At 41.1% G+C, this 64,606-nt stretch overlaps 4 protein-coding genes across 12 annotated transcripts; 2 read left to right on the forward strand and 2 right to left on the reverse strand.

Moving 5' to 3' along the window:
- Window positions 1-5,334: 5,334 nt before the first annotated feature.
- On the forward strand, window positions 5,335-13,911 carry thbs1a (thrombospondin 1a). 2 transcript variants are annotated; one of them, XM_005453265.4, is made up of 22 exons: window positions 5,335-5,509; window positions 5,611-5,694; window positions 5,956-6,515; window positions 6,626-6,704; window positions 6,789-6,878; window positions 6,973-7,082; window positions 7,416-7,541; window positions 7,929-8,025; window positions 8,135-8,308; window positions 8,398-8,574; window positions 8,658-8,831; window positions 8,919-9,199; window positions 9,298-9,516; window positions 9,625-9,732; window positions 10,147-10,306; window positions 10,405-10,523; window positions 10,821-11,055; window positions 11,165-11,392; window positions 11,479-11,750; window positions 11,847-11,944; window positions 12,045-12,184; window positions 12,280-13,911. In XM_005453265.4, exons 2-22 carry the CDS (start codon window positions 5,631-5,633, stop codon window positions 12,285-12,287), a joined length of 3,519 nt encoding a protein of 1,172 aa, XP_005453322.1. In that variant the 5' UTR covers window positions 5,335-5,509; window positions 5,611-5,630; the 3' UTR covers window positions 12,288-13,911.
- A 1,879-nt stretch (window positions 13,912-15,790) lies between these two features.
- fsip1 (fibrous sheath interacting protein 1) lies at window positions 15,791-43,266 on the reverse strand. Of its 5 annotated transcripts, none has more exons than XM_005453291.4 (11): window positions 43,086-43,266; window positions 42,942-42,999; window positions 42,676-42,845; window positions 42,345-42,426; window positions 42,165-42,254; window positions 41,449-41,588; window positions 41,099-41,218; window positions 36,919-37,080; window positions 26,269-26,430; window positions 23,515-23,667; window positions 15,791-16,376 (listed from the first exon to the last, which is right to left on the reverse strand). In XM_005453291.4, exons 1-11 carry the CDS (start codon window positions 43,245-43,247, stop codon window positions 16,272-16,274), a joined length of 1,404 nt encoding a protein of 467 aa, XP_005453348.1. In that variant the 5' UTR covers window positions 43,248-43,266; the 3' UTR covers window positions 15,791-16,271. The 5 variants fall into 5 exon arrangements, with proteins under 5 accessions (XP_005453348.1, XP_025756831.1, XP_019204608.1 ...); XM_019349063.2 differs by lacking the exon at window positions 15,791-16,376 and adding an exon at window positions 22,895-23,068 and having other exon boundaries at window positions 42,345-42,423; XM_019349062.2 differs by lacking the exon at window positions 15,791-16,376 and adding an exon at window positions 22,907-23,068.
- On the forward strand, window positions 43,023-50,403 carry LOC100702012 (sushi domain-containing protein 4). Of its 2 annotated transcripts, none has more exons than XM_005453293.4 (11): window positions 43,023-43,159; window positions 44,254-44,395; window positions 45,869-46,060; window positions 46,264-46,455; window positions 46,762-46,953; window positions 47,110-47,304; window positions 47,495-47,686; window positions 48,086-48,280; window positions 48,362-48,494; window positions 48,597-48,991; window positions 49,081-50,403. In XM_005453293.4, exons 2-11 carry the CDS (start codon window positions 44,278-44,280, stop codon window positions 49,104-49,106), a joined length of 1,830 nt encoding a protein of 609 aa, XP_005453350.1. In that variant the 5' UTR covers window positions 43,023-43,159; window positions 44,254-44,277; the 3' UTR covers window positions 49,107-50,403. The 2 variants fall into 2 exon arrangements, with proteins under 2 accessions (XP_005453350.1, XP_005453349.1); XM_005453292.4 differs by lacking the exon at window positions 43,023-43,159 and adding an exon at window positions 43,456-43,652.
- Window positions 49,457-56,340, reverse strand: LOC100701737 (sodium/bile acid cotransporter). 3 transcript variants are annotated; one of them, XM_005453294.4, is made up of 6 exons: window positions 56,095-56,340; window positions 53,498-53,928; window positions 53,180-53,384; window positions 52,620-52,798; window positions 50,878-51,077; window positions 49,457-50,739 (listed from the first exon to the last, which is right to left on the reverse strand). In XM_005453294.4, the coding sequence occupies exons 2-6, from the start codon at window positions 53,878-53,880 to the stop codon at window positions 50,678-50,680; spliced, it is 1,029 nt and encodes a 342-aa protein (XP_005453351.1). In that variant the 5' UTR covers window positions 53,881-53,928; window positions 56,095-56,340; the 3' UTR covers window positions 49,457-50,677. The 3 variants fall into 3 exon arrangements, with proteins under 3 accessions (XP_005453351.1, XP_025756834.1, XP_003447853.1); XM_025901049.1 differs by lacking the exon at window positions 56,095-56,340 and adding an exon at window positions 55,281-55,432; XM_003447805.5 differs by lacking the exon at window positions 56,095-56,340 and adding an exon at window positions 54,230-54,278.
- Between the last annotated feature and the right edge of the window lie 8,266 nt (window positions 56,341-64,606).

Consider the following 64,606-nt stretch of genomic DNA (forward strand, 5'->3'; position numbering starts at 1 on the left):
TTACATCATACATTGCCTAATATCAGTCCCGTAAACTGCCCGTTGTCAGATGTTGAGCACGCTGTTGCCAATGCGGTTGTATGTAAACACACAGTGGATGGAAAAACCCCAGAGCGGCTTGGAGTTAATAAACAATGGAGGAGAGTTGGTATCCAACTACAAAATAGTTCAGATTTAACATTCAAGGCTTAGAAGCATTCAAATTAGAAGTGAACGTCTCAGCTCTCATTTTTTATTTTTTTGTAGTAATTAAAATGGGACTTGCGCTTGTCTCTATTGTAGTGGCACCTCTGTAACACACTATCATGGACCAAGCAGCCAGGAACACACAGGCACACATTTAATCTTCAAAAAATGGGTTTTATTATACCCCAAAAAGGACAAAATGATTCAAAAAATTCAAAAACAAACTTTTTTAAGAACCAAGTGAGCCCATAAAAGAGGTTAACTTAACAAAACTCTACTCAAAAGTCACTTAACAAAACATAACTCAACAAACTGACCTCCCCAAATGAGAAACAGCTCCAGTTATATAGCAAATGAATAAACCATTATATACGCCAAAGGTGAAAAGTACAGAGATAACCAATAACCATCATTCAAGAAGAACCCCATTCGACCCGACATTATCACAATAGGTTCAGTCCATTTTATTGGCTTCTGCATTTAAACCAGCTTCACCCTCAGCCTCCTCTTTCACCCAAACCAGGAAGGACTGGAGCGGCAGCCAGGTAACTCAAACAGAACAAATATAATTAATATAGCATATACCCATATAAAATAACAAACAATGCAAAAAAGAGTCTATGCCACCATTTGGACTATAGCTTAGTGCTGTTATGCATTACAGGTAAACTCAAAATATTAAATTGGCTAACTTATGATCACAGAAGCTTTAGAGCACAATGTAAACACAAGAGAAAAAGATAAAATTAATATTACACAAGTATTTCAATTGTGTGGTTGCATGCAGCCATCACACACACCCAAAGGTTCATTCAGCAATTCCATTCAATTCAATTCAGTTTTATTTATACAGCGCCAAATCACAACAACAGTTGCTTCAAGGTGCTTTATAATGTAAGGTAGACCCTACAATAATACATATAGAGAAAAACCCAACAATCATATGACCCCCTATGAGCAAGCACTTTGGCGACAGTGGGAAGGAAAAACTCCCTTTTAACAGGAAGAAACCTCCGGCAGAACCGGGCTCAGGGAGGGGCGGGGCCATCTGCTGCGACCGGTTGGGGAGAGAGAAGGAAGATGGGATAAAAGACGTGCTGTGGAAGAGAGCCAGAGATTAATAACAAGTATTCATTCACTTTCTTAGCCATGAATCGAACCTATTGCAGCTGGGTGACAGACACAACCGCACCACCACAATCCAGTTTTAGAATCACTCGTTAACTTAACATGCATACCTTTTGAATGTGTAAACCAGAAACCTGCAAAGACAAATTCACAGTCGCAGGAAAAACAGTTAAACACCACAAAGCGAGGCCCCAGGCTGGTGAACCAAAGCCTTCTTATTGAGCTGTGAGTGCTAACTACGGCAATAGCATGATTCCCTGTACTTTGACATTTTAAAAGCTATAGTCCTATAAGCTCATGCTTAGTGCTCCATCTGATGAACGCACGCTGTAAATGCTCTCAATCACTACTGATATTAACAGAATGTAGCAGATATGACTGGATCAGGTGGATTTGTTGTCGTAGCATTAAAACCTCCCAATTATATTTTTATACAGCTGCTTTAACCAACCTTAAGCTCACTGTGATGTAAAAGACTGGGATCATTTAAACCATGCTATTTTAGGTTGTGTTTAAGCTCTTTCCACCTATGGCAGCTCCACCAAACACCCTCGATTGTTAGCATTTTTCTTTGCTAGCTTAGCTACTTATTTTTCATACAAACATTTAAATAAGGTGACAGAGAACTTTTCTTTGATATAAACTTTATTTAAGGAAGTTGTTTTAGCAAACAGTGCTGTGGTTTTTGTATTTTTATAATATTAATACTTACAGTTTCCCCCAAGCTCCAAAGCTTAGCTAGGTAAGCTAGGTGAGAAGGCCTTTTATACAAGACATGCAGGAAATGGAAAAATTCAACAATGGACTGGATTCAGGAGACGTCACACTGGGATATGGGGACTGTGTGGAATTTGTTGACTGTAGTCCTGGTAGGGTATCTGGATTTATGTATTATTGTTTGTGTAACACTCCTGTCTTGTATCTGGTAGGCTAAACTATGTCTGTATATGCTCTTGTGAGTTAATTGCCAGGGAAGGCCAGTTATGTTAACCTAACTATAGTGTTTTTTGCTAATCTTTTTAGTTGACCTCATTTTGAGTTGAGCTACTATTGGATCCTTTATATCATTTTGGATGTGAATACTGTTATTTAACCTTTCTACTTGTGCCTTCCAACTAAAACCTCCTTTTGCAATAAAGCATATCTTATCTTTGTTTTATCATTTCTATTAGTTTTTCTTTCATTTTGTTACTCTTCACAAGTTGTCTTACTGTGCAGCGTGTGTGTCATCACTTCTCCTTTGTATATATAAAGCGCAGCTCTCGCTGTAGTTCCATAAGATTGACTGCGTTGCCATAGCGCTCTTCCTACCTTTGTATTCTGCTTTCCTGCGTCATTAGTTTTGATTTGTTTGACTGTTGGACTGCCTGTTGCCAGTGCAAGGCCTACAGTAACTACAGAGTAAGAATTTTCTGTTATATCGGTCTCTCTGCCTCACGTCTTTTTGAAACTTTGATTCATGCACGTTATGGAAACAGTGCTTGATCATTGATCATGATGAACTGATCTGATCTGAACTGATCATCAGCCTCCATGATAAACATTTGACACTGATAATATGTAGCAATCTGAGTATGACATCATCAGAGCACTAGTGCTAAGGGAAATGATTTGTCCTTCTGTGGTATATAATATCTATGAAATTCACACATAACAGGGTAACTGCTGCTGCTCATCACTTTATTATAAACAAACATGGAGTGCGTTAAGTGGTTTTCTCAGCGTTTAAATAAACACATATCTCTGTAGAAAAAAAAACTTCCTAGTGTTTTAAACAATAAATGCAGAAGTTATTTGGAACTCAGCTTGGTTTGGTGCACAAAAACAGATACATTTATCCAGTAAGGCAGAGATAAACTCAACAAAATGAGGTAGTTTTATCCATGTGGAAAAAGAGCAGATTAAACACAAACGAACACCCACCCACGGACACTGCTTCTGAGCACCCCCAGTTTTTAGAAACTGGCCTGGGAATACACTTGGAGTAAACACTTGCTATCTATGGGCCGTTTCCGTTTTGGCTCAGCTTACTGGGTATTCATCAGTACTTGCCCCGCGCTATGAGCTCACAGGTACGCCCACCAGTGAAATGTGTCCAGTCACACCTACATACGATATCTCCCAAATTCTTTTCCATGAAACCAGAGTCTCTTGTCCCACCTTAATCCCATTTCACATCCCCGAAGCCATTTTCCACTTCAATAGCAGTTTGACCTTTTAAAATCCACTGCTGCCTCATCACCTCCTGTAGACTTATGTTTCACTAAGGTGAGTAGTACACGCTGTAAATCCTGTATGTCACAGAAATGCCAGGGGGTTATAAAACTGTTGCATTCCTGCGGTATGTACACACTGGCCACAGAACAGGTATCCAGATGTGTCTCATCTCAATTAGAACTCCATAACCTATTTCTAGTCATCTGCTCTATTTTAGAATCAAAGTCTTCGCAGCACGCAAGACGCCTCAGCTCCCTCGCTTTTCCAGAAGCCTTTAATCTCTGTCATACTCTCGCTCTCTCTCCTCAACTTTCCTGTCTGCAAGAGTCTGCAAGAGTTAGCAGACAGTCATTTACAGTGAAAAACACCAAATGCAGCAAACTTTGAACAAGTCTCTGTGAAGAGGACTGTCTTTACTTGGTGGTGGCGTGGGAAAGACAAGAGAGACACAGGCACAAAGCTTTAACCTTTAACATGGTGGACAAAGTTGTTGTCTTAACAAACACTATTTTCATGATTTCACTTTATTTTTTTCTATTAGTATTAATCGCATTGTTGACCCTAAAATATTAGAAAGAAACCCTAACAATCACACAACGCTCCATGAGCAAGCACTTGGTGACAGTAGGAAGGAAAAACTCCCTTTAAACAGGAAGAAACCTGCAGCAGAACCAGACTCAGGGACTGGCAGCCATCTATGGTGACCGGCTGGAGGCGAGGGGAGGGAGGCAGGACAAAAGACATGCTGTGGAAGATAGATTAAATGCAAAATGGTGTACAAACGCATACGTCATATTTTATATGAATGCACTGGTAAATGCACCTAAATAATGGACAAAGGTGTTCAGCCACTTCTATAGACTAAAATCTGTCCAAACAAACATAATACTAACAACACGTCATAAAATACACTAGTTTAAAACAAAATAAAATGTGTTTTAGGGATTTTCTTCATGTAACATTATCAGATAGTTGCACATCCCTTTAACCCACAGTAAATATTTGCTTCTATTTTCTCCTAGAGAAAATATTCTGTCCTCGGTATCCTCAGCATTTACATTTTCCACTTTTTGTGCGTAGGTCACAAATGTATTGTATATTTAGTAATAAACTCTTTCCAAAAGTAAAACCACGCTTTTTCCTGGACACCCCTTTAAATATTTTGCTTTCCACACATCACTGGTACAAAGAAATTTAGACAAGATTCTTCCAGCATATCTCTCACTTCCCCTGACCAGTACACTGTGTTCGTTACTCAATGAGTCCCCTGGTGGCCACCAGAGTAATAACAAAAGAATAAGCAGGGAGACTTTTTTTTTTAGCCAGTAATGATGCCCTGCGCGTCAGGAATAAATATAGGCTCGCATTAATACGTGAGTGCAGGGTATGGAATATAATTTAATGTTTTATATGGCTTTTAAATCCATTCATAGCAGGTTTTGGATTACCAGTCTAGAAAGATTATTGGCCTTTGAATCATATTCAGTCATATTAATATATACTTTTCCCATCCGAAAATGGTATTTAAATGAAATTAAGACTATTTGACGAATAATTACTTTTATTTGACCGGAAACGGCCAAGTCTTGGCTTGAGCGCGTGGATGAAATACTTGTCCGATGATGGAAATTCTGCTCAGGAATGCATTTTTCCCTCCTCCGTGTGTGTGTGTGTGTGTGTGTGTCGGATATTCCTCTGACTGGCTGTGAGGTAACAAAATAAGTCCGTCCCTCTCTCTTCCGATTGGTCCAGAGTGGATTCAGGAATGTGCTTAAACTGGTTAAATAGCGCTTATATCCACCGGATAGGTCAGTAGAATAAGTGGAAGCATCAGAATAAACGGGAGCTCAAGCAGACTTTACTATCTACTGAGCTTCTGTTAGAGCTGAACGAGGAGAACAGGATAAATAATAGGAATAGCAAGGACTTTTTTTCTTCCTCTTTATCCAGCTTCCAGTAGTATTTTTTCTTTTTTAAGGTTTGTAAATAATTTTTAGACGATTATTTGATGTTTTATTAATGCACAGGATCTTGTCCGGATGTTTCCACTAACTGTTTGTTATTCTTTGGTTGCGATAGGGTTCACTTGAGGTTTCGAGATGATGCTGTGTGGCATCTTTTTGCTCTTGATGCTTTGGAGTTGTGAGGGCGCACGGCTGGCAGGTGAGAATGGAAAAACTGCCTGTTGTTGATTTTTTAAAGATCTTTTGTTTCATATTAAAACTGCAGGCAAATTGAAGGTGGTTTTCAGCTAATTCATTAAAGATAAAATTGATGCATTTACGTGTTTTTGGTTGTTGTTTTTACATGTAACGTTATCGTGTTATAGCCTATTCTTTTGTGGTTTTCTTTGTTTTCTGTGACCTGTTATGAGACACAAGGGGGAAAAAAAGTAAATGCTGCTTTTCTTTTCTTTGACCGCAGAGAGCCGGGATGATAACAGTGTGTATGACTTATTTGAATTGGCCCGGGTAAATAAGAGACACCATGGCGTGAGTATGGTCAAAGGACAAGACCCATACAGCCCTGCGTACAAGGTCCTGAACGCGAACCTGATCCCCCCCGTCCCCGACAGCTCCTTCAGGGACCTCCTCGACTCCATCCAAACAGAGCGGGGCTTCCTTCTCCTGGTCAACCTGAAGCAGTTCAAAAAAACCAGAGGCAGCCTTTTAACTGTTGAAAAAACCGACGGATCCGGGCCCATCTTCGAGATTATTTCCAACGGGAAGGCGAACACGCTGGATTTGGTGTACTCCACGGTTGACCAGCAGCAGGTCGTGTCTATCGATGAGGTCGATTTGGCCACCGGGCAATGGAAGAACATCACCCTGTTCGTTCAGGATGACCGGGCGCAACTTTTCGTCGGCTGTGAAGAGATCAGCGATTCAGAGTTGGAAGTGCCAATCCAGAAAGTTTTCTCCCAGGAGGTGGCAGACACAGCCAGACTCAGGATCGGAAAGGGAGCTCTAAAGGACAAATTTTTCGTAAGATGTGCTTTATTTTGGGGAAAAAAACCAGTAACAGTAATGATAAACCAAAATACCATTTAATGCACTATATTGTGTCTTTAAATATTTACGATTTCTTATTTCAGGGAGTACTCCAGAATGTGCGCTTTGTCTTTGGTACAACTCTGGATGCCATACTGAGAAATAAAGGATGCCAAACTGGAGGTAAGTCTTAAAAATGCATAAATAAAACATCAGTATAGTGTGCATACGATTAGACTTAGACTTCTCCCCTCTTCTCTCCTGAAGCTGCTCTAACTGATGTCATGACCTTGGATAATCCAGTCAATGGCTCAAGCCCTGCCATTAGGACCGATTACACTGGTCACAAAGCCAAAGGTAACACCTGTCTTCTCTAATAAATCAAATCTTTGTGGCAGGTATAAATTTAAAAGTGGAGATAATTCAATGAACTCCTCCTTCCCACGTCCAGATCTGCAGTCCGTCTGCGGCTTCTCCTGTGAAGACATTGCCAACATGTTTAATGAGCTCAAGGGACTCAATACGGTTGTTAGACAGCTGTCAAAGGAGCTCCAAAGAGTGGTAAGTGCAAAAGGCGATTAGGATCTTCTCTTTGTCATAACTCACTCCCTCTTTTCCCTCTCCGCTCCCTCTCCTCCTCTGCTTCCACTTAATGCATTCCCAGTGTGTAGCCACTTGTCGCTGTAATGACTTGTCCCCAGCCAAGTCCTTAATGAGACCCATGTGAATACACAAATATGTTTGGCTGTCAGCGGTATTTGCACTGCTTCGCTAAATTCAAGCGATGTCTTAATCACGGCATCGGTCAGTGATTCATTTGTACTGGAACCTTGGCAAAGTGAAAGTTTTCCATCCTTAGTAATTAACCCCCTTTCTGTCCCTCCTTCCCTCCAGGCTGAGGAAAGCAGTTCCATAATAAATTCTATGAATTTGCGCAAAGGAGTTTGCATCCACAACGGCATCATGCGCCAGGACAGAGATGAATGGACCGTCGATAGCTGCACCGAGTGCACTTGCCAGGTAGGCATCATCACACCTGCTGGAATGCCGGATTGGTCGGGGGGAAGCCATAGCCGAGCTTCCTCCGTCCCCGCTGCAGTAAAGTCATAATCCTGTTTACATTATCACCTGCCTTTATAATCACCTTGCTCCTGCCTGAAGGCTATCAACACTTTGTCTGAATGCATCAAGAGAGCAGCTTTTTCTGCTCGTGTTGTGTAATGACTTGGGTGTTCAGTGAGGATTATGTCTTGTAGCAACACAGTAGGAGTGTTATGTCGCTGATAAGATCACTCCATCGTGAAATATATCAATTAGGCTTGGAATAGCACCAGCAAAGCCTTGTTTTTTTCTCCCCTTCCTGCTAACTCATTATACTTGTACTAATTAATGTTTTCCTTTGTCCAGAACTCTGCTACCGTGTGTCGCAAAATCACCTGCCCTCTGATCCCATGCGCTAATGCCACCGTGCCCGACGGAGAGTGCTGCCCTCGCTGTGGAACACGTAGGTTTTTAATTTTTTCTGACTTTAATCAGATTTCCTTCCTCGATGACTTTCCAGCAAAGAAACAACCCCTCATGCCCAATCATTTATGCCTCCTCTCCCTCTACAGCAAGCGACTACGCAGAAGACGGCTGGTCCGCCTGGTCTGAGTGGACCCAGTGTTCTGTGACTTGCGGCCGTGGCATCCAGCAGCGCGGCCGCTCCTGCGACCGCATCAACAGCAAGTGTGAGGGCACCTCTGTGCAGACCCGTGACTGCTACCCACAAGAATGTGACAAACGCTGTAAGTCGCCAAACATTCTTAATGCTGACGTTGTTACAGTACATTTTCCCAGAACATGATGAATTAATGGCGTACACGTCCATTCACAGTCAAGCAGGATGGAGGCTGGAGCCACTGGTCACCCTGGTCTTCCTGCTCTGTGACCTGCGGTGAAGGGGTCATGACTCAAATTCGCCTCTGCAACTCCCCCACACCCCAGATGGGCGGCAAGGACTGCGAGGGAGAGGGACGTCACACCAAAGTCTGCAGGAAGTCGCCCTGTCCTAGTAAGTAAAATGCCACCATTGAATTATATATTGCATAATTACACAGGGCACAAAAAAAAACAATTTCTTTTTGTACGCCTTAGTCAATGGAGGCTGGGGACCTTGGTCACCTTGGGACACCTGCTCTGTTACCTGCGGTGGAGGGGTTCAGACCCGTAAACGTCTCTGCTCCGACCCTGCCCCCAAATATGGCGGAAAGGACTGTATCGGCGATGCTTCTGAATCTCAAATTTGCAACAAACAGGAGTGTCCTATTGGTGAGCATCTGAGCATATTACCCTAACGTAAACATGCAGCACAATTTAGAGCCTCGTTCTTAAGTTAGGAAATCTTTGTCTTTGCAGATGGCTGTCTCTCCAGCCCCTGCTTCCCAGGCACAAAGTGCACCAGCTTCCGAGACGGCTCATTCAAGTGTGGCAGGTGTCCATCCGGCTACACAGGGAACGGCATCACCTGCAAAGACATCGACGAATGCAAAGAGGTCCCCGATGCTTGCCATACTCATAACGGAGTCCACCGTTGTGAAAACACGGAGCCGGGTTACAACTGTCTTCCCTGTCCCCCGCGTTTCTCTGGTCCTCAGCCGTTTGGAAGAGGTGTGGCAGAGGCAACTGCTAAAAAACAGGTTTGGATTATTACTTAAATCTGTTTTGTTTCTGTTGTTGTTGATGCCTGGTTCACTAGCAGCTTGCATGTTTTTTAATCATCTGTAATTTTCCTTAGGTTTGCGTTCCTCGCAACCCTTGCAAGGACGGAAGCCACAACTGCCATAAAAATGCAAACTGCATCTACTTGGGTGTCTTCTCCGAGTCTATGTTCCGCTGTGAGTGCAAGCCAGGATATGCCGGGAATGGACGCATTTGCGGAGAGGACAGTGACCTGGATGGATGGCCCAACACTGACCTGCTGTGTGTGGAAAATGCCACTTATCACTGCAAGAAGGTACGCCAGACCCCACATGGACAAAAATACACAAAGGCCGTTATTATCCATGTGCACTCTATTATTGTGATGATTGCCTCCTGAACCTCTCCTTTTGTCTCTTTACAGGATAACTGCCCCAACCTTCCCAACTCCGGCCAGGAAGATCATGACAAAGATGGCCTGGGTGATGAATGTGACCACGATGATGACAATGATGGGATCCCCGATGATAGGGTGAGTAATCACGGCAGTTTCTTTTTTAGCCACGCTTTCCTCGGAGACCAGACATAGTAATCAGCTGCAGCCATCCTTCCTCTGGGCGGTAGAAATGCAAAGTCTTCGTGTTTATGTGCTTTCACCATAGAGTCAAAGTGGAAAGTAAGTAAGCAGATGAGTAGCGTAATATAATTTCTGCATAAACCCAGAATTGAGGACGACGTGGCTTGTTGCCCATAATTCTTAGTGTGGATTCGGAAAGTTGGGCAAGAAATATGCAGTGGTAAAAAAAAATCACCAGTGGAATATCACATTCCAGCTTAAGCAAGAAAAAAAGAAGTCTGGAAGAGGAAAGTTTTATTCCTATAAATATGGCTTCTCTGAGTCGTGACCCGTTTTAGTAATTAAACTGTGATCTTTCCATTACTTTAGGACAACTGTCCAAGAGTGTACAACCCCGCCCAGTATGATGCAGACAGGGATGATGTTGGTGATAGCTGTGACAACTGTGTACATGTAGCCAACACTGACCAAACAGACACTGATAACAACGGAGAGGGTGATGCCTGTGCTGTTGACATTGATGGTGATGGTAAGTTATTTCTCCATATTCGTTCTTTAATCTTTAAACAAAAAAAAGCATTTGCCCAGTTTGCGAAGGCTAAAAATTAAATCAAAATTGCTCAACAGGCATCCTGAATGAGAATGACAACTGCCCGTATGTCTACAACGTGGACCAGAGAGATACCGACAGGGACGGCGTTGGAGATCACTGCGATAACTGCCCTCTGGAGCACAATCCCGATCAGGTAACGTCATCTTTCACTTCTACTTCACTGCTGTGGGGACTTACAAGGTTAAATCACATCTGCTTTAATCAAGAGAGGAATGTGACAGCTCTAAAGAAAACGAGCACAGTGCTCCCTCTTCTCTTTTCTCTTCTTTTGTCTGGAGGGACATTGCTTGCATACCTGAAAACAAGGGTCTGCTTTTTAAAATCGCAACCAGGGCAGCGCCTCTCGTACTGAGGCTGATGAAAAACAGAGGAGGGAATTATGTGAAGTGAGTGCGAGGGTCTCATCAAAAAGGAATTTTGCTCTTTGCAGATCGACTCTGACTCGGATCGCGTGGGAGACAAGTGCGACAACAACCAGGACATTGACGAGGACGGTCACCAGAACAACTTGGATAACTGCCCCTACATTCCGAATGCGAACCAGGCAGACCACGACAAGGATGGCAAGGGTGACGCCTGCGACCATGATGATGACAATGATGGCATTCCAGATGACAAAGACAACTGCAGACTGGCCTTTAACCCTGATCAGGTGGACTCTGATGGTAAGGCCATCTCTCGGTTAACAGTCCTGTAAAACGCTGGTGCCTTGATTTTATAAATCTTTGTTTGTAGAGCATTTTTTTGATTTCCATGTATTTATTTTCCTTTCAGGTGATGGACGTGGTGATGTGTGCAAAGATGATTTTGACCAAGATAATGTTTTGGACATCCATGATGTATGCCCGGAAAACTTTGCCATCAGTGAAACCGACTTCCGCAGATTCCAGATGGTTCCTCTGGACCCCAAGGGTACCTCCCAGATCGACCCCAACTGGGTTGTCCGGCATCAGGGCAAGGAGCTGGTCCAGACTGTCAACTGCGACCCTGGCATTGCTGTCGGTATGTAACATATAGACAGACGTTTTGCTGCAATGGACACAAACTGGTAGCAAACTGATACTAACCCATCTTTTTTTAAAATTCAGGTTATGATGAGTTCAGCGCGGTGGACTTCAGTGGAACGTTCTTCATCAACACGGACAGAGACGATGACTACGCTGGTTTCGTGTTTGGCTACCAGTCCAGCTCGCGCTTCTACACAGTGATGTGGAAACAGATCACCCAGACGTACTGGTCCAACACACCCACGAGAGCTCAGGGCTACTCCGGCTTGTCAATCAAAGTGGTCAACTCCACCACAGGGCCCGGTGAGCACCTGAGGAACGCCCTGTGGCACACCGGAGACACCCCAGGACAGGTGAGCACAGCTGAACTGACTCAGAGTTCGAGGCGTAACTTAGTAAAAACGTTTGAGACTTTTCTCATTGTAACTTTTGCTAATTGTAACTTTTAGGTGCGCACTCTGTGGCACGACCCCAAGAATATTGGCTGGAAAGACTTCACTGCCTACAGATGGCATCTGACCCACAGACCCAAGACTGGACTTATCAGGTGAGACCAAAACCCCAGAAGAAGAAAAAAAAAGCTCTTTAATTCAGTTGCATAGTTTAAAACTTCTCCACCGCTCCACTGACTGTATTTTATTTTGTAGAGTGGTCATGTATGAAGGCAAGAGAATCATGGCTGACTCCGGAAACATCTACGACAAAACCTACGCCGGTGGGCGACTAGGCTTGTATGTCTTCTCTCAGGAGATGGTTTACTTCTCAGACCTCAAATACGAATGCAGAGGTAAGCACACATTTGAAGGTTAGATGTATTTGAAACCACTTACCATCGCCTGAAACTTTATCCCTAACATGCTTTCTATCTGCGACTCCTTTCAGATACATAATCGGAGCACAGAGCCTTTTAGAAGAATGTATCAGTATGAAACGAGACCTGGATCAACTTATTTAACTCCCTTTCCTTTGAGAAATATGCGTTGGCGGTATGAAGAGCAAGCGAGCTAACGTGAGGTGAGGTGACCTCAGGAGTCTAAGCCAAATGAAAGTAAATTCTGCACCACAGCACCAAACTCAAATTTTGAGCACGGCTCTGCTCAGAAGACGATTGGCTCTCTCACTCTGTTTGCTCTGATCTGCGTTGAAAGAGGGCCACATTTTATTGCTTTGCACACCTGAACTGTTGTCGGTATTCCTCTTTGGATGAGGGACCAAAGGGAAGAGTGTTTCTGTTTGTTTTTGTTGTTTTTTTAAGAAAAGATATTTTTGTGTATTAATATGCATCTGCTGTGGACTCAGATATACTTGTTTCAGTATGAAGAAAACAGTAGGAGAACTTTGTTAAGTTTGGAGGGTAAGATTACCCTTTGAAGGAACTCTTGAGGGACAATGGACAGTATGGACTGACTGTTACTATCAAAGAGAGTGAATGCTATGTGTGTTTGTGCATTTGTTCCACCTGATGAGCGCAGTTATTGAGATAACCGAGTCGAAATTTGATTTTAATTCCCTGTGACGGCCCCCTTTTTAAAGGCACGTGCGTGTATCCAAGGCACAAAGCTGGCCCGAAATATTCGTTTTCTCAGGAAAAGAGCACTAGAAGAAACATGGAGAGCACAATATTAAGGACAGCACAGGGCCCCGAGGCAGGCACGCTGCTTTGGAACAGTAATTATGAGCAAATATAACGTGGATAACTAATATGTGAGGGGCCAGTCTGTTTCCTAAGATTATTGTAAGTGTGACTGTTTATAGCTTTAACTGTTGCTCATTTTTCCACCTTTAAATGTCAGCAGCAACCCGTGAAATCAGGATCCTCTAAAGATTAAGAATGATTAACCTCGGACCAAAACCACAAAACAAAAAACATCAACAACACCATCTCTAAATATTCCACTTCTGCAGTGTGCATGGCTGGTGTGCCTGAGCTTGTGTGTACAATTTCTGACAATGGAAAACAAAAAGGAAACCCTTTATGTACAAATATTACCTCATTAGTTCTTTTTGTGCTGAGACCAGCAATACACGAGAATCACTTGTCTTATCAACAGAGTATAAATTGGTTGGCTTCTATTTTTTCTCTTTTTTTTTAAAGCAAGACTTTTACTATCATTTATATGCTGTATATAAGATATTTTTGTAGCAAAAGAAGCCCAAACGGGAACGTAAAGGATTAAAGAAATGTTGCCTTGACTGTGTTTTGCGATATGTATTTGTGCCATCTTGATAAATTATTCTGATTGTTTTATGTTGAGGGTATTTCATTTTGTGTAGATATATGCTATTTAAATAATTTATCTAGAAGCGTAGCCTCATATGGAAGCGTTTCTGTCTGTATAAACTTATTTGCACACTGACACGAGGATGTCTTTGTCATTTTGGTTTTTGTATGTCTTTTTTTTTAATATTAGTGAAGCTTTTCTATAAACATTTGTACTTTAATTTTTACCCAAAGTGCTGTTTTTTTACTCCTACTTGTTATTTTATAATGTAAAGTGAACATTAAACTCTCTAGAAAAAAGTTCCAAAGGTTCTTGGTGTCTTTTTGGGCAAACAAACAGTTAAATACTTGATAACCTAAGCGTCTCTCGTTGTGATTTTTGAACTTCATATCTAATTCAACTAAGGTCTTCTTAGAAAAGCAAAGAGAGCCAAGTCATGCTGTGTCAAACAACTGGAATCCATTAGTTGGGTCTAGTGAATCCTCTGAGAAAGGGAGTATCCTTGGGAGTCAACAGCAGCAAAACCCAACATGAAATATAACCTATTTAAGCAGCACATCGATACAGATATGGCCACACATCGCATTGCTTCACTACCACTGGACAGGTAGACATAAGGAATTTAGCCCTCCAGAGTAATAAAGGTACTAACTTTAAGGGATATGGACTTAAGTTATGGCTGTGTGCCACTTTTGCCAGTAAGAACTTGCAATGAAATCCCATACTTTTCATAAAAAACATCTAAATATAACCTGTCAAAAGTCAAGATGACTTCCTATCCATAGACCAGCTCTATAGCGTGCTAGCTGCTGTGCTGTAAGACACCGCAGCAGTATATAACTGCAAACCTAAATATGACTGCTAATTTAAATCTTTCTTGGGGTCAGAAAGAGCTGGAATGTGCGCCAGTGAGGGTCCCGCCAGAAAACCCAGACTTTCTCAGTGTGCCGCAGGTCTCTTTACATTAGCACTGACCTCATTCTTGCCATAATGAGCTCACTGTTTTTCCATTACCCTAAATGAGCAGTTTATCTTACTCTTCTGAAAATATACTGTGTCAGTTACACACATTATTTGTATACTGGAGACAAATACGCTACATATGCTGTGATTAATGACATGAATTGCACATGTATGACAAATAAAAGTTTAAATAAGAAGTTTTAATCTAGTCCCATCAGTTAGAAAAGCCTTTAGGTTTGGGAAAACAGTGACGCAGGGTCCACCCTGTTTGGAAAGTGTCCTTGGAGGTTCACCTGGCTGATTCCAGTGTAGAGGAATGTGAGATAATTCCTGCCGTTTAGACGAGGTCAGAATGTGGGGGTAAGGTGAAGAGTGAGACGAACAGGCCTATAGGTGTCCAGTGCAAGGGGAGTAAAAAGGCAGGGCCTTTGGGCTGAGGCTGAACCAGGTGCGGATTAGCTCCTAAGATTTTGCATGCACGGAGCACATAAGGAACAACGTCAAGGGCTTCCAGAGGTCTCTCAAACAAACCAAAACTCGTAATTCTTAAAGCTGCCAATCTTTTGTCAGGGTGAACCAGTTATGTAAATGACAACTGAGCTCGAAAGAGGTCACACAGGGTCCCATTTCAGAAGATCTCGCTAACCCATCCGCTCTGTAGGAGATCACCTACAGAGCCAGGAATGAGCGGAATGCTTGGAGCTGAGCTACAGCCGACTATCACCGCCGTAGAGCACACATCCTCCCTTCTCATTAGCAGCAACGTTGGATGTCTGACCACACATTACTAACACAGACGTTCTATATTTTGTCGGAAAAAGCTTTAATGCACGGCAGCGCTCAGAGTTCACCCCCACAGACCCGCTGCTATAAGCTGATGTTTATGTGTGCATTAGAACATTCTGCGGCTACAGCACCCGGTTATTAGATTTAATGACAGCGATTTTCTGTTCTGATCTATGATACTTTGGTTAATAGAAAGCATGGCCCTGCTGCTCTGTTTCCTCATGCAGACATATAAACACAAATAAAAACCGTGTTATAATCGAGCTACATGTCCAAAACATGCAGACCAATTAGGATAAAAAAAACCAAACAGTTCCCATCCTAAATTAACCAAATTTGAAAACTATAATTTTTCCACTTTTAACACATTGTAAATAAAATATCTGGCAGTTTATGCTGCTATACACTGATCAGCTGCAACATTAAAACAATAGACAGGAGACGTGTATATCATTGATGACTTCATTACAAGACAACATTTAAAATCTCTGGCTTTTCCATGAACGGTATCCCACCTTTGTGCCCCTTGCCACACTGCAAAACAATGCTCAAGAACACATCAAGGAACATGACCGAGAGCCCAAGGCATTGACCCGATCTTCAAACTCCCTGCACTTAATCCCATCAAGCATCCATGTGTTGTGCTGCAACAAGCCCAAACCTTAGAAGTGTCAAATCAAGACACCCCAGAAGCCCAGCGTCCACGTCCTCACAGGCCAGGGATGTCATATATCACAAACATGGGCACACGACTTCCCCCAGGTGGCTTTAATTTGGTAAGTACATAAATGAAGAGACTGTTCTATCATCAGAGATCTAATGCCAAAGTCTAACCACATAAAATCATTAATAAGTCCCAGAAATGATGCCATCTGGTAGCAGTCAAATCATTTTTTCAGGTCTTTATGATGAGTCATTCATTTCAAGGTCCTGGCTCCAACTTTCTGCCAGCTCACATCCATCCATCAGGCAAAGTAACTGTTCCTCAGTCAGGTCCGGAGACTCATTCTGCAAAAAACACACCAACACATGTAAGATTTCAGTGATGTTTGTATGAATTTAGAGTTTCAAAATCAATTAAACAGACACAAGAATATGTGTGTATTTGCAGATTCGTTCCACATGCAGGCCTACGGTGCGGATGTGTAGATGTGTAACTGTTTCCAGGTCACGTGTGCCGAATATTATAAAAAGTGACCAACTGCTGACATCATTCCTGCATTTCTTCCAAACAAATTTTACTGGGTCTAAAGCTTAGTGTCTGACAAGTCCAGACAAAGTGCTGTATTAATACATGACCTCACATAACAGTGGCACTTCATAATAATGTACTGCACCGCTCTGCTTTGTTGGAAGGTGTGTGGGAAAAACACTTCCACTTGGATGCTAGTTTTGTTTTTCTACAGATAAGCCAGACTCCTCACAGGCAGCCTGGGACAGCGAGTGAGTTCAAGGATGAAAGAAAACTAGGTTATGAGGAAAAGGCCTTAAAAGTTAAATAAATATCAAAATCTATTCCTGGGAATGACGCGTCATTTGGCGCTATGTGCAAAGTCTGAATTCCTGGCGACCGTAACTAATTTACCTACGCACGTGTGCTCATAGACAAGCGCAAGTTCACAGTGTAAGGACGCTGTACTTTGTTTAAACAGCTGCAACTCAACAGTCAATTTGTTCCAATATTATCGACTCATTACCTTCCGTGACACGAGCACCGTGCCAAGAAAGTGTCAAGACGAGACAAACGTTAAATCTCTGAGTTGAACAGAAATCGCTGTCATCATTCTCTCTGCGCTCGTGTTTTTAGCTGTCAGCCCTAAGTGAACTGAATGTCCCTGGCCTTGAAGTAAGGATGCGATCCAGATATTCTGTCCCTAATCTCAATCAGTCTTTAGTTAGTATTAACTGAGCTTTCCTCCTCCTACTTCTGATCAGCAAAACAATACAACACTGACATTTTAGGGAGTAAGTGAACATGTTGTCCTCAAAGTTAGTGTGCCAGAAGCAGGAAAAATGGGCAAGTGTGAGGATTTGAATGACTTTGACATGGACTAAACTGTGATGGTTAGACGGCTGGGTCAGAGCATCTCCAAAACTGCAGCTCTTTGTAGGGTGGTTGAGGAAGGAACCGTAGTAAATCAGGGTCATGGGTGGCCAAGGCTCACTGATGAAGGCATAAGGTGCTGTAGCTCACATTGCCAAAAATGTAATGCAGGCTCTGATAGAAAGATGTCAGAACAATTGCAATTTTTTGCACATGGGGCTGCAGAGTCCAGACACCTTCCCACTGCTGTAACCCCCAATGCTTTGGGAAAGTCCATCTATATGTTACTTTAACACGTACTACCTACCTAAGCAGACCATGTACACATTTTCATGGAAACCCTGATGGCTGTGGCCTCTTTCAGCAGGATCATGCACCCTGCCACAGGGTGCACAACAATGAGTCTGAGGTGTTGATTCGGCCTCCAAATTCCCCAAATCTCAATTCAATTGAGCATCCGTGTGATGGGCTGGAAAAAGAAGCGCAATCAATGGAGACCCCACCTTGCAACTTACAGGACTTAAAGTATCTGCTGCTAACATCTTGGTGCCAGATACCGCAGCACACCTTCAGGGGTCCTGTGCAGTCCATGCCTTGACAGGTCAGGGCTGTTTTGGCAGCAAAAGGGGGACGAGCACAACATTATACAGGTGGTCCTAACGCCTGATTGACGTCCAAAACAATAGATTTTAGAAACCAAAAGCAACAACAGTGACCTAAGAAGATATTATGCAATGCAATTCTTTTCACCTCTTCCTCACACCGCACAGAGTCATTTTTTGTCTCATCTACCCCCTTTAGCTAGTGCTATTCACCAGTCATATGCTGACCTGACCACCTACTGAAACGCTCCACCCCCTTGTCAGTGGGCTGACGAGACATCACCACACAATCCTGTCCATGTTCAAAGTCCTCCAGAATGTAATCATAGCCTTTAGGTCATGGCAGGTTGGGTGGTGTTACTCATCTTTGACCCTCACAGTTATCCAGACATGACATCATTTACCAATAGACAGGAGCACACAGGCACCACAGACACAAACGCCCCACAGTGCCCCCCTGGAGCGCTTCATTATGTTGACCCTTCGACATTCGTGTAGCTGTGGACTTGACCTCTGCTTTTACATGGCAAAAATGAAACGATAAAGGACCCTGTAAGTTTGAAAAAAAAAATAACGTGTATGCAAATAAATATAGAGTATAAATAAATGTCTATCCATTCTAGATCCACTTAGCTATTCTTTATATATATTCTTATGTAACAACTGACACCTCGGTCACAGAAAAAGTTTGTTAAGTAAAGGAGATGTAAATTTTTCTGAACATAGGTGAGTAATTCCTGCAACTTGAGACAAATGGCAGAAGAAAAAAATTACAGGTCAATTAGAGGCATGTCATTATTTTCAGCGTACATGAACGGGGCAATAAAAAGTGCCCCAGTGGCTGGAGTCGTAATGGTCTGAAATGCCTCTAACTGATACCAGCCGTCTTGGAGATGGGAACAGGTTAGACCTTCCAACAGAGAGGAGAGGAAAGGAAAGAAGGAAGAAAGAATGTTCTTTTTACTGCTTTGACAAAATGCTACAACTCTTTAAAAGTGGTTGACCTCCGATGACCTCGGTACTTGAGGAGGCCAGGGGTGTCTGTGGGTGACTGATATGTGCTTTCCTGCTGCTACACAACCATTTAAGGACCTTCATTTCTTCTCGGTGGAAGGTTTCGGTTTCCTGGCAGCAGGGAACACGTGAATTTTGGTAAACAGCACAGAAAACTGCTGCGATTACAGGAAAGCTTTCCAAAGAAAATGTTTGATAAAATGGATTAAGGTGCTTCCAGGGAGCATCTCCTTGTTCCACTGGGTTATCAATGAGACAGGAACAAGAATGCTGGGCTTACATGACAGCTCATAAACGCAGAATTCACTTATCAGAGCGACTCTGAAGGGAAGTCAATGAGTAAGCAGGAATAGACAAAAACGTTGTTTCTGGGTGGCTTTGGGTCGCGTACATACAAGCATCTCACATATGCAATCTATAGTGAAGAGAAGAGCTGTGTATGCTGCAAAGCCTTAAGCTGGCAATCCCAACCATGATTCTCTGTAATAAACATGTGAAATCCAAGGTGGAGGTGGAAAATCTTGAATTTGTCAAGTTACAGGCCTTTGACAGTTTCTGTTTTATTGTCACCGGGGTCTTTAAATAGGTTTTTACTAAAGTGAATCCAGTTCTTCCACCAGCAAACAATGGCAAGGCGAGTGAACTTCTTGACCTTGATCAGCTTTCCACAGGGAGATAAATCTGGCAAAGACAGAGATGTGGAGCGCTCCAGCTACATTCTGCAGAGGACTACCACCTCTACCACAGCTCACCCTGCGCTTCTGTACACACAGGATGCAAGACCAGGTTTGAGCACAAGCGTGGGCCGCTCAGCTTTCACTGACTTCAGTCGCATACCTGAGCTCTATAGTCCACAGAGCCAGAGGCTACTCCTCTGGGAGAAAGAAGAACTTCAATTCATTGCACTCTTTTTATACAGTAGCATAGCACTGACATTGTAAATATGTCATGTCAAATAGCAGATAATATATATTTTAACATTTTTAAAAAAAATGCATAGTAACTCTGCTAAATACCCAAAGAGCCTCTGCCTCAACACTAACAGCTATATCAACATAAAATAGTCTTTTGTTTTAACTCTAAGAGCCATGTGTCAGTTGTTTGTTCATCATAGTCTCCTTTGCACACCCTGAACAGAAGCAGAAGTGGTTGCAGCAGCAAAAGGTTCAAATCTGACAGATTTAAAGCTGAGAGCTTTGGATTGCATACTTAACAATGACACAGTGTAATTGGGGGAAAAAAGACTCAGGCTTTTCTTTACTGTATACTTCCATAGTTTGAATCACAGGTTAAAGTGCAGCGGTCAGGAGTGTTGACAGCCTGAGACGGCTACCGCCAGCTAGACAATGTTCCTATGTTTAATGTGGGACAAACATCTCTGTGCACATGAGAGCTGCTGATAAAAGTATCTTTCAGTTTCTGAGCTTGCAAACATATTACATATCCTCCCAAATGACACATGTTGTAAAAGTTCAAAATTACTAAATCACCAATCATAGCTTTAACATTTAGGAGGCTAGGCAGCCTCAGACGTGCCCTGTGTCATTAAACCTATATTGCATCCATATTTCAAACAGCGTCTGCCATGGTCTGTCCCGAGGCGTGAAGCTTAAGAGCTGCTTCCGCAAATATATCCAAAAGCTGTGTCACCTCCTAAATTTGAATTTGAATATTTGAAGTTGATTTACACATCATGTACAGGAGATGGGAGAGATCATAGTGACACTGAAAAACCTGAGACCAGTGGTGAAGAGCCTTTTCTCAAATTGAGCCCTTTCCAAAGATCATACAGTGACAAAGCAGAGCCGATGAGGGAGATAAGCTAGTAGCTAACAGCCATCAGCTGTGGATGCAGTGAAGTGAGGAAAGTGCTGAAGGATGCATAGAGACAGATAATTGATTTTAAGATTCAGATCCAGATAAGTGGATTCTCAATTTATTATTATTTTTTTTTAACCCAGACTGCTCTTCCGATAAATGGTAGGAATAATAAGGTAATAACAAACTGCTGTAAGTGAGGAAGTATGACTGATAGTGTTGGCCTGATTAAAACAAGACCGTTGGGCTGGAACTATCCTGCCTTACAGTAAATGCTGAGATTGTCCTTCCTTTTGCTGTAGATTTAGGAAGGCAGCCAAAACAGGCTGCAGGGAAACAAGCACCAGATTGAGCATCACACAGTTTCTTCAGAAAAATAGGCTTGGTAACCTCGTCTCATCTGCTATTTTAAGATATCTTTGTTTTACCGTATTTCAAGCATCCTTTTGTTTTTTTAAAAGTGCTCTTAAGCAGTGGTTCACCAGACTCTCTGAAGACCTTTCAAAATTTTTCTTTTCTTCACTCATTTTCAGTCCAGTCCTTGTACCATTTCACTTTTTTTTTTTTTTTTTTACATACATGTTTTTTAAGCCATTTAACACTGACATATGAATCACTCAAGCATAAAAAAGGCACTCGACCCAAGGGATGAACCACTGTTGTGTTTACACATAACAGAGAAACCCATTTGTACCTTTAGGCACTTTGTTACTAGCAACCTGTTGCAAAAGCATATCATTTGTTCTCCTTTCCTTAGTCGAGTCTATGAAAAATGCCAAAGATAACACAGTTTGACAGGCATAAAATAATATTTTTGCACCAACAAGGTGGGAAGCGTGGTGGTTGCCTCACAGCAAGAAGGTCAAAGCCTTTCTGTTTGGACTGCATGCTCTCGCCGTGTCTGTGTGGGTTCTCCCCAGGTACTCTGGCTTCCTCCCGCAGTCCAAAGAAATGAGGTTAGAGGGGTTAGGTTAACTGGTGATTCCTTTGCTATAAATGTAAATGGTTGTCTGTTTCTGCGCTGGCCCTGCGAGAAATTGGCCACCTGTCCAGGATGTATGGCTGCTGGTTTACACTCCAGTCTCCCCACAACCCTGAATTGGATGAGTAGAAGAAAATGGACGGATGTATGGATGGATAGATTTCTTCTTATCACATTTTTTATTCCAATAGAAAACCACACAGAACGCCTGCATAGCTAGCAGACAGTCAGTGTAACTGGAAATACAGCCTTTGATTCTATGGCTAAGTTGCAGTTTACACACAGATCTATTGAAATCATTACAGTGCTCAAATGAATATTTGTCCCAAAGGCATTCACGACATTCTGTCTTCACAAGAATGGGATGTAGGGATATATGCATAACATTATCCCTCTGGGGACGGCTGTCACCCAACGTGGAGGCCCAAAGATCTTGTGAGAGTCTCTGAGTTATGTATGTTATACAAATCAACTTTATGAGTATACTGCAGCTGTGTGAGACTGGTTAAGTATGCCCTCCCAGACAAAATCTGTACAAATAAATCTTTTTCTAACCACAAAACAAGGCCCGTGGCACTAAAAATATATACACTGTGAGGCTGCTGTTTACATTGAAGTCACTCGCTGGGTTCACTCATTTAGTCACACTATATAAAATGCAGTGACACATGGTCAAACGCAAAGAGTGTGTTGCAGCACCAGAAGTTAAGGGACTGGTGGGTTTGATGTTTTGGAATCACGATGAAAGAACGGTTTTCCTCGAATGGAGCTCGGCTTAATTAGCAACAAAATTCCACTTGTCTCTCCTTAATTAGGCCAGGAATAGGCCTCAGTTGCATGGCGTGATGCCGTGTGATGTAAGGGTGTGGCTGCCGCTCGGTGGTTTTATTACCTCACTATTTGTCAGAGAAATGCCCATCTTTTATGTTTAAATTAGACATACTGAATATACATCACGCTGTGATTCATCAGTGTGAGAACTGATGAAAAGAATTCCATAAACAGCAGCAGGAGCTACCCTTTTAACACCAACAAAGTCTAACAAATAAATGTATTAACCCTAATGTTTTCCTTTTATTTAACAGAAAATTTAAAGTCATAAGAGTCAGAGAGAGCAGAAATCAGGCCCGTCCACCTTTGTTCTCGGGACATTCTTGCATTGTGCCTTTAGTGACAGTCCTCTGGTTGTAACTCTGCAGACTCCTAAGATCAGACGGTGCTCAATGGTTTCTAGGGAACACTGTGGAGCGAAGACACTGAATCTTGGCAAAGATCGCGAGAAAGCAATTAAACATGGAGGAGGACAAAAAGGCTATCAGTGGAGAAAAGGACCATCCTGGCCTTCTGATCAAAACCATGCATCAAGAGAGGCAGAGTGCGAACTTTAGCTCATCGGTATAAACCAGACATGAAACTGTAAACTGAAGGGAGAGAAGTAAAATGAGGAAAAAAGAGGAGAAATTATGGGCCTGCAGAGACACGAATGTTGCATGTGATTTCATCTTCTCACTCTAAGAATGACAGAGAATGAGCTGTATGCTTGTAATAATTTGTTACACACGTGTCTACAGACAAACGCTGTGGAGCATTATAATGCACACAACACAGACATATTGTGTGTATGCAAGTATTTGGGTGCGCATGAGCATGTGTTTTCTCGTGAGTGTGTAGCTGCTTTGAACTCACAGTCATCTCTTGGCTTTGACCCAGGAGCTCCAGCTGCCGTTGGATCTCTTGGAGCCGCCTCTCCTGCCCTCTCCTCTCCTTTATATCCTGCAGGACCTTCTCTCCTGGCTGCGGGTCCCCATCGCACTTCCAACTAACCTCCGAGCCAAGGCCCTGATACACAACAGACACGAGAGGTTCTCACGGGGGGAAGAAACACCTCATCTCACGTGGGTGCTCTCTTAGAGTTGTTGCTCGCGGCTTCTGGCTGTCACTTGGAAGCATTTAAATGGTGATAAAAGCACATAGCAGTTCACCACAATTAATTCCTGTGAAAGCTTTCCATACTCCTACAGACGGGGAGTAAAACCCGGAACTCATTACAAAGACCTGAAAAAGTCCACACAGGGGTCAAACATAAATCACCCGTTTGTGGCATCCACATGCACTGACACATGAACCCCACGCTCATCCAAAACAAACCCTGAAAATGGGTCAGGAGGAAATAGGAGTCACGCTTGGAGGATTATCAACAGATAGCTGATAAGTGGGAGGTCTGTCTTTCCCGACCAAAGCGTGGGCCTTTCTCTTTGTAGCGTGCACAGAGACCGAAAGAGAGCCTCTTTAAAGCCACTGAATATATGTCAGATTCTTTGTAAATCCTGAGTCTGTCATCCTACATCAGCATCAGTATTTGAAAAACACTTGGCACTTAAAAAAAAGAAAAAAGAAAAAGAAAGGAGACCCTGTCCGCCTCTTACGCCTTCATAAGTAATAATGCAAACATGAAAAATGCTGTAGACACTGTCCGGTGCGTGACCTCCGCTAGAGTCGCGTTTTAACCTCTAAAAATAAACAGCTTCTCCATAAAAGCATGCAGCTAGGTTTAACAGAAAAATTGCTGGGTCTGTGTGGACGTTGCCAACCGCAGGACTGTTTTGCAGTGTTCGTCCAGCGCCGTGTGGTTAAAATCTCTCGGCTAGTTCGGATGGCAGGCGGGCGTGTGTATGATCTAATAACGTTGAAATTGATGGACGTTTCATAAAATTGTTGACATCTCAATAGGGACTCGCATACAGCGAAATAGTAGGTTGGTGAAGACAGTGAGGCCCAGAAGAAATTATGAACACTGAGCTACTAAATCTGTTATGACACATTTATGGTGGGATGTAATCTTAGTTTAAGCCAGGGTAGGAGGGGGTGCTCGCTAAAGCTGAATAAATGCCTCTTCCCTTGTCAATAAGCAAAACAGACATGCCTATTCAGCTAATATTATGCATTGCATTTACACAGATTTTTGGGAAATTAGCGATATGACTGCACTTTAATACTCAAGACTTGGCAAAAGCGAAAATCTCCTAAATGTTCCAAAGTGTGTGTGGCCTCACCTAGCCGTGCCTCTGTCTCCTTATAAGGAAATAATGACAGCTTCTATCTGAAGTCTCTTTTAAGTGGTCGTCACTAGAGCCCTTCGTTTCAGACTCAGTCATCCTAGACTACAAAAGCGAGGACCACGATGGGATCAGACTCCTGTCACGCACCAGAGTGAGAGATACAGCATTCCAACCAGGAAAAATAAAAATTAAAGTCTAGCTTTACCATCATCATCACACCACTAAATGCATGTTGCTAAAAAAGCCCAAATCTTTGGGAGACACAGTTTATTTAATTTGGAAACGACAGCTGCCCTACTTTTTACTATAGGACTGCAAACATGCAGGGCACAGCTGCCATACAGGCTGCAAACTTCAAAACTGCCTGCGAAAGTTTAACAATGAAATAAGCCATTACTGGCCAGTTCAAGTGACTTGCTACAGATTTTCAAACTTAACCAACACCCTCTGACTAAATTAACACTCTATAAAATACTTACTTTGTATTCAAGGCACAGCACGAAGGTTCTGTTTTGTGGAACCTCCTGATCTGCTGTGGCCTTTATGAGAGAAGCTTGCGTGTTCTCCCGCAGTCCAAAGACATGTTTAACGCAGCTGGTAATCTAAAATGGCTATAGGCGTGAATGTGACGTGAATGATGAGTGCCTCATTGTCTCTTGTTGTCCCTGTGATGAACTGGTTACCTGTCTAGGGTGTACTTTACCTCTCACCCTATGACAAATAGGATGGGCATCTCCACACAAAAGGTTATCTTTTAAACTCTTCTAATGTTTCCATTGGTCTAGGATCTTCTCTCATGGTAACAGCTAACAGAAAACAGATGATAGAAGATAATCTAGGATGTTTACGTAGTTTGTTTCACACTGTGAGTATTAATAATACTAAGTGTTAATAAAAACTCCAGTTCCTTGACTGGCCACTTGAGGTCAGCTGAAAAAATGAGACTATCCCTATAGATATATATACATATATATACATGATATCTAAACAGCTCTAGGACCTGTAGCTTATTTCCAGAACTGTTTGTTCTGTTCATAACTCATATGCTGAAATTACAAGGGTTCATTATATTCATTAATATGAGCGTGAGTGACAGCTGGTCACGCATGGTCCATCTGGGCATACAGCATCAGTTGTAATTCTAAAAAATGAAGTGCCAAGTAAAACAGTTTTTATATTGTTGGAAACTTTAAAGGTACAGTGTGTAAAATCTCACCACTAGATGTCAGTAGGTTGCAGATTGCAGTCAACTGAATTCTGTTTTCTTTCCCATCCCATTTCCCCCTAAGTGCATGGACCTAGCTATAGTGACCACTATAGGACAAACAACTCTGGCCACCATTTATTTGTAGTGAGTACAAGCCATCATTGAGCTGCGTACCTCAGCTGTCAATATGCCGGGTGTCCACCTGTATTTCCTCTGGAAGAGACTGTAAATATTCAAGCTCACTTCTGTCCAATGGCAGCAATAATGAGATGAGTTGTTGAGGATATCCTGAACTTTTCTGCCTGTAAGTTCGGCTTTTTTTGCAACTGTTACCTGCTGTTAGTTGGCGTTAGGTAACTTCTTTAAACTTTCATATGATGTGAGAATGTAATCAGAGGTGAAGTGGGATTTTTAGGATACTTGAGCCTAATATTAGCTGGCACGATATTAGCTTATAACCAGCTGCTGTTGTTTAGCTGTCTGGAGACGAACAGTTGACAATAATTAACTGCAACAATATCAGGAATAAATAAGCATGTTTATCCCCGACTCCGTGTGTCACAGCCCTGATTTCAACTCAGAAGATGACGCTGAATGTGAGGATGAGATGGAAACGAGGGAGTAGAGGAGTGATGGAGGAGGAGAAAGACATAATGAGAAAGAGATTACAATAATTTACGTGTACAAATGTTAAATGGACAGATATATTTTAAAAGAGCCATTTGTGATTTTGATTACAAAACGTACAATATATGTAGCCACATACATAAAACGCGATTAGGCGCAGAGGCAATGACCATCTCGCCTGCTCTTAGTTGGAAAATGTAATCACACACTAATGAATGGATATTTCTGAGAATTTGATACCTTTTTTCTATTAAATATCCTCAAAAAATTACTTACAGTACCTTTACTGACCTCTGTATATTGTTGCTTTGATGAGGAACGTGAAAAATGTGTGCAATAAGCTGACATGTGGTTCATGTGTGTTCCATCAAAGAGTCAGTGGATTACAGTCTCTTAATTGCCTTACTTTTCCAGCAATGTTTCTAAAAATATAATAGATTAGGCACTTATGATAAACGAGTGCAACAAGTTTAGTTCATTTTCCAAGACATTGGCAAGCATTAACAGTAAATTACTCTTTGCTCTTATGCCAGTTAAACAGTAGTAATCACCTCTTGGAAGAGAATGAAGGATTTGTGCATTGACCTTAGCATACTCCAGCTATTGCTCTACTATTTTGTGCCACATTTGTGCTTCTTCTTCTTCTTAAATGCTTGATAGCTTTAACTCAGTATGTGTCTGAGAGTGACTTCCAAAAAGAGCAAGGAAGAGAGAGTGAGCTAGTGTTTATCTGAACAACACAAAGAAATGCGGTAATTGTCCTTTTTGGAGTAACTACTTGACAGGATGTACTAGATCTCCAATAATCACATCACCTATCTGGGTCACAAAATTGCTGGGAGGCCTCAAAAACCTGGATATGTCTTCCTTGAGCATGAAAAACATGTCAAACATAATTAGCTTTATACAGAAAAGTAGGTCTGCCAATCGCTGAAATGTGAATTGACTGCTTCGAACTTTGCTCTGATGTCACAAACTGAAACATCTTGAATTCAAAACAAATGTTATTAACAAAGAAAAAAAAACAGTCATTCATGCATGATGTTGTGTTGACTGAGAAGCTGTCCTTGTTTTACCTAACAGTTCACATATTGTTTTCTTGCCAGAGTATAAAATAAGAAGCGTAACCACGGTTATTATAGTTATGTTGCTTGTATGACTTTCAGATAACTCGAACCAGGCGTGCTTTTCACGTTCATTAATTGATTTTTAATATCCCATGATCAGCTTTATGATCTCTATTAGAAGCAATACTTTCCATCCAGAAGTTGTCACGGCGTTTGAGTGTGAACCAGCTGCAGCGTTTGATGGATGATCCGCTGTTGTCCAAAGTGACGAAACAAGAAAAATAGCGGGGGGCTTTTTGTGCCAAAAGCCTCGCTTCAAATTAATTCAAAACAAATCTTGGATGCCTAACACTCAGAAATACTGAATGTGCTACATACTGATGTTCCCATTAAAGGAGCATTTTATTAAATAACGTCAATCACATTAGCTTTAATGGCGAAGGGAGCCAGTAGGATTGGCAGACCGGTCTCATGTGCGCGCATTCTCAGATGCATCTCATAAAAACAAAACAAATATTTCGGTCATCATCACGCATCGGTGCTCTGCTGCAGCCTACAGCCATGAGCATGTGTTATTACATAGTAATAGCACGTACCAGCCCACCGGTTACTTCAGCTTCCTTCGTAGAACGTTATAGATATTTAGGAGGACAGTCTTAAGCCTGACCAAAACCAATGCGACAGCTTGATGACCTTGTTCACACTTCAAGACAAGCTAAACAGTGACACATGCTCCGAGGCAGCAAATCCAAGGAAGTGTCAAAAGTAAAATCATAAAAGCTACCGCACATGCCAAATAAACTAATTGGTACGATGTGTGGTCTCTCGAGCAAAGTTCGCAGGAAAATGACGACTTCTGGATTTTTTTCTACATATACTGCAAAGAGTTACGCAAACAGAAGAAAAAAAATTTTTCTTTTGAAAACAATTATGTGATGTGAACACAGGCCAGCGTTTCTAACAGCAGTTTGTTCAAGCATGCAGTGGTTCACTGGGCTTGATTCTCAGGGTCTTTGTTATATTAAAAGTGCCTGTTGGTCACATTAAGTCACTCGGTCATTAAAGAAAACAGGCAGCATATATAATGGAAACAGCCTGCTTTTGTTATACTTTGAGTTGCCAGTTTATTAAACAATCGATTGCAGTTAATTACAATAGCCCTGCAATAATCGGCGTCCTTTCCAGCCTTAAAACTTGAGTTATTTGTTTCAAATCTACAATATGCTGCGGGGGTTTTTCAGACTGTGGTTAGTGGTTGACTTCAGTACTCTGAAAGAATGTTTTTCGCGTCCAAATCCAAGAAACACTTTTCAATATAATAAAACACAGTTCAACAGAAGTCCCGTACAAAATCTCCAATATATTTTCCACTATGACTTGGGATTCTGTTGGAAGGTTGATTACTGACCGCTCAGTTTGACTCCTGGTAACGCTGTAGAAACTGATTCCTGTTGATTGGAAAATATTCTCCCCCTTGTGTTTTAGTTGTTAATGCCCTGTGGCTATGCATTGCACAGGGGCCGTGCTGTGATGATAAAAGAAGGCCAGCCGTGCTGACTCACGCAAAGATGTCTGGTGTTGTTCAGGACAGCGCACTTCTCTTTCCTCTGCGTTTCTCTGTTTTCACTCACATTGAATCTTTTTTTTAAAATGTGAAGCATAGAAGGAGCTCAAGCTGTGCCACGTGGACCCAGGCTACCTGCCAAGGCCTGTCCGCATGCCTTGCCACGAGCACTCCCTGTGAGAGCTCAGGAGCAGGCTGTTCGGAAGCTATAGAAGAGCATTTTCACTTCTCCCTGTGTCTTTCTCGTTCTTACCCAGCTATGACCTGCAGTCGTGTGTCAGTTTCTCAATCAGAGATTCTGCAGCACAGCTGTATGCATACACAGCCTGTATATAATACCCATCAGGAGCTGACAATCGTGGAAGCAAGGCAATGCAAACAAATGTGCATGTTTTTGCACCACTCGCCACGCACAGAGGCGTATTTTTACCTCTTGAAACCACTCCTCCCTCCCCTCACTCCTCTGTAAAGTTACGCCACAAATCTATCCAGCCCTGCACCATAAGAAACAGTGTCAGGGTTTGTATATCACAATCTTAAAAATGTCCCAGATACCAAAATTTGTTTGTATCCAAGCTGTCATTTTTCCCCTCCTGAGGTCATGTTTTCCCATCAGTACTTTGGATCCCTGTAGATAACTCGGTGATTGGTGAGCATTCCTAAAGTATTAGAAGATTCACTTGTGGGTCATCTGGATTTTATAGTTGCTTTCTCTTTTAGAATTGAGGGTGGTCCGTAGCAATCACTGCTGCATAGATCAAAACCTCCTGGCAGTCCCAAAAGGATGTTAAATGTGAAACGGGTTTAAAGAAAACACACACACGCCACCTGTGTTTTCACAACAACTCAGCATAATCCAGAGAATAATCAGAGAGCAATAACCTAAGACTTCACTGCCTCAGGTCACTAAAGAAACATTTGCATTTATAATCCCTTTAAACCATCGAAAATGCTTCACAGTCTGATTCTACTATTAAGAGACACTGCTCATAAAACTGTCTCCACTCAGCCCCACTTTGCTAACAAAAGGTAATTTAACTCTCTTCCAAATAATGACACAGTTGAGATCGATGTGAACAAAGAGCTTAAGAATCAGGATACTTCCAATATTTATCAGAAGCATCTGGAGAGGAAACACATCCAAGCATCTTTTTGCACTTCTTGTCCCTCAGCATCAATCCTGTGCACTGTCAGGCAAAATATCTGGCCTATAGTTCAGCTGCTAACATTACACATTGAGTGGACTTTTTTTTCTATATCAATAATAAAAATGAAGGACTGTGAGAACTGACAAGGTAATACAACCCTGTGAAGTTTATGATATCAATTTAAGTATATTTTTTCCAAAATGTGGAATTATTCCTTAAAAATACGCTTATCTCTATTTAAAATGCAAAGGATAGCAGGTTGTGATTTGGATCATAAAGACAGGAGGTCAGCAGATATTTAAAGCTTTGCTAATTGTTAACAGATGTCTGTGTGACTACGTTACCCACCATCGAGTGCCATAATGAGTGGAACAGTCAGATCTGAACCATGACAAGGAAAAACCTCTCTAAACCACTTAACACAACTGCTGGTGTGGAGAACACCAGCGGGAGAGGCGTTTATAAGAAGACAATAAACTGGGTCTCGCGGGAATTATAGGGTGGGGAAGGGTGTGGAGTCTGTGCTTTTTAGCCAAGTTAACCTTGTGAAAAACGCCCGGCGTGCCACACGACAACACTGACACCTCAGTTCTGACCAGCTCTCCAGCCAAAACTCATGTTAGATGTTTCATAAATTTATTTTTTAAAAGAAGGAAGGTTACCAGTGTGATGAATACCAAAGTTCAGCTGCTGTAAATGATTAAAAAGAAAACACTGTCACATTGTTTTCTGTTGCGAGTTAGCATATCTTCCATATTTCAGCGGGGACATGACATCGTATTCCAGGGAGGACCGTTTCTTCCTGAGTTCAGACGATACATTGTCCTTTTTGTTTTCCAACTGTCATCACTATTAACAAGAAACATATTTTTTATTATTTTTTTACACAGTATTTTTCACCTAATAGTTATGTTTTTGTTTTAAAAGTGTACTACATGATGCTTAAATCTCTGTGAAGATTCAAACTATGTGTCGACAGATAGGCGGAAATGTGCATAGGTCTTCTTTTTTTGGATTTAAAAAGCAGTCTGAAAGTATGTTTTTTTAAATTATTGATTTCCACTCTATTTAGCTATAAAAAGACGCTCCCCATTTTCATTATTTACATATGAAATTGCTAGGGTAGGGAGCAGGTAGGAAGAGCGCCTGGGGAGGTGAAGGTATGCTCAGGAGAGAAGTGGAATGATATGCATGTGAATGAAGGGTGTACCAGCGAAGATTCAAGCAGTAAAGGTAGTGAAGGTGGATGAGATTAAATATCTGGGATCAACCATTCAAAGCAACAGAGGGTGCAAAAGAGAGGTGAAGAAGAGAGTGCATGCAGGTGGAGTCTCAGGGGTGATTTGTGACAGAAGAATAGCAGGAAGAGCAAAAGGAAAGGTTTCCAACATGGCACTGAGACCTGCTATGATGTATGATTTATAGACACTAACAAAAAGACAGGTGGGAGTGCTGGAGATGGCAGTTAAAGGATTTCATCCTGTTTTAATGGTAGTCTGGATGCCATGAAAACAGGAAAAAAATCCACACACATCCTCAGCACCATGTGGGGCGGGCGCAGAGCTGGAAAAAATTTAAACATTAAAAAGAATTATTCTGGGTGCCGTTGCCTAGCCTGCAGAGATCTGCGCATCCCTCCATGGATATTCCTCCCCAGACGATCACTAACTCACCACCATACTAAACGATGTTACAGGCAGCGTAACGTTCTCCATGACTTTTCCAGACTCTTTCACATCTGTCACATGTGCTCAGGGTGAACCTGCTCTCATCTATAAAAATCCCAAACCTGGTATTCTACTTCATATTCCAATCAGGCTTTACAGTACTGATCAGTGAGCACAGGCCCCATTAGAAGCAGTACTCAGTACTGGCAGTACTCATCCTTTTCCTCCTTGCACAAAGGATCAGATACCGGTCCTCCTGATGGATTAAAGACCTTCTACAGCCCTGTCCAGCTCTCCTAAAGTAACTGTCTGTAATCTCCTCCATGCTCTTGAGACTGTGCTGGAAGACACAGCAAACCTTCTGCCAATGGCACATACTGATGTGACATTCTGGAGCAGTTGAACTACCTGTGTAACCTCCGTAGGATCCAGACATCACCTCATGCTACCAGTAGTGACACTGACCCCAGCCAAAAACAAAACTAGTGAAAAAACAATCAGAAAAGATGAGGAAGGAAAAAATGTAGTGGTCTATAAAACAATCCCTGTTTTGGGAGTTTCATTAACACGAAAGCAGCTTAAACTGATTAACAACAATGCCTTGTTATTAACTGATCACATCAATATCTCAGAAGTTGAACTAACGTGAGTCTATACTCTGAAAAGTGTTTCTCTATCTATTTTTGAGCAGTATATATATTTATATATATATAAACGAATCTTTACCACAGCTTTAATTATATGAATGAACTGAATAAGATACGTTTGCAAACTGTTAGTCAAAAGGGCGTTTTCTGCCCAGGACTCTGGTCTCCCACTTAACATTTGTTACAGTTAGAATTATGGGCACTCATCAGCAACCACACAGTGTGACTAAGTGACCTCATGCTCTTACATCAAAATATAGCTGACCCGTGCACAACAAAAACACAGCTGGACTTGCACTTCAAATACAGAAGAAGCTATTGGGGCTTTCAGAGCACATAAACTGTGACACTGATTGAAAACCAAGACTGAAAACCATGACAGCATAAAATGTTAATTTTTATTGCAACCAGACATTCAAAAAACAAAGCCAAATTTGAAAGGATGACATATGTAATTCTGATGTAAAGAAGTCTTACACACCCATGTCACCGAACACCCAATAGCAGCTACTTCTCATGACAGAATCGTCTCTGCTGGCTTCGAGCTGTGGGTGGTGCAGGCATTACCACACAGTGGTACAGTAGGAGGGTGTATTGTACATTAATTCTGCAACCCAACAGATGTTTTTAATGACAGCGAGGCTATTTCAGCTGAAGCCTGAGAAAAGGGGAGCAGAGTGAAGAATGCAAAGGGATCGGTGCTGTCACGAGCCCAATACCGATGGTGTCCAAGGGAAACAGTGATTAAAGTTGTGTTTTATTTCCTTTCACTCCGGGTCTTCAGTGGTTTGTAGCTACCTGAACTTTTTCCTATCATCATAAATGACCAGAGGCAAAGAAAACACTGCTTCTTCCACTAAAGCCTCACCATGACTCACCATGTAGCAATGCAATGATGGATGGCGTGCATCGAAAAAACACTCTTCCTATGCTTTATGGACCGATGACATGGACGTGCTTGGATATCTTAATAGCGTACCATTCGGTCATTACAGTCTAATGACTGTACACTGACACAGAAAAAGTTCAGTGATATCAAATCTCAAAGCACTGATATTAAAATCTTGTGTGCAAATATTGTACAAGTAGATAATTTGCAATATATGAGGTCGTTTATTCTCACAGTAGGCTTTATACGGTATGCAGTAAAGATTGCTGGATGTGTTAATATGAAAAGGAAATGCCTAATGAAAGAGGAAAGCAACGCTGGCACTCCTCTACCTCCACCAGGTCTGAAATTACATTCTAATGGGGAGCAACTCTCCTCTGTGGCAGCATCCCAGCTTGTGCCGGGCCTCCCAGACTCCATCAGCCCTCATAGCCTCAACTGAGAGGCTGTGTAGCCAGAGAGAATTTACTATTAAGGTGGCTAGGAATGAAAGAGGGATTATCAATCGCAACTCACTGGGAAAGAACACCACAGAGTTCGGAACACGCAGATTTAAGACTTTGGATTCTTTATTAGGGAGTGCACGCTCGAGAGAGAATGACTCCCTCTTCTATGTAAAACGTGACAATCTGACACAGCCAGAAAACAAGAGACAGTGGAAAACATGGAAATCTAGGTCATGATTTAATACGAATGGGGAAAAAACACTTTCGGTGTTGTTGAAACTGATATATCGACGTCGTTTTTTTGTGTGTACATTACAGTCGGCTCTGGAATGAGTCGGCAAACAAGCAGGTCCACGCTACACGAATGGTTTCGGTTAGAAGTTCAGGAGCTGCTGCCTAAGAAGAAAGGTAAGTTCAAAACAAAGGCATATTTCCTTTTATGAGCACCTTAAGGATTTACAGCCACTGGTGCGATTTATTGTTGCGGATGGCTGTTTTTTAATCTGTGCCACAACAGCAAGACGGGAGTGAGCTGAGGTTAGAAAACACTTCATTTTTCACACCTGTGGGCTGAATTTTGAAGTTTAACATGTATCATTTGCTCAACTGGTTATTTGCTATTCAAAATCTGAGTGTCATTGTTCAATTCACATTTTACATCAATTGAAAAGGAATGCCTGAATTAGCCATTTCAACACTAATGGAGAGCAGATGATGGATGGATGATAGGGAGGGGGGGGTTACTTTTCCAGAACCTCTTTTGAGCAGGCGAGATGATTAAAGGGGTGGAAAGGGAGGGAAAGTGGGCTGCACAAAGTGACACATCCAGCTGTCTAGTATTATCACGATTTCATACTATTGGCCAGAAGTCCAGTTCACATCATGTGGGGAGAATCTTGCACAAGAGAGGATTGTCTTATTTTGAATGGTATTACTTATAGGACCAGAGTCCCGATTACTGAGTAGTGACAGTAATGAGTAATGATAATATGGTTCAACCTAAGTATCCGTTTAGCCATTTAAAACAGTTCTAAGTCATTCATTTCGGGTGCTTGAAGAGGCAGCGTGTCACCTTTGCCAAAGAGTTCACCTTTTTTGATGGTATCCATCTGGCGCTCTACTCAGCCAGGTTATAGATCTGTTTATCATCCGGACAGATGCGGTTCATAGATGAACTGACATGGAATAATTACTGTATCCAACTCAACTTTAAATGCTAAGCTTGGTTAAACTGCCATTTCCACATATGATTGACTACACTTACAGTGTGAGAGTGAAATAATAAGATCGGCGCCATAAACATTCTGGACATCATATCATACGTACTTCACATGTTGTTCCAGCACCGAGATTCAAGGTTTGCAGTTTTTCCTAGACTAGATCCAGTAGTGATAGCAGAAAATGGCACCCTGGGTTCTCAACATCGACTTCAAAAAAAGATCATTTTCCACCGACAGGTTACGCACATGCCATCTGGCTTTGAAAACACAGTGATATAAAGTCCTGAGATAACTCACTGAGATCACGTCTAGGATTGGGCCAGGGTAGAGGACTGAGGTCTGGAAAAACATTTTTTTACAGTCATAAATATCGGTAAAAATTGAATGTTTGACGCTGTAGTGATGTACAGGTCAGAGTCGAAACTTAGAAAATGTGCAGCATTTAAGAGGTAAAGATTAGCAGGTAGCATAGATTTGATTCTAACTGTATAAACACAATATTTAGCACATACAAGTCCCCCTTACTCACATGGGAAGAACATACACTACCAGTCAAAAGTCTGGACACACCTTCTCATTAAATTGTTTTTCTTTATTTTTACTACTCTCTACATTGTAGATACTCACTGAAGACATCAATATGAAGCAAGATATATGGAATTATGTAGCAAAGGGAAAATTGCTAAATAGCTCTAAACATGTCTTATATTTTAGATTCCTCAAAGTAGCCATCCTTTGTTGACAGCGCTGCAAACCTGTGGCCTTTTCTCAATGAGCTTCATGATGGAGTCACCTGAAATGGTTTTCACTTCACAGGTGTGCCTTCATAGGGTTCATTTGTGGACTTTCTTGCTTTCTTAAAGGGGTTGGGACCATCAGTGTTGTTGTGCAGAAGTCAGCTTGGTACATAGCTGACTTCTGACTTCTGAGTGCTGCGCCTGATGGCCCGGCCTCCACAGTCACCTGACCTAAACCCAATTGAGATGGTTTGGAAGGAGATGGACTGGAAACTCCTTCAAGACTGTTGGAAACCCATTTCAGGTGACTACATCAAGAGAATACCAAGAGTGTGCAAAGCAGTAATCAAAGCAAAGGGTGGCTATTTAGAAGAATCTAAAATATAAAACATGCTTTGAGTTAGTTCATAGCTCATAGTTTTTGTTTACTACACAATTCCATATGTGTGCATTTATAGTTTTAATGCCTTCAGTGAGAATCTACAATGTAAATAGTCATGAATATAAAGAAAAACCATTAAATGAGAAGGTGTGTCCAAACTTTTGACTGGTAGTGTTTGTAAGGAAACAGCGTAAGAAAACTTTTTGCATTAAAATCTGCCAGCAGCTAATACTGCGTGAAAAGCATTATAATATGCTCTTTACATGGAAATGTGGAAAATTGCATGGAAACATGAGACAAAGCCTCTGCTCCAAAATACAGCAACTTGCACAATAATATTTCCCACCACTGGTGAACAGGGGTGAGATCTCCGAGGTCTACTATAGAGTATAAACCCAATTGCCCTTAGAACTCCACTACACTGGCTTACCTGTGACATGGTTAAGTTGGTGTATGAGCTGTGCACAGAGTGAAATTCTTCCACAGGAAGGAGAAGGCCAATTTTGGAGTCAATGTCAATCAGCTGCTCCAGGTCAGAGGGCTCCGGGGTGTAACCCTGGACTGTGGGGACAGACACGGCCCACATGGTCTCCTGAAAGAAAAGCAAGGTCCAATGCGTGTTAGCCTGCTTTATTATGTGGCAACCTAAATGAGAGACTGATGAACATTATCTGCCAACGTAGTTATTTAGCAACTTAACATTAAAGTACAAAAAAAGGAAAAACATGAGAGCGATACAACTTTAATTTTACAATTTTACAATTTTTGTCTGGATGGCTCGATTGCCAAACAATGACAAATGCATCTTCCTCAGAGTAACTGTCTATCCCAGTGGGGCTCACGTGGGAAACAATGGGTGGATGATGAGCTCATCACAGTGCGGCGGTGAGATAAGATCTTGCAATAAGACTATCATGCCAAAGAGGATCGTAACTCTCCAAAGAACGCAGCTGTAACCTCTGAACACTGGGAAGGGGGTTCGGAGGAAAACTGGCAAAAGAAAACAGCAAACATTGGGGTCTATTAAGTAGGTGGAACACATCACAAAGCAAAAATGTAAAAGCTGAGACCCGTAATTTTTTTTATGACACAAATTAGTGCTTCATATGTCGATCTATTCTATTGTTTCAGTCGCTGCAATTATTTCCTTGGATATGGCAGAATATCTCGCTGCCAGACTTCAGACAGGGTCCGTATGTCCTTTTTGGTTCACATGCATGCGTTTTGTTCCATTGCATGACAGAATGCAAGGTTTTGACGGACATCGCATAAAAACATCAAGCATAGAGTGATTTAATCCTGCTGCTGCTCACCATGGAAGAGAGGAATTCACAGATAAAGAAAAAAAACAAGCCCTTGGACCAGAATTTTACTTTTACCCTAAACTGAGCAGCACTGATATACAGATATAACACTGACAGATATATAACTCACATTAATACACATTAATAACGTGATAGAGGGGTCAGATTTAAAGGTCTGAACCCAGTCCAGTGGGCACAGCTCTGTCCGATCATGAAGCCTCTAGTTGATATTAAGTGAATCTTCATCTGTGGTCACAAAGAATATAGAGATGATGCTGGAGGAGGGAATCTACAAAGCCTTTAAAGGGAGCAGTATGGAAGAGCCCAAATCCATCCAAGCAACTCAAAGCTCACCAGTTTCAACAATTAAAGCACTGAAATTTCATTTTCTTTCTAATTAAAGGGAATACTGAGAGAACTCAAGATTTTCTGTGTTGGATGTGTGCAAGAATACGGGACATTATTACCCCATGGATTCTTCGTTAATGATTTCCTCGTTGACCCGCCACGTGCATAAATGTGCATGTGAAAGCACTTATCGTTTCAGCTGCATTGTGATACTGTAGGTATTTATCAAAGTCAAGGAAAAATCCGTACACACAGCCAGCCGTGGCCAACAAACAGCACTGATGTTTCCAACAAAATAAAAAATACCAGAGTAAAACTCACAATTTGACAGATATTTTAATGTGTTCTGTCAAATTTGCGATACAAGATGGAAGGAGCCTAAAAGAGCAAAATGCACAAAAGTTGCTATTTTGCGATTCTGGAGAGCTTTTCTTCTTTTTCCAAGTAAAGGTGGGCAAACTGAACTCTCTGCAGCTTCCAGTATGGACCAGTTTCTGTGTAGGAATGTGAACAAAGACCTGAAAACGGATAAATTAATTCTCAGACTCTCTCCAACGCTCTGTGTCAACTTCATCTCTGTGGGCCAGATCTGAAGACAAGAAATAAAGACCCACTTTATCTGCGTGTTGATAGAGCTTTGGTGCTTCCTATAGCCAGATATAGTCAAAGGCTCTCGCACAAGGCCTTTCCTAAGGGATAAACGCGTTCTGCGATTACTGACTGCTCCTGATTTATCGGGTTACACAAAACTGCAGAGCTTGTGAGAACAGGAGTCAGTAACATCCAAATCAATGTGTGAGGCAAACAGTAAGCAGTAGATTTTGGTTGATGTGTCCCAAAGGACTCTACCAAGAACTTGGTGAAGTCCTCAGAACTAAAAACACTTTGCTGCCAGAGTCATGGTGACATAAATAATATGCTTGCTACGTTATTGCTATTCATAATAGCATGTCTTGCAATAACAGGAAGTCTTCTTGCGGCCAATGAAAAGACTCAGAGCATCTGTGCTTCCCCCGGTTTGGTATCTGCCACCAAAATGACTTCAGTACTGTTTTAAAAGTCAAGGGAAGCATCACGAATAGAGCACCAAGACATTACAAAACCTTGGCAAGCTGTGCCACGGATGCAGAGCTGTCAGTGTCGAACTAAATGGAACCGCATGTTAAAGGTAAGAAGGGGTTTTTTTCTTGCATTCCAGAGGGTTTCATCTCATCTGACTTCAAACTGGTCGCGCAGCTGCCAAAAGAGTTATTAAGGCAAATTAAAAGTGAAAACAAAATCATTTGAAGTTAGAATGGAGTGGGTGGGTTCACAGGGAAATCCAGGTGGCAGGGTCTCAGATAAATCCTCAAAGGAAAACAAAAGGTCCATTCTCTTAGCTTTAAGCTCTATCAGCACAGTGTGTGCAGCTGTAGGGATCCTGGCTTCTGAATTGTGCTGAAACACAGCAGAGGGAATAGTTTTGAAAACATAATTATAAAACTAATGGATAACATGGAGCATTCCATGTGAACCACATGTGGCACTTGACATCTGGCTCATAATGTGAAGCGCTTTCAGAAGTCAGAATCTTCTGCCCGTCGGCTGTCTAAGCTGCCAAGCAGTCTTTAAAACATGGATATCTGACCCATATGCTCTTCTGAGGGCGAAAGTGTGGCTGAGTTATTTAACAATTTTAACAACAATAATATGTTTCCACCTACAGTCATGTGAAAAAGAACGTTTCAAACTCAGTACACCATTACTGCTTTCATAGGAATTAAGGGCTAAGTAACAGCCAGGTGCTGCTAATCAAATTCACTTAACTGATCATCAGCAAATGTGAGTACCTCTATATAAGATGATGTTTTTACTGTTTGCTGGTCTGTAGTATTCATGTATGTGTTATCATAGTGCCACAGTCTTTACAAGTGGACATTACAGCAAACCCACCCCCAAAGCTACATCTCAGATTCTACAGGCCTCAGTTTGCATGTGAAACATTAAAGGTTGTGCCAGTACTCTTAGAAAAAGATTGGACAAGCATGAGTTGTTTGCCAGGGTTGCGAGGAAAGCCTCTGTTTGCTAAAAATAGCACGGCAGCACGGCTTAGGTTTACAAAACTGCATCTGAACAAACCCCAGTACTTCTGGAGCAATCCGTCCTCAATGCACAGTGCCACAAACCAAAAACAGCATAACAGCACAAACCTCCTCATACTCACTGTCAAGCATGGCGGTGGAGGAGTGCTGATTACAGCTTGTTTTGTGGACATGGGCACCTTGGTGTTATCGAGTCAACCATAGAGTCAAATATGAGGCCATCTGTCCGACAGATTAAACTAGGCCCAAACTGGATCATGCAACAGGACAATGACCCCAAACAAAGAAGCAAATCTACAACAGAATGGCTGAAAAAGAAAATCAAGGTGTTGCAAAAGCCTGATCAAAGTCAGAACCTCAATCCAACTAAAATGCTGTAATGGGACCTTAAAAGAGCTGAGATTAAACAACTACATGGAAACTTTAATGAACTGAAGCAACAGTTTAAAGAAAAGTGGAACAATATTCCTCCACAATGATGTGACAGACTGATAAAGTCACACAGAAACAAATACTTCAAGTTCTTGTTGCTAAAGGCGATTCTCCAAACTCATGGATTAAAGTACTGTATGTACAGGGCTGCACAGAGTCCTGTGAAAGCTCTTTTTTACAGGACTGCATAATATCGAAAAAGAAACTATTTATTTAAACATGAAGGGATTGTATTAAAAGGTCATTATAAGAATTCTAAGTAAGTTTTATTATATGTAGAAAGCAGATCAATGTGTTGGTAGAGGAGGCAGCTGATGAGATCATCTCCTCCGACTGTGCTCTTGCACAAGGCCTCTGAGACACAAAGGGTAAGTACAAAGAAACTTGAAAAAGAGAGACTCATTCTACAGCATATGTTGCATGTTAGGGCTTCTTGTCGGCCTACCTTGCTGTCTGCGCCTCTGGCAGTGTCGTCTTCCTCTTCATCTATTTCTCGGAGGAGCTCAGCCAGACGCCTTTTCTCTGCCTGGGTCAAAAGCACTTCACCTCCTTCGCCATTTACAAGCTATTGCATTACACAACATTTGTGAAAGAAACTGAAAATCATTATTTGCCCGGCATTTCTTTTCTTTTTAGTGGTGTCCTGTTATGTATAAATTATGGGGTTTTTTTGTTGTTTTTTTAACAAGAGACCAAATATTTTCCTCAGTGGAAAAACCAACAGTGGAGAGACTCACTTTAAGTCATGCGATATATCCAAGCACTCCATTTGGCCCAGTGTGAACTTTGACATACCTCAATGTTTTTCTTGACAAAGTCCTTGTGTTTATTCATGCCTTTGGAATCTCCAGAGTGGCTGCTTTCAAATTGGTCTTCCCTAGTGTCTTCATAATCTCCTTCAAATGATCTGGTCAAGCTGTCTGGCCTCTTTCTACCTGTCAAGAAGAAGTATGCAATGTATTTCTGAGGATAAATATTGAAATAGTAAGCCAAGACACTAATAACCAGTTAAATCTGATAATGTTATTTTACAAATGTGGTTCTGTGATCCTATTGACATGATGAGTTTCCAGCTGCTCAAATCAGAGTGATCAGAGTAAAATATACAAATATAAGTAGTTTGTAAAGAATTCTTACAAGGTGGCATACTGACTACATCTAGGCCTCTATGATAACAAGCAGCTAATCTGCCTAAGTATCTTTGAATGGAGCAATTAGCATTGAATTCCTGGACTGCTGTTTTGGGGAGGGATTTATTTCTTAGGGAATCAATAGCATAAAAAAGTCACATGATCCCGAAGAGAAAAATGCTTATGAGTCACACAGGACAAGTTGCTATACATTCACTTCTTGGAAATATTTCCTTTAGCACATTAATGTCTGCAGCAGGCTGAAGTGAAGCAAAGAATCAAATGCCCAAGTTCCCCGAGCCTGTGGCGCCATCGTGTGCACAATTTTGGAAGCACAAATAAGAACATGTATTTTCTGTTGCAGTCTTTCCACAAGCTCACTTGGCTCCAAGTGCTGGTTGTTTCCATTCTGTTCATGTTCAGGAATCTGAGTGTCAAACACAGGTATAACGTTGTTGTCCTCATCTGTTCCTAGAGGATGATAAGAAAGTCATTATCAGTGACTCAGTGATGATATGAACTGCAAGTTACCCACACACTTGTTGCTGTTCTGAGTATTACCTTCGGGTGCTTCCAAAGCCAAAAACAACCTTGTGTTCAAAGCTTCCTGAGCACATCCAGAGTGACCTTCAGGCTTATTCTGCTGCAGAACAATAAACAGTATAAAATCACATATAGGTGATATATATCTTTTAGATTGTTTTAGTTTAACACTCAGGGCCGTGGGAGTATTGCGATTTCAAATTCCTGTGTATGAGCTGTACATATGGTTTTTAAAAATCAAGTTGACTTTGACTTCTGACTTTGAGGTGATAAGAATGAATATATTTTAGTTTTAAAACAGTCTAATAAACTGATCAAGGAAGGAGAATGGATACAAAGGTGTGTCTACCTTGAACTCTTGCCAGAGTTTTGCTTGAAATTCCTTTCTTTGTCGCCGGACTTCTTTTAGTTTGAAGATTTTTGCAGACAGTATGTCATCGAGTCTTTTCATTTCTTCAATAGCTCTCTGCAGTTTAAAATGTCTATTCTCTCCCTCGGAAGCATCAGCGTGAAACTGATCTACGTGAAGTGCAAATATTTTTGTAACAAAGTGAGTGAACGTCAATAAAAGTGGACCATTCTTCAACGACACAGCACACTGTGTGGAACTGTTACCTTTGCCAGGACATGTGGCTGATGAGTGGACTGTAGTCTCTTCAGAGCTGTTCGGAATCTACAGGAAATTGTAGTCTAAAGTTACGAGATGCACACCAGTTGTGTGCGATATGTAATGCTAATGTGTCGTGTTTATTTAATTACCTGAGCATCAGGAGCATCGCTGGGCAAAACAACAAGGGAAAATGGAGCTGTAGGACAAATTCTGTCACTTTGAGGTAATGATACGCTGGACACGCGGGTAGCTGTCTGCTCGCTCGACGCAGGTCGGGAAATGTCATCTAAAGTGCCTCTGGTGATTTCCATAATGTGTGTGGGGGGGGGGGTTAGCAGTCCTTCAATGCTAAAGTTACAAGGGTGTATTTGTAACCATTAAATAACTAACTACAGTCAAAGACTTTTCCTCTAAATGTTTGGTAACTAAGGACGCAATCACCTCTGATGGGGTAGCTATGGACATTTGTTACTATGGCTACTGAACGAAATCGAGGCGGCTCAGCTGACGCTTCAATCAATGCGGCTAGCTAGCGTAGCGGGTCAAGCTTGGAGCTAGCTGGCGCTTAGCTGGGGCGGTAACGCTCGGCGCGTTAAATCATATATTTTGTTGTTTCTGCTGTAGAATTAAATTCTTTCGGCATAGCTGGAATATTGCTTATTCATGTCTGCTCTGTGAGGGTGCGACGGTGGAGGTTTCGAGGCCGTGTTTTAGTGGTGAGTAACGTTTAATGGTGAGCCATTTTTGTCTATTTAGCATTAGCAAGCTAAAACGGTAAATATTGAACTACAGTAACAATGAAATCAGATGATATACTTTGTCGGATAATACATTTTCATTGGCTATAGCACACGTGGTAGCCACTTATCAACATTTTATACTATTTGTGTAAAAATGGCATCTTTTGTCCGGGCCTTGTGTCCTGTAACGTTATTAAAGAGAGCTGCGAATGCTAAAAACGAAACAGTGAAAATGGGTGTGTAATCGCTGAGACGGAACCACCGTAGTTATATTTTATCTGTCGTATGTATTTAGATGAAGCAATTGCTTCTTAAATAGTGTATATTTAACGTATGAGAGCGATTGTTTGGTTTGCTCTCTGTTTAATGCTCTTCTGCCAGATGCTAATACCAATATCTTTACAGTGCTGTCATTGTAGCACTTCCCCATAATCACACCCATTTCGCTGGCAGCTGCCCAAGCTCTGCAGTGTACCTGCACCAAGCAGGTGTCAGTATGTAGAGGCTGTGGAGGATAACCTTTAAAGCATTGTGTATCGACAGTTTTTTTAATAATGTTATTTTCTGATTCTGCCAGGTTGAGTTGACTCTGAAGGGGAAGATGTGCAATGGAATGATAGAGTCAATATCAAAAGCCCTTTGGGCCCACACCTCAGCCACTAAACGGTCCTTCCTGTTGCTGCTGTTTCTGACTGTAGTGTCCACTGGGCAGGGGTCAGGTATGGGACAGAATTTATTATGTTCACATCTTTTCTCACAATAGACTTATTAAATTAGCTTTATCATGACACAGATTGAATGGGTGAATATTAGAAGTCAGTAGCCCTACTCCATCTACTACACAGTAGATGTCATCAGATGTATTATTTTGTAGCCCTAATAAAGCATCTCTGTGTAGCATACCTATTAACTCAAGCTCAACTACATAATTATTATACTTAAATTTGTAGTTCAACTCTGAGTTGTTAGGCAATTTGAAGAATTTGCATTGGAAACATTAAAAAGGCTCTGTATACTCTTCTTAAATCAAAGAGGCTATGGCTATCGTTCAGCCATGTCTGAGACCGGGAGGGAAAAAATACAAAGCTGTGTCAAAAATGTCACAAACAAAGGACAAAATCAATTATCCCTCAGACGAAAGTGTTATCAAACCATGATGGCAATAAATAAAATAATAATTTGGTTTCATATTTATCAGCACTGAAGAGGATCACCACAAGTTTCACCTGGGAAACACCAGGGATGCAATCAATTAATTACCTCTAACGTCTGCATGTACATGGCTAATTAAAAAGCAGCCATGATGTCTGTACACCTTTCAGTTTCATGGTGAGGTTTATAAATAAAAATGGATCATATAGACTGATGTTATTATATATTTGATAATTGTTAATTAACAAACATGTTGATTAAATTTTGAATGTCTTAAAAAGTTTAAACTGATTTTGGTGAGCCACTGACCTTTCCTAATTTGCCTCTCTTGCACCAAAATCTTCTATTTACACACAGTATTGTGGTATTTTCTATAGCAGGGTGATTGTCATGACACATTCATTTTCTGGAAAGCTGAGATTAGTCAGTCTCTTGGAACAAAAGCCTTTGTGCTCTACATTTATAAGGTCCTACTCTAGCAATAAGACTTTTAGAATATTGGTTTTGGTGCAGTTTAATGTTTTTATTCTGTGGGGTATAATGAATATATAAAAACATATTTGTTAAAAAGTCTTTATCATTAGGAAGTACTTTTTAATAGTGTTCAGGATTACCAGTGAGTCATACAGGAATAATTCAGTTTGTTTTGTAACATTTGGCTCCCTCTTTTGTAATATGTCCATCTGTTTCTTTTGTTAATCCCGAGAAAATAGTTTTCATGTGATCAGCTTGAATCAGATTTGTCAGATTGCAAAAAGGCGTGAAAAACTGTGTCTGATGAAAGCGGCCAAAATTGTCAAAAATGATGATGTTGCATGAATGTTTTTCACACTGTCTTAACTAAAAACTGATAAACTTGAGTGCTGATGTTGAACTGCAGAACTGTTGTTATTGATAATACTGAGTTGACTTATAATTAGGTTTGCCATGAGTGATTCTGTCTACATTGATACTGGCTGAAATATCAGTCTAAACTCTTTGTTGCCTTTTTTCAGGAGCAGTGTTAAAGAAATTCTTCTGTGTTCTTCCTCCCTTTCCAGGATGCGTGAGGCCGTACATGGTTCAGAACAGCTGGGTAAACCTCACAGAAACCAACAGGGGCTCATTCCCTGTGGGCACAGTCTTGCAGTACAGCTGTGACCCCGGGTACCTCCCAGATGGACCCAACATCCTCACCTGCACGGCAGTGGGACGATGGTCCTCTGAACCTCCGCGCTGTATCCGCAGTGGTGGTAAGATATTCTCTCCACTGCTGTCTTTCTTTATGATCTGTAAAATAGCCTTAACCCTTTTTTTTTTTTTTTAACTTTCAGTTCTTTTCAAGTTTTAATTATGTTGCACTTTGCTGTCTAATATTTTTCAGCCAGTTTTTCTAATGCATAAGTACTTTTAAAGATAATTTTTTTTTTGTTTTTCTTTTTTCTCCTCTCATTAGCATGCCTCCCCCTCTCTAAACCGGACAACGGGGGCTACACCTGCCACCCATCTCCTTGTCGACTGTTCGCCCATGGCACTGTGATTGAGTTCTTCTGTAATGAGGGCTTCATGCTCAGCGGAGACTATAACTACCTGACATGCCAAGATGGAGAATGGGACGGCCCCATGGAAATCAGCTGTGTAAGCCAAGGTTGGTCAGTCCTTAGATTGATCCCATCTCTTCAAAGTTTAACACATTGCTTAAACATGAGCGTGCAGCAAATTAATGCCAGGGAGATTTGGATTTGTGGAGATGTTCTGGTTATCATATGCATGTTTAGCCCTGCAATTAAAAAAAATCTTCGACAGACATAATTTCAAATTAATTGTGTTTATTCAAATATATTTATTTTCTCTTGATCTGTTACAATGTCTTGTGAAGCATTTTGTGTTTGTATTTAATAATAAAAATGTAATGAATAACATAAATTACCCGTGCCGCCACCACCTTCTTTAGGGTGTATAAGACCTTCCATGGTGCAACATGGCTCAGCAAATCTGACAGACAGCAACAGGAGCTTATTCCCTGTGGGCACAGTACTACATTATGGCTGTGATCCTGGTTACCTGCCAGCTGGACCCACCAGCCTCACCTGCACCAAACTGGGAGACTGGTCCTCTGAACCTCCTCGCTGCATACGCAGTGATGGTAAAGACAAACCTCCTCTCAATTCTTAATTTGCCTAACTCTTAGTTGCATTGTATCCTTAAATGAAAACAAATTAGTTTTTTATTATTCCAGATAGACATAACACATCTTACTGTTTCTATACATTCATTGGATTTCTTTCTTTTTCACGGACAGTATGCCAGCCTCCATATCAGCCAAAAAATGGTAGCTACACCTGCCACCCCTCTCCATGCAAAAGATTTTCTCATGGCACTGTGATTGAGTATTTCTGTGATGACGGCTATATTCTGAAGGGAGAATATAAATTCATCACTTGTCAGTACGGGAAATGGGACACTGTAATGCCAGTCAGCTGCCTCGTTGAGCAAGGTAAAATGGGATTCGCTGATACATCAATTCACACTGTACCAAAGGGCTTTTCATATCTGTTATAGCTATTTTATTCTTTCATCTATTTTTATAGTTAAGAAAATGTTTTATGAACAAAGCCTGTAGTTATAGCTGGAGTTGAGCTGTTTACAGCTATCAACTGTATTTTCCTTATCGTCTCCTTTTTAAGGTTGTAGAAGACCCTCGATGGTGCAGCATGGCTCAGCCAATCTGACAGAAACCAATAGGAGCTTCTTCCCAGTTGGCACAGTACTACAGTACACCTGCAATCCAGGTTACCTCCTGGATGGACCCAGAACTGTCACCTGCACCACACTGGGACACTGGTCCTCTGAGTCTCCTCGCTGCATACACAGTGATGGTAATTTTCTTGTTACATAAGATAAGATAACCTTTATTAGTCCCACACGTGGGAAATTTGTTTTGTCACAGCAGGAAGTGGACAGTGCAAAAGTTATGAAGGACAATTAGAATAAAATAAAATAAGAATAAATACAGTACACATACATACACTATTGACATGTTAATGCCAGGTGTAAGATAAGAATTGTTGTCAAAATCATTTGTTTACCACCTTTAACAACAAGCAATTTATAAATAATGGGAATAAAGTGTCTCTATCCTGCTAGATCTTAACTCTTTTCAGTGTTTATAGTGATGGTTTGCCCATTTTATCTCAATATAATAGTTATTTCAGAATTCCGTTTGATTTTGCTGTTCTGTAATCCTATTACTCATTTATTATTTCTACCCTTAACAGTATGCCAGCCTCCATATCAGCCAGAGAACGGAGGCTTCACCTGCCACCCCTTCCCATGCCAAAGACTTTCTCATGGCACTGTGATTGAGTATTTCTGCAATGAAGGATACATTCTCAAGGGAGAGTATAAATATCTTACCTGTCAGTATGGGGAGTGGGACAGCCAAATGAAGCTAAGCTGCATCATGAAGCAAGGTGAAGATAAGAAAATGGATTTCAGCTAATAATTTAAAAAATCTGCACTGATAACCATATAACTGCTCGTCTGTCCCACAGACCACAGTCCGGCTTTGCCACTGGGGATGCCAACTTTATCCATAGTGGCATCCACAGCTAGTTCGGTGGCTTTTATCCTGCTTCTGGTGGTGCTGTTTGTGCTTCTTCAGCCAAAACTTAAGTCTCTCCATCGGTAAGTCTGCCCAAAAATTCCCCTGAATTTGACCACGAACAAAGGGTGCAGAGTATGGAAACTAGACAAAAATGTAACTGTGTTCTTGTCCTCTACACCTAGACGCGATCAGGGCGTGTCAGGACAGCCTGTGTCAATCATGGTGGAGGGAGTGCAGGTGACTCTACCTTCATATGAGGAAGCCGTGAGCAGCAGTGGAGCTTCTGCTCTCAGTTCAGAATCTCGAGTTCAGATAGTGCTGTCGGAGGGTCAGCATGCTACAGCGCCAGAGGCTGGCCCCTCTAGGCCTTCTTCCCTCAAGCAGCAGCAGCAGCAGTCTGAGATGGCTGTGGTCCATCCCGTCCCACCGTCTTCATCCTCTTCATCTCCCTCTTCCTCTACCTGGGCTTTGGAGCACGCAGGTGCTGCAGCAGGCACCTCGTCATCACAAAGAAGGCCGTCTGGAGGAAGCGACCACCATAGCCTGTCTCTCGACTCTGAGATGGACTACTCTGATGGTGAAGCTAAATTTATTTTGATGTCTTTCTATTTATTTAAAACACTTCTTAAATTTTGTAATAATCAAACTTTTGTCTTTCCTTCACAGATATTCCATTGCTGAAGGAGGCTTGAAACATGCTGCAGCCTTTGGACTTACCCAAAACAGCCAGCTTTGCGACTAACCTGTAATGATGAGCAGGAGTTTCTCACCACAGCTGTCAACATAAATAAACTCAACTACAGAGGCCCCGAGGGAAGCTGTGGGTCACTCAGAAGAGTTCATCTGGCCATCCCAAAGGAGAAGACAGAAAGGATTCACATGTACATACATGCTTACAGTTTCATGACATTTCACGCACTGTGTATGTCTGTCTAATATCTAAAACTCAGTTTGAAAATGTTGAACAAAGCAGAAAGGAGCAGGCACTTCTGAGGGAGTTTATATTCAGTTCTGTTGGGGTAAAATGTCTTATGTGTTTCAGTTGACTGGGCAAAGCCGCAAACTCATCTTAGGAGCTACAAAGTAATTTGTCTTATTTGCCGTTTCTTTTCTTTAACTACTCGTCACACCATTCATGAAACATGGTCGCAATGATACATAAAGGCTAGTCAAATAAATTGCTGTCCATGTTATGTAAGCTCACAGCATCATCTTGAAAGATTTTCTGATTAATCATAACTTACATTTTTGAGTCTCATTGTATATTATAAAATTTTTTGTCCACCCTCCTTCCCCAAGAGTTCACACTGCTGAATTCAGGGTGTACATTCAACATACTTCATTCCTCCAAATATATTCTCTTAATACTCATCCCCTTCCCCCCAATGCCTTAGCTTTCCACTTCTATGCACAGGTATCTATAATTTGTGAAATTTTAAAAATGAATGTCAGTAAAATGCCTCCACTGCTTAGTGACATTATATGTGGCTTTGCCAGACACATTACTTGTACACAGGTAAATATTTTGTTATTAATTTATTCAGGCTGCTTGGGAATTCCTGTTTTGGTTCTAAATGGGAAGTTAAAAGGTGTATTTAATTTATTTGTGCCCCAAACGCTGTTGATCAGCCATGGCTTCTTTTTGCTCTTTTGTTGTTTTTTTTTCCCTCTACAGCTCATGGAAACCTTAAAAAGTAGATATTTTTACTTTGCAGCTTCACTTTGAAATCTACTGCAGGCACGTTATATGTGACACTGTAAATGTGGTTGGGAAGATCCAACGCAAAAAAAATATAAGTGTACAGATAGTGTAATGTTAAGTGTTCACTTTGTTTGACGGTCCATTGAGTTTACCTTGGGATTGATGAATGGATTTTATTTTTTTTGTGTGAAAATGGTATTTTAATATATGTAAAAAAACAAAAGATTTAAGTTTCCTCTGTATATATCCCACACTCATTTTAATTAAATATAATTTGAGGTGTTACAGTTGGCTGTTTGACAGTTTTGTCATTGTCGCATCTGAGATACATCTGAGTGAAAAGAGCAGATGACACTTTAATAATCGCTATAAAGAGAACCCCCCCACACACATTTGGGACGGTTGCAAATCCTTCCCCAGTCCTTCCTTCAGTGTCACAGCCCTGATCTTTGAACAGGCAGATGACATTTATAAAGTAAGGGCACTGGGTGGCTTTATTCTCTACGTACGAATCGGTTCCTTGTACCCGTCGCCAGCGCTGGGATATCATCAGTGATGCTCTCATGGTCGCTTCGCCTCTTTATCTTGAGGATCAACAATCTGGTCTTCCTGTTTTTCTGTATCTGTATTAAAGGGGAAACAATATTTAGTTTGACCTCATTTTCAACAGATCAGAACATCAGTGTGTGGGGTGAGTGCATCTGCTCCAACCCTTTGGAGCTTTGCTGCAAAAAAAACATGCAGGCAGCTGTCACACTTACCCTCAGCTGGTGGCTTGACTCTTTGATAACATCTGAAGCCCAGAGCGAAGAGAAAGACCTCAGCGCACTGGAATGTGATATATAACAGAGGGAAGAGAAACATGGGCCCAATAACCTCAAGAGGAAAGGCCACCTTTAGGATGGCAACGCACAGCTGGATGTTTTGACATCCAGTCTCCATGGAGATGGTCCTGCTGCATCTAAAAATAGGTGAAGCAGTTTTCTTTAGATTTTGAGACTACATATTTTAAATTTCAGAGCTGAATCCTCCTCTGCTGTAAAATATATGTTCTACTGAACATCTCATTCATATGCAAATTGTTTATATGTTTATTATTTATGTGAGTGAACACAAATCTGAGCAGAAATTAGTTAGTAATTAGAACACAAGTAGTTTTGGCAAAGTGTAAAAAATGTGGTTATGATTGGTTTTTGCAGTTGCATCCATGTGTGAAGTAGTTTTTTATTGATATGTTTAGATGAGGTGAAGCTAATGTTAATTTATCTATGTGCTGTTGGTTAGTTAAAGATTTCTAAAAATGTAATTAAATATTTCCTAAACAGAGTATTCTTTTTGCATCTATACACATTTTTCTTTTGAATAGCAACATAACATACTTGTATTAACATACTTTACAGTCCTCCAGTACTATAGGACATGGAGGCCATATTATTAGGTACGCATGTTCAATGCAAATAGCATTGAATGTAGACATGGTCAAGAGAACCTGCTGAAAATCAAGCTGAGCATCAGAACGATGAAGAAAGGTGCCTTTAAATGTGGTGTGGTTGCTGGTGCCAGTTAGGCTGGTCTTAGTATTTCTAAGACTGCTGATCGACTGGTTTCAATACACCCATCTGCAGGGTTTGCAGACAAAATATCCTGGCAATAAAATGCCTCGTGGATGCTCCAAGCTGATAGGAAGACAACAGTGACCTTCTGGCCCCACCAATTGAACCTTGAAGCAGATGGGCTACAGCAACAAAAAAACTACACCGGGTGCCTCTGTCTGCTACGACAAGGACACTGAGATAACTTTTATTTTGCACAGGTGCATGAACTGAACAATATAAGATTGGTAACGCGACGCCTGGTCTGATAAGTCTTGACTTCTGCTGTGGCAGTATCACAATTGGTGTAAACAACGTGAAAGCATGGATCCATCCGGCCTTGTATCAATGTTTCAGACTGCTAGTGATGGTGTAAGGGATATTTTCTTGGCCTCTTTCTTTGGGCCTCATGGTATCAACTGAGCATCATTTAAATGCCATGGCCTTCCTAAGCATTGGTGCTGGCCATGTCCATCCATTTATGACCACTGTGTATCCATCTTTTGCTGGCTGCTTTCAGCAGGACGACACACCATGAGAACCTTTCAGTTCAGTAGCAGGCTTACACTTGTGGTGCCATTTCCCCACCAAAAATATTATTTTAAATTGCAAAAATAAATCCTGCTTACAGTGGCAATTCATGAAATAAAATATTTAAAAAGTTGTGCTTTCTCTTTGAAACTGCATCGCAGCAGTAGTTCCAGTAAGGGTTTACACATCAACTGCCTTATTTCCTCTTGCATAAACAGTGCAAGAACACGGACTATTGTTCAAGAGCAGTGCAGTGTGAGAAACAGAATATACTGCAGAGAGCCTCTGTTTAGATTTAACATGAAGTATAAACTTTAGGCACAACCTTGGACCTGCTTGTTTTTAGAGTCAAGGAGAACACTTAGTGTGCATTCACTTACTGTGGACTGAGTCTGCATAAGACAGACATGACATATCCCAGCGTAAAGCCAATCAGGGGCATCAGTGAAGCCGCAATAAGAGCATCGGGCATGAGGATCATCCATATTACATTTTTGACAATATGGAAGGACAGGGTGCAAATAATGATGCTGGAGATGATCAAAATACTGAGACCAACCTGATGAAAAGGAGAAAACAGATTACAATAGTCAAGAACTGGTTTTGATTAGGAGTGAAAAACTAAAGCCTTCTTGTTTTACAAACTCTGCTGGTAACGTAAGCCACAAATTACCCAAACTCCGTGCAATAAATCAGCTCTGGTAAACACAACTTTTGTTCCCAACAGGCCTTTTCCACGGAAGATATTTCATGCCACAGTGTAAAACCACAGGTGAAAATAATAAACTGACTTTTTTTGCTGGCTCAATTTCAAAGTCCTGAAACTGGAAACAATTTTTTAGCAATTTATAAGAACTGCTCTTATAAATCTGAACATCTGCTGTGAAACCTGCTTAAATCTAGTCACGCGATGGCATGTGTCTGAGTGTGGGAGTCTCACTTTTTTGACGATCACTGCGGCGTTTGGTTTGAAGTGATTAATAGCGATGCCAAAAGCACAAGGCACCAGGGTGAAAGCAAGAGTGGTGAGGATGCCGGCATATGGCACAGCATTTTCCAATCCAGTGAAGCCTTGAGAGAAGACATACAGCAGCAAAGGCATCAGACCCAGCGCTGCAATGTTGGAGCAAGTGGTCATCACAATGCTGGGAAGGCAATTAAGTGAGGAAGGAAAATCATTGCACTGGTGTGCAAGTATCTCACTGCATTATTTACTTTAAAAGCAGTGCAATTACTGCAAACAGGAGCGTCAGCTTACCTGAGGTTCATGTCGCCTTTCACAACAAGAGAAAAAATGTTTGATAAGGTTCCCCCGGGACAGCACCCACAGATAAGCACCGTCACCGCCTTTATGGGCTCCATCTGCAGGATTTTGGCGAGACTGAAAGCGGTGATGGGCATGATGCAGAACTGGGACAGCAGGGCAATGGCTACTCCTTTTGGCTTGAAGAGATAGGCCTTAATTTTGAAAATCTCCATTGTGCAGCCCAGGGATATCATGGTGATAAAAAGGTTGAGGACAGTCAGTATATTGACTGTCTTGTTCATTGGTCCCTGCATGTTCAGGATGGCCAGGGTAACATTGTCAGATGCATTCGCTTCATTAGAAAGGCTCCCGCCGTGAACTTCTGTCAGGTTCATCGTAGCACTTGCACCAGCGCTGAGATTTTACTGAGATTCGGCTTTCACCTGTCACATGAAAGAAGAGGAAATGCAAACATGTTAAAGACATTAACATTTCAGAATTAAAGGTCAACAATATGTCTGTAAGCACAATAGCTCAAGAAGTTTTGAATGAATTCTGATAAAACTTTGTAGGGGTGCAGAGCGGGGTGTTAAGGTTGGCTGTGTGGCAGGCAGGCAAGGAGGAGTGGTGGACCCAAAATGCAGGACTCAGACTCAAGGCATGAACTCAAAATACTCAGCTTTATTTGCTGGCACGGGAAAACGAGCATACAAAGCAAACTAAACTGGGAAACAACAAACTCACGGGAAACACAGGGCGACCCACACAGCATGAGAGACAACACGACACTGACTCAAAGAAACACAGGGTTTAAGTACACTGGGAAGTAACGAGGGGAATGAGACACAGAAGGAGGGCACAGCTGGGAGAAATCAGAACTAACGAGACAAGGAAGCAAAGCAGGACACATTCACATAAGACCCGGACCTTCAAAGTAAAACAGGAAGTAACACAGACTGAACTTACAGACAGACTCACAGGCAAGCACTACAGAGGGAACAGAGAGGTGGGAACAGGGCAGACACAGACACTGACTGGACACGAGGATATAGCGGACAGGGGAGACAGCAACTAAGGATTACACAGAGACAAACCATAAGACATGACTCTAACAAAAACCCAAAGACAAGAAATTATAAATAATATAATAAACCCAAAAACCCTGGGTCAACGACCCAGGCATCCTAACACGGGGTCATGTTAGCGACACATTAAAATTTGGCTTACATCCACCAAGGTCTTCAAGGTCAACTGAACGATTTACTGGTTAAAAAATTGACAGTAGGTCTTATAACTTAAAAATTTTGATTCTTACAAGTGAACTGTGTATCATCAGCATACAGAAAGTACCATATAAAGATTTAAAGTATCATGTCACATCTGACCTCTGACCTCTCCTTCAAGGTCAATAGATTGACCTGAAGGTCAAAGTGCAACATAAAACTATTTGAAACGTTGTTTCTTCTTCCTTTTTTTATTTTTTGGGAAAACAAACTGTTATCACTTGATACTTATTAGTAACCATTTGATGAATTGTAGTAAACAATGCTATGCATGTATATCTATACCCACATAGATTTTTAAAAAGTGTTATACTGTTCTCAGAATTAGGTCATGTATATTAAAAATTGGTTTTAACATGGAAAAAAACAAACGCCTGCTCTCTGCACTTTTTTGAAATAGTGCTTTACTAGTTTAAAAATAACAAGAAACCAAAATGTATCTAAAAAATCTCAGACAGTGAGCTGCCTCGCTGGAGGTGTGCGCTCTCGGAGTGCTTCTTGTTTAGCTTTACCTTATCTAATGCCATTGACCTGACCAATCTGTTGAAATGTGCTAATCCGTTTGAAGTGCATGGTTGCAAGTTCCAATCCCTTTGCCTGTGCATCGCAAAGTAGTCAAGTCCTGCAGAAAAAGAAAGGAGCAGCTCCTTCTCCTTTTTTCTTTGTAAATAGCTGCCTACTGTAGTGACCCCTGCAAATAAGGGAGAAACCAGGAGTAACTAAGTGGTTGAAGATAAATCCTTGAGACTAGAGCTTCTCTCCAAAGGTTTGCTTGGTGTGCACAAAGAGGATTCAACCAAATTCTTCAAACCTCTTTGTTGTCATCCGTGCATGTAAAGTATCTTATGTTGTCTAGTATCTAGTAGTAACTGATACTTAATATTCATGGCATGCTCTCTGCAGGGAGAAAAACAAGCCATTAATTTAAAAAAAATGTGGGCAGTGTGTGGTGTTAAACTGGAAGTTTTCAGTTCTGTGAAAAAAGAAAGCACATGTTGCAGTGCTATCTTTACTCGAGGTCCTGTTTATATTTGTTTGCATTGTGCTTTTAGTGCACTCTTTAAATTTTTAACTGGAGTTATCAGAATGTGCATAATATATGACAAGAAAGCTTCTTTATCCCTCTTTATTTATTGAAGGTGCCGTAACATTCAAGATTTTTAGCAGTGTACGTTCTCATTCGAAACAAACTCCAGTTCCAAGCAGAGTAAACTTTTACAAGTCTTATACACAACACAGCACAGTCCAACACTGAAACACGGGAATCGGTGCCAGTCTTTCCCTTTTCAAATAAATGACAGGTGAATAAAAACAGCACTTTCTTACCTTCATTTCAGGCCACTGGCAGCAGCTTTTACTCACTCACACACTTGTGTCCAGCTAGCCTTGTGTGGTCCAAGTGCTTTTCTCAGTGCTTGCATCCCCCTCCCAGTCCCAACCTTGTCCTCCCTTATTTATCACATGATCTCAGGAAAAACACGATGGTAGGTGGCTGACACTGGAATCCAGAAATCTGTGATTCGTGTAGTGCAAAGATTTCCCCTCAGTCAGGCTTTTATGTGAAGTTATCCTCTTCGCCCCTCGCTCCTCTTTTTTAGGAGACTGTTGGAAACTTGGCATTTGTGGGGCACGATGATGTGAAAGGAATGCAATGATGTGTTTATAAAGGCAAAGGGGCACTTTTATTCATTCATCCTTGCTTTCATTTAAACAGACGTGCAATTGATATTGTGCAACGAGGCAGAACACTGAGGTTACTTGGCAAAGTTATCACTCTTTGTGTCAGCACATGTTATCAGTGTGCTTTTTAGACAGAACACAAATGTTGTCTAAATCTGTAAAATGTGACCCAGATTGTCCATGTGCACCCGTTTCACTGCGTTCCTTGCCGGGACCAGTGTTGCCAACTCCTCAGTAAGGAAAATCGCTATTGGTTGTCCTAAAAGTCGCTAGAAGTCGCTAAATGACGTCATCACCTAATTTGCATAATTGGTCATGCTAATATAATTGTAACCTATGTTGTTGGAGAGAGAAATAACATCGTGGAAGAGACATAAAGTGAGTAAAAAACGTCCTAAATGCATTTAGAGTTTATTTAGAACTACAAATTAAATTTCTTTTAGCAATTATTGTTTTTTTTAATGTCATAATTCCAACCCTGCTCCTTTACCCGGGCTTGGACTGGCAAGAGTGATCCGAAATAGGCACTCTGGTGGAGTTACTTTGTGTGTGTGTGTTTATAAGTAGTTTTAAACCTTGTGATCCACAAAACAGCATAAGAGTAAAAGAGTAAAAGAAGAACTGACTGTGTTACAACACCCGCTGCTTGTTGGGAGTAAAAGCGCTACGCGCTTTCACGTCTTTTTTTAGCGACTTTTTAAAGAAAAAAAGTCGCTAGGGGGTCTGAAAACTCGCTAAATATAGCGACAAAGTCGCTAAGTTGGCAACACTGGCCGGGACCTGTCTGTGTAGGTTCTCAGTCATGCAGGACACAGTAATCCAGTGGTTCCCAAACTTTTTTTGCCAGGCCCCCCTAAATGTTCGCGCCCCCCCACCACCCCGCACAAACACATCCTCCAAACACACACACCCATATTTTGTTTACAAACTCCATTGCGGTTTATTTCACACCTCAAACATTTAGTAAACAATTAAGCAAATACAAGTAAACGGCAATAAATTACAGGTAGTAATAAAATATACTAATATTTTGCTCCATTGCGGTTTATTTCACACCTCAAACGTTTAGTAAACAATTAAGCAAATACAAGTAAACGGCAATAAATTACAGGTAGTAATAAAATATACTACTAACTCTTTTACGCTGCGTCCACACCTACACGGGTATTTTTGAAAACTCAGCTGTTTCTATGCGTTTGGGCTTTTCGTCAACACGTACGGTGTTGCGATTCACCGAAAACGGAGATTATTCAAAACTCCTTTTTTGCGTTTACGTGTGGACGAGGATTACAGAGTTCATCACGCAACGTCAAAGGTATGTGCCTTTTTTCACGTCACGCTGTGCGCCACGTTATTGTTTACATGAGATGAATTGCAGAATGGCAGATAGAGACAAAATACTGTGAATCTGACTATCTTGAGTTTTTACACGCTTACATATACACACGCAGTTACTGTCCCTCCATTTAGAAAGGCTGAGGCGTCACGGTGTAATTATTTTAGGTGTAGTTATTTTTTTCCTGTGTAATAATATTCAACATTGCTATCGATACATTTTTCAAAAAATGCCTCTCTGTGCAAAATGGGTTTAAACACATAAACAGCTGTGGGATACTGTTTGTCCGTGATTTGAACAGGGGGAACAAATTACGGCAGGATCAGCCTGATATTATTTGTATCCCACTGTAACTTTACTGCATAAAGAGCTAACATCATGTTAGCTCTTGATTTTTAGTTCACAAACACTTCTTGTAATAACTAACTACTCCTGACATTAAATGTCAGGAGTAGTTAGTTATTACAAGAAGTGTTTGTGACAAACAGTATCCAAACAGTCAGTAGCGGTTTTAGATACGGGCGACACGGGCGGTTGCCCGGGGCGGCATCGTGGTGGGGGGCGGCATCACGGGCATCGGCAAAAAAAAAAAAAAAATTGCTTGTACTCATGCTGCCCCGACATCAGCCAGCGCATATTGGGAATGGCATAGGCACCGATCGGTTTTCTATCGCCCATTTGCTGGGAGTAAGGGCGCCCTCCGTTTGCGAGGTGCACCTGCTGCTTGCGGCACAGGGAGGAGAGGGCGGGGCGGCGGGGGATTCTCTGGCTGGCTGGAGCAGCATATAATCAACTCGCAAAATAAAACAAAATAAAAACAAACCAACAAACACGAAAACACCAGACATCATGATACAGACTTATAATTTGCACCGGTGTTTTTTCGAAATTCAATACGCGAAAAGTGAGCGCGAGAGCCCTCGGTGCGCCTGCTTGCTGCTGAAGTCAAAGTAAACTTTATTGTCATCTCCGCTACATACAGTCGAGTATATAGAGAGACGAGACGACGGGGCTCCAGTTACAGCAGTGCAAGTAAACAAATAATAACTATAAGAAGAGTAAGAAAATAAATATACACTTTAGGACTCGGGGTAAAGGGATCAATGACAATTTAAAATTTATAATTTACAGTTTGATGATTTAAAGTCTCACACACAACGCGTCGAAAGGGGAGGGGGGCCGGCTGCTTCCAAATAGAGCACATTTCATTCATAATAATGTAAATCCAAGCCCATTATGTATTCATGATTTGAATCCTGGGTTGTGTGAAATCCCAGAACTACACCTTAGACAAAGTGAATCTGTGAACTAAGGTGTAGGTCTGTTAGGTTATGTTGTGGTGATCCTCGGGTTGGAGGATGGAGTGCAAAATGGAAGATGGACAAGAAAAGTTCAAAGCCATCAGGTGCTTAGTTTAGAAAAAAGAGAAAAGAAGAGGAGGAGAAACGAGCAAAAGATACACATAAGCAGATGTGTGATTGGATAATGGCAGGTCATCCTGAAACAATCAGAATCATACTTTATTAATCCCTAAGGAAATAATGTGGATTACAGTTGCTCCAATAAGAAATGGTAAAAATAGTAACAGTAACAGACTAAATTCCAAACAAGACATTATGTTACAGACTTTAATATTAATTAATCATTGTCAATTGTTGATTTGTCCTGTTCTCATTGTATGATGAATTATGATGGCTGTTTGGTAGCCGTTTGCATACAATCCATACTCTCTCTCTCTCTCTCTTCATATGTGTGTGTGTGTGTGTGTGTGTGTGTGTGTGTGTTTCTCTGGCGAAATTCAGTATGGTTCCGACAACAGTTTTATGTTAATGTATAATCCTTAATATGTTTTATGTGTGTGTGTGTGTGTGTGGGGTGGGGGGGGGGGGGGGGGGGGGGGGGGCAGAGGGAGTGTTCGCCCGGGGCGCCAAACAGGCTAGGACCGCCACTGCAAACAGTATCCCACATTCTTGATTTTTAGTTCACAAACACTTCTTGTAATAACTAACTACTCCTCACATTGTAGTTAGTTATTACAAGAAGTGTTTGTGAACTAAAAATCAAGAATGTGGGATACTGTTTGTCCGTGATGTGGAGAGCCCAGCGCTGCTCCCGACACAGGGAAACTAATTTTGCAGGGGAGACCTACCTTAGCACTTGTGCAGGTGAAGCCAAAGGGAAGATATGCTTCACCATATTTTCCTGTCTTTGGCTTGGAAGGAAGTTGGTTTGGAAACATATTTGGCGATGCTTCATCTCCTGCTTTGCGTTTGTGTGGGAGCCCCGTCAAAAACCTGTCCACAGTGTCCAAGCGCTCTTTTTTTTTTTCTTTTCATACCGCGCCCCCCTGCAATGGCTCTGCGCCCCCCCTAGGGGGCGGGCCCCACACTTTGGGAACCTCTGAGTTAGTTATTACAAGAAGTGTTTGTGAACTAAAAATCAAGAATGTGGGATACTGTTTGTCACAAACACTTCAGTAAAGTTACAGTGGGATACAAATAATATCAGGCTGATCCTGCCGTAATTTGTTCCCCCTGTTCAAATCACGGACAAACAGTATCTCACAGCTGTTTATGTGTTTAAACCCATTTTGCACAGAGAGACATTTTTTGAAAAATGTATTGACAGCAATGTTGAATATTATTACACAGGAAAAAAAACAACTACACCTAAAATAATCCCACCGTGACGCCTCTGCCTTTCTAAATGGAGGGACAGTAACTGCGTGTATATGTAAGCGTGTAAAACCTGAAGATAGTCAGATTAACAGTATTTTGTCTCTATCTGCCATTCTGCAATTCATCTCATGTAAACAATAACGTGGCGCACAGCGTGACGTGAAAAAAGGCACATACCTTTGACGTTGCGTGATGAACTCTGTAATCCTTGTCCACACGTAAACGCAAAAAAGGAGTTTTGAATAATCTTCGTTTTCGGTGAATCGCAACACCGTTTACGTGTTGACGAAAAGCCCAAACGCATAGAAACAGCTGAGTTTTCAAAAATACCCGTGTAGGTGTGGACGTAGCGTAAAGAGTTACACTCTTAGAAGGGATGTGTTAAAATTGACACATGATGTGTTAAATTTTAACACATGTGCTGCATCAGCTCAGGGACAACACATGATGTGTCAGTTTTAACACAATTAATGTGTCTGCTCCTTTAACACATCTTCTGTGTTAAAAAACGTAAACACAAGGATGTGTTATTTTGACACAAAGATGTGTTAAAATGTGTACATTTCAATTTTTGAAAAAAAGGAGAAAAAAGATGGGTATATATTATACATTTATTGAATTCCATTTTTTATTTAGCATATTATAAATCATTACAAACTGAATAAACAACAGCTGTCAGAGTATTTTCAATTAAAATGTTTAAAATTCAATTTTAGCCAAAGCTATGTCACAATTTTTACTTGACAAAATCAAACAAAATTCATATCTGACTAACTTTCGATCTCTCTAGATCATTAAAATGTCAAAAAAATTTAAAAAAGGGCATAATATCATACATATATATATATATATATATATGTTCTGATATAATCATGTCCAGACAATACATGAATTAAATTTTTTTAAAGGCAACAATTGTCATCTTCAACAAATTGTCAACATTCAACAAATGCGCAGTTGCATGCAAACAGAAAAACATACATTTTGGCGAATATAGCATCCAGGTTATACAATTTTGTACCTTGGGTTTAAATACAGCTTATTAGCATCAAAGCTTGTCACTATATATAAAGGCCGAAAATCAAAAATTTCACCCAATCAGTTCATATTGTCTGACCTTTCCACTGCATAGGCAGGTCAGAGTCCCGATAAGCAGTGTATTTGACAAAGATGCCAAATGAGGTTTCTCACCTTTGTGAACAGAGACTCTCTACATTTTGGACAGGTAAACATTTTACTTGCATGCTTTAATCTGTGCAATCAGCTCCAGTACTTTGGTTTTCCTTTGGGTGGACAGCGGCAGGTCATAGACAAACTCAAAGAAGGTGAAGACAAGCGGTGCTGGATAGGACAAGTTACATACCCAATACAGTTTGAAAAGCTTATCCACAACACACGTCTGGGCTTCATTCAGAGAAATGGTTACTCTGTCATTCTTAGCAACAGTGATGTACTGCCTGGTTGCACTCTTTAGATCACTCTTGTTTCCAGGGCAGCTACTGATTTGAGCTTCGGAATGATACTGGCTTCCCATTTTCGTAAAAAGAGATCCGTCTTTCCTCCTGTAAGCTTGCCAAACTCCAAGTCCACCTTGTGGAGAGAAAAAACAGTGTTTAAGTTTAAAATAAAGCATTAAATACATGAAATCAAAAGTACATTCTGCCCATTTGGTAGCTGTATGGCTAAAATCAAACTTTACAGTATCACATTTCTGTTACCCACTTCCACATCAAGCTTACCTACACATTGAAACATAACAATTTACTTGGAGTGGTATCTGAATACAAGTCTATTATTCCTTAATTTTAGCTATGATTTGGGTCCCATCAGACCCTTAGAAAAAAATTAGGACTTTTTAGCTGATGTTCTAGCAGCCAATTTCTTATTTTGTCTGTCTGCGGTTTGTCCTGTAGAGCTTTTTGTGTTGAAAATAGTGCTGCTGAAAGCAGAGTTTCATACAGATTTAGGTGATTTTTTTTGTAGGTTTTTCACTTCCATGAGCAGTACTTCTACATTGTCATTTGATGTCCCTACTATTATAGTCATTTGGTGGTACGAGTAAGATTTTGGATCATGTGAAAAGTGATGCTCATTGTAATAAAAGCCCAGTGAATAATGATCCAACTCTGAAATTATAAAACTTTCAAAATATTCACTAGGAGCTCATAAACATAGCTCCAAATGTACCCACTCCTGTTACATACTTTGTATGCAAAACACAACTGAGTGAAGAAGGAGTACATAAACCATTACCAGGAAACCAAGCAACTTACCAGACTTGGCATGTCCAAAAACCGTGGGTACTCTCTGAATATTTCAGCGGCAGTGGGGGAGTCCTTGCTAATGCAGGCTCTGCGACTGGTGTATGTTTCCTCCATGCCTGACATGATAGTTGGAAGGTTCTCAGCTGAGGGCTGCAATCTTTTGATCAGGGTGACCCACTCATCTGTGCTGCTGGTATTCCCATCCTCTTGCCTGAGCTTCTTGTCTTCACTACAGTCATCTGTCACTTTTCGCTTCTTATTCCGTCTAAGGTTGCGCAGTTTAGGAATCCACAATGGGAGACTGGATCATAATAATGCTCCTGAGGAAGAAAGGACAGAGGTATATGGGTAACAGCTGAGCAATTTTAACTGAGAAAAAAAAAGCTCTAATAAATAATGAGATACACAGTAAGTGGAAACAAGTGCAATTTACAGTATGTAGTGGAATTTACATTATTAAAATGCTAAATTTACTTTAAAAAATTTACTTCTCATCTATAAAAGTGGTTACAAGGACTTTGACAGATTCTAAGTTGTCATATGCGTGCTGAAAAAAAGAAACACATGGCTGAATAAGTAAGATTTGCATGGTCAAGTTGCTGTTGTTTTTTTTAAATAACACTGACTATTACTTCCTCAGAAGTTCTGCATAAAATAGAAACTATATCAGAGCATGTTTCCAGCAATAAGCCTTAAAAAAGAATGCGCACATACTTTAGTTAATCATACTAGATGCAAAAACTGCTTTAACTGCTTAAAAAATAATTATCTCTGTCAATATGAGGTATATTTCATGTTAAAGTTACTCAGTCTTTATTCCCATTATGTGCTAGCAAACGAATGGTCTCGGTGATGACTACATTTGCTATATTCAGAGCTAACAACAATATTGCCATTTTACACAACACTGCTACGGTTAGGTTCTGACTCTGGCGTTGCTCATAGACACCAGAATGCCTGTCGGAGCCGCTAGCTCAACTACAACACTGGTTCTAAGAGCAATTTCTGAATACTCTAATACATAAATAAAGTAAATAGATAAATACATGAATAAAGTAATACATAAAAATACTACCAAAACACATTTACTCTAATGAAGTATGGTACTAAAGCCAAGAACTAATACTAAAATTAAGAGTAGGATATGTTAGCAAGACTGTTACATTAAGGTTAGCTAGGTATAGTTAAGCAGTAATTAACTTAAACTCAAAACTCCTATATAACTCCTATATTTTGTATAAATTCAAAGTTTCACATTCTTCCAGAAACCCGACATATTTTCAGTACATTAAGATAAACTGGTAAATTATACTTACTGTAAGGTCTGACAACATACTAGGAGACATAACCTCCATCTTTGTCTCCTTTGTCTCAGTGGCGCGAAAAGATAGCGCCCCCTTCCAGTGTTGCCAACTCCTCAGTAAGGAAAATCGCTATTGGTTGTCCTAAAAGTCGCTAGAAGTCGCTAAATGACGTCATCACCTAATTTGCATAATTGGTCATGCTAATATAATTGTAACCAATGTTGCTGGAGAGAGAAATAACATCGTGGAAGAGACATAAAGTGAGTAAAAAACGTCCTAAATGCATTTAGAGTTTATTTAGAACTATAAATTAAATTTCTTTTAGTAATTATTGTTTTTTTTAATGTCACAATTCCAGCCCTGCTCCTTTACCCGGGCTTGGACCGGCAAAAGTGACCCGAAATAAGCACTCTGGTGGAGTTTGTGTGTGTGTGTTTATAAGTAGTTTTAAACCTTGTGATCCACAAAACAGCATAAGAGTAAAAGAAGAACTGACTGCGATAAAGCACCCGCTGCTTGTTGAGAGTAAAAGCGATACGCGCTTTCACGTCTTTTTTTAGCGACTTCTTTTAGAAA

This window comes from Oreochromis niloticus, linkage group LG19 (genome assembly GCF_001858045.2).
Source record: "Oreochromis niloticus isolate F11D_XX linkage group LG19, O_niloticus_UMD_NMBU, whole genome shotgun sequence".
Taxonomy (NCBI): Eukaryota; Metazoa; Chordata; class Actinopteri; order Cichliformes; family Cichlidae; genus Oreochromis; species Oreochromis niloticus.

Coding starts and splice junctions, on each gene's coding strand:
- thbs1a (XM_005453265.4), top strand. CDS start 5,631: ATGATGCTGTGTGGCATCTTTTTGCTCTTGATGCTTTGGAGTTGTGAG. Junction 7,542..7,928: donor GCACCGAGTGCACTTGCCAG/GTAGGCATCATC, acceptor TCCTTTGTCCAG/AACTCTGCTACCGTGTGTCG. Junction 10,524..10,820: donor TGGAGCACAATCCCGATCAG/GTAACGTCATCT, acceptor TGCTCTTTGCAG/ATCGACTCTGACTCGGATCG.
- fsip1 (XM_019349062.2), bottom strand. CDS start 43,247: ATGGAAATCACCAGAGGCACTTTAGATGACATTTCCCGACCTGCGTCG. Junction 42,427..42,675: donor AACTCTGGCAAGAGTTCAAG/GTAGACACACCT, acceptor ATTGTTCTGCAG/CAGAATAAGCCTGAAGGTCA. Junction 23,668..26,268: donor CCGGCATATTGACAGCTGAG/GTACGCAGCTCA, acceptor GTTGTGTATCAG/GGCCTTGGCTCGGAGGTTAG.
- LOC100702012 (XM_005453293.4), top strand. CDS start 44,278: ATGTGCAATGGAATGATAGAGTCAATATCAAAAGCCCTTTGGGCCCAC. Junction 46,061..46,263: donor GCGCTGTATCCGCAGTGGTG/GTAAGATATTCT, acceptor TCCTCTCATTAG/CATGCCTCCCCCTCTCTAAA. Junction 47,305..47,494: donor CAGCTGCCTCGTTGAGCAAG/GTAAAATGGGAT, acceptor CTCCTTTTTAAG/GTTGTAGAAGACCCTCGATG.
- LOC100701737 (XM_005453294.4), bottom strand. CDS start 53,880: ATGAACCTGACAGAAGTTCACGGCGGGAGCCTTTCTAATGAAGCGAAT. Junction 53,385..53,497: donor AAAGGCGACATGAACCTCAG/GTAAGCTGACGC, acceptor TTGCCTTCCCAG/CATTGTGATGACCACTTGCT. Junction 50,740..50,877: donor AGTCAAGCCACCAGCTGAGG/GTAAGTGTGACA, acceptor CCTTTAATACAG/ATACAGAAAAACAGGAAGAC.